General features: G+C 42.3%; 2 protein-coding genes across 4 annotated transcripts in view; one reads left to right on the forward strand and one right to left on the reverse strand.

Moving 5' to 3' along the window:
- Window positions 1–13,577: 13,577 nt before the first annotated feature.
- LRRC34 (leucine rich repeat containing 34) lies at window positions 13,578–55,306 on the reverse strand. Of its 2 annotated transcripts, XM_053600185.1 has the most exons (11): window positions 52,905–55,302; window positions 46,681–46,801; window positions 43,369–43,490; window positions 43,205–43,269; window positions 42,631–42,714; window positions 30,683–30,811; window positions 27,633–27,728; window positions 18,262–18,416; window positions 17,474–17,629; window positions 16,748–16,874; window positions 13,579–14,254 (listed from the first exon to the last, which is right to left on the reverse strand). In XM_053600185.1, exons 1-11 carry the CDS (start codon window positions 53,002–53,004, stop codon window positions 14,051–14,053), a joined length of 1,359 nt encoding a protein of 452 aa, XP_053456160.1. In that variant the 5' UTR covers window positions 53,005–55,302; the 3' UTR covers window positions 13,579–14,050. The 2 variants fall into 2 exon arrangements, with proteins under 2 accessions (XP_053456161.1, XP_053456160.1); XM_053600186.1 differs by lacking the exon at window positions 27,633–27,728 and having other exon boundaries at window positions 13,578–14,254; window positions 52,905–55,306.
- A 4,705-nt stretch (window positions 55,307–60,011) lies between these two features.
- LRRIQ4 (leucine rich repeats and IQ motif containing 4) overlaps window positions 60,012–72,089 on the forward strand; it is a 25,656-nt gene continuing 13,578 nt past the window's right edge. For both annotated transcript variants that reach the window (XM_053600178.1, XM_053600179.1), the window contains exon 1: window positions 60,012–61,415. In XM_053600178.1, the coding sequence (XP_053456153.1) occupies window positions 60,399–61,415 (1,017 nt within the window). In that variant the 5' untranslated portion in view covers window positions 60,012–60,398. The remainder of the gene's footprint in view (window positions 61,416–72,089) is intronic.

The raw sequence follows: 72,089 nt of genomic DNA on the forward strand, positions 1-72,089 counted from the left end.
GTAGCTGGGACTACTGTCATGTGCCACCTCACCTAATTTTTGTACTTTTTGTAGGGATGGGGTCTCGCTCAGGCTGGTCTTAAACTCCTGGCCTCAAGTGATTCTCCTGTCTGGACCTCCCAAAAGTGCTGGGCCTACAGATGTGACCCACTGCAATTGCCCTGCCTTGCCTCTTAGAGTTGCCCTTCGTTGACTGAAGTACAATCACTTTATTTGATGTAGTTTTGTTTTCCTCCCCTCAAAATTTAAGCAAAATCTATTGACAGTATCAGCCCAAGAATGCTGCTGTTTGTAAGCCCCATAGACCGATAAATAAAAGCAGGGGGAAAAAAATAAAATTGCTCATTTTTGCCTGTGAAAATTTAGAGACTGAATAAGAATTGTGCTATTTCTCTATTGCTGTATTCATTAGAGGTTACTTTCTAATGAAACAAAAAGAAATGTTTCTCTTAAAGCTAAAAAACTGCATGTAAATTTTTATTTATTTAGAATTTAGTATTCTGGAGAACACCAATGATCAGTACTTTGGGTTTGAGTTGTTTAGACTATATTTTCAAAATGAATTTTAGATATTTGGTGTTTTTATCTTGTCAAAGTTTCAAAATTTGATTCAGTTTATGTTTTATTAGTTTTCTAGATTATTGGAGATGAGAAAGATGCTGAGTTTTGAAAAATTTGGATAAGCCTCTCATACCTGTTATGCACTTTTCAAGATAAATATTCTGAAAAGATTTTTCTAGATATAAACATAATGCACACTAGAAATCACCTGCTTCTAAATTTGATATATTGCATAGAGAGTTTAGAAATGAACTCCATTATAAGTAAACATGCGGGGTTATAGCAAAAGCCAGTTTATTAACTATTTTATATTTGAGTTTTCTATAAGCTTTGGGTTTTTATATTTTATAAATTAAACCACAACTTTTGGTTGTTGTTGTTGGGTCACGAGAGTCCTTTTCCTTCCAAATGAATGTACAAAATTCAGTATTATCCTGACATTTGCTACCACTCTTCCCCATCCCACTTTCCTCATATATTAATTTATTTTACTGCTTGAAACTTCAGACATGAAATTATCAGTTCCACAAAGTTAGTGCCTATAGTCCTGATCAAATACCATGGTAACATTTCTAATTTTTGCCATCCATTAGTTGTAGCGTATTTGTTTTCTGGTTTTAAACTACACCTGTAATAAAATTAATGTTTTTTTATTGGTTGATTTCTTTGTGATTTTCTCTATTTGAGGTGCAAGTCAGAGGAGCCAGTTAGAGAACATAATAAATACTCATAATGCACTGCAGCGATGTCCCCATTTCCAGAGCAGCATGTGTTCACAACACAGGACATCACATCAGTGGACTGACCTCAGAGAGGGCCACCTGAGACAGCATCCTCTATAACACAGATGGAATGTTTGACTTTTTAAAGAAATTTAATTATGCATGTGTATTAAGTTAATGATACTGGCTTTAAATAGAATTTATAAAGTTATAGAATGTTCAGGTCATCTACTCTGGCTTGAATTTGATAGGAATTTATTAGAATATGAAGAAATTAAATTGAAAGACTTAGCCTCTTTAAGAAGTCTGCTGAAATGGAAAGGTTATGTTCAATTTCTTCTTTTCTTTTCTTTTCTGAGATAGTGGCTTGGCGCCTGTGGCTCAAGCAGCTAAGGCGCCAGCCACATACATCTGAGCTGGCAGGTTTGAATCCAGCCTGGGCCTGTCAAACAACAATGATAGCTGGGTATTGTAGCGGGCACCTGTAGTCCCAACTACTTGGGAGGTGGAGGCAGGAGAATTGCTTGAGCCCAGGATTTGGAGGTTGCTGTGAGCTGTAATGTCATAACACTCTACCCAGGGTGACAGTTTAAGGCTCTGTCTCAAAAAAAAAAAAAAAAAGAACGAACAACATCTTTTCTGAAATAGTCTCACCTATTGCCCAGGCCATGTGGTGGCATCATCATAGCTCATAGCAGCCTCAAACTCCTAAGGCTCTTCTGCCTCAGCCTCCTGAGTAGCTGGGACTATAGCACTACACGTAGCTAATTTTTCTATTTTTTGTAAAGATTGGGTCTCACTTTTGCTCAGGATGTTCTCCAACTCCTGACCTTAAGGGATCTTCCTGCTCAACCTCCCAGAGTGCTAGGATTATAGGTATGAGCCACCATGCCTGGCCTAATTTTCATCTTCATTAACCTAAGCATCTAATCATTTAATGAACAAAATATTTTTTGAGACACTCTTACCCTGTCATCCAGGCTAGCATACTGTGGCATCATCATACCTCACAACAAGTAACTGGGTCTACAGGTGCCCGCCATGATGCCCAGCTAGTTTTTCTATTTTTAGTAGACACAGCCTCCTTGCTCAGGCTGGTCTCAAACTCCTGAGTTCAAGGGATCTTACCACTTTGGCCTCCCAGAGAGCTGGGATTACAGGTGTGAGCCCAGCCCCAAAATTTCTTTTTATAAACAGCTACAGTGATGTCCTAATACCACGAGGGCAATAGTCTCCAAAATTCCTCTAGTATAATTAGCATGTTGTCTGTAGTAGCGTTTGCTGATAGGATTGGAGTGGCTAATGTTGAGTGACGATGCTTTTCTTCATCGCGTTATCTGCTGCTCAGCTGAACTAAATTCATTTTGATTTCAACATGGCTCAAGCTGTCTCTTCCAGAATGACACGTAAAGAAAGCTTGAAGACTGTGCGTCCCTTGTCATTCTGATGACCCTCTGCTGTTACTCATCACAGTGTGCACGTTTGAGTTGTATCTGGCCTCGTTTTAACAGTCATTATTATTTTAATTAGGTCCATCTTTAAATATAAGACAGTGTTTGGGGAAAGGTATGCTATTATTTAAGTATTATAGTTTTTGGAAAGTCTTTAGAATGAACAAGATCTTAATGAGAAGCTAATTTTCTTAATGAATTTAATTTTGTTTTATATTAGTCTATCTGTGTGTTAGATTTTAGACTATAAATGCTTTTCTACTGTTTTTAAATGGTATTTGTTTTATGTTTAATTTTAAAAGATTATTTTGATAGACAAACTTTTTTGAAAGTTAAAGATTTTTGTCAGTTCTGGCGGCACCCATAGCTCAGTGAGTAGGGCATTGGCCACGTACATGGAGACTGGTGGTTTCCATCCCAGCCTGGGCCTGCTGAACAACAATGACAACTGCAACCAAAAAATAGCTGGGCGTGTGGCGGGTGCCTGTAGTCCCAGCTACCTGGGAGGCTGAGGCAAGAGAATCCCTTAAGCCAGGGATCCTCAAACTTATTAAACAGGGAGCCAGTTCACTGTCCCTCAGACCATTGGAGGGCCGGACTATAGTTAAAAAAAAAAATTAACAAATTCCTATGCACACTGCACTTACCTTATTTTGAAGTAAAAAAAAAAAAAAAAAAGGAACAAATACAATATTTAAAATGAAGAACATGTAAAGTTAAATCAACAAACTTACCAGTATTTCAATGGGACCTATGGGCTTGCTTTTGGCTAATGAGATGGTCAGTGTCCAGTTCCATATTTGTCACTGCTAGTTGTAACAAGTAATGCAAGTGTACATCAGTTTAGATCTGGTTAGAGATTTCAGATGTTTCATTCTGGAAAACGTCTGTTCACAGACATAAGTGCTGCCAAAGATGGTTGCCATCTTGAGTGCATGGGTCCTGAGATTAAGATATGTCTCAGAGGGGAGAGATGCATAGAAATTAGGAAGGCTGTTTGAATGCATCTTTCAGAGAGTCACAATTCTGCAGTTCAGCCAGTTCTATTTGGTAAATTGTATTCACATTTTCAATGTCAATAGAAAATGGGTTACGGAAAAGCTGTGTGTCCTGTTCATGGACTTCTTGGAACTCCTTTTGCAACTTTTCCAGTGAATCCACACATGTTTTGTTTGGGAATGCAAGCAATGGTTTTTCCGCTAACAGATTTTGAGTTGTGGGGAGATGGCAGAAATTTTCCTCCTTCACTTGTTTGATGAGGAGGCCTAATTTTACTTCAAATGCTTTCATATGTGATTGCATGTCACAGATGAGCTTCCCCTTTCCTTGAAGTTGCACATTGAAACTGTTGAGTAGCTCTGTTAAATCTGTCAGAAAGGCAAGGTGCCATTTCCATTCTGCATCATTGAGCTCTGGTACTTATTTGTTTTTTGAAAGCAGAAAAGCTGTAATCTGTGGAAGTCATAGAAATGTTTCAAAATTCTCCCTCGACTCAGCCAGCAGACTTCTGTGTGGTACAGAACATCTTCATAGGCAACATTTAGCTCAGACAGAAATTCCTGAAATTGTCTGTGGTTTAGTGCATTACCTCTAATGAAGTTAACACAAGATACCACAGTTTTCATAACAGAGTCCCACTTCAGTGATTTACTACAGAGTGCTTGTTGGTGGATGAGGCAGTGTATGGCTATTAGATGAGAATGGTTGTTTGTCTGTCTCTTGGTTAATGCGAGCAATTACTCCTTTCTTAGACCCCACCATGCTAGGAGCACCATTAGTTGTCACACTGGCTAGCGTAGCCCAGTCCAGCTCCAAACTATTCACAGTTTGGCAAACCTTTTCATAGATATCCTCTCCTATAGTTGTTCCTTTGATGCTTTGCAGTGCAGCAAGCTCTTCTGTGACTTTGAAATAGTCATTCATCCCACAAATAAAAATTAGAAGTTGTGCAGAATCACGAACCTCATTACTTTAAGTCGAGTGCCAAGGAAAAATAGGAATTTTTTTTGTGGAGTTTTGCAAATGCTGATGCAAATTGTCTCCCATTTCTTCAATCCTTCGTGTACTTGTAGGTCCTAAAAGACTCACTGTACTAAACAAATCAGCCTTTTCTGGACACATTTCTTTGGCAACAGAAAGAAGGCATTCTGAGAGGAGGAGTTGGCGGCGGGGGGGGGAGTTGGAGAGTGTGGCACACATTCCACACATGCACACTGCAGGCCAGGACAAGTCAGCTGCTACGCAGGACAGGCAGTGGCTGCAAAAACATCCAGCGAGCCAGATAAATGTCCTCTGTGGGCCACAGTTTGAGGACCCCCTAATCTAGAACTTGACTAGAAATACCACTGAGTATGAGCAGTGCCTGTGGCTCAGAGGGTAGGGTGCTGGCCCCATATACCAAGGGTGGTGGGTTAGAACCAGGCCCTGGCCAAACTGCAACAAAAAAATAGCTGGGCATGGTGGCAGGCACCTGTAGTCCCAGCTACTCGGGAGGCTGAGGCAAGAGAATCACCTAAGCCCAAGAGTTGGAGGTTGCTGTGAGCCGTGACACCACAGCACTCTACTGAGGGCAACAAAGTGAGACTCTCCAAAGAAAAAAAAGGAAGAAATACCGAGTAAAAAGATTTGTGCTTTAATGCAATCTTAATGGCATTAAAATATAATACCATATTACAATTTCTTTAGGTTATGCATTTTTGCTCATGAAAATGTTGAGGCGTAGTTCCTGGAACATTAACTTCCTAAGACAAAATAGTGTGCTCTTCCATGCTCTGCAGTTCCTCCACGCGAGGTGATGTGCAGAGGCCCCTGGGCGTGTGTGCAGTATTCTAAGTACACAGCCCAGCGTGCGCAACACGTGTTGCTTTTTCAGCATTGTAAAGTTGAGAAACTGGAAGTCGGACATCTTAAACATGCTAAGTTAACCATCTCTCTTCCTTTAAGAATTAGTTAATTAGCATGTAAATGTAGTAACCTTCATGAAATAAGGTACTTAATTTCAAGAGGAATACTAAAATAAGCATCGTGGATGTGAGCATCGGTATACTTGAATAAGAATGTCTGACCAGTATTTCAAATGCTGGAAAAATACTGAAATCAGAATACATAAAGCTACAAAAATAAATAAGGTAAACTCTACCCTTAATATTATAGTCAGATGGGAAAGTCACACCTGCCTGCGTGTAACTAGCAGTCGAGCTAGGTGTTGAGTGTTGTAGTGGAGTAAAAGAGTGGTGAGCAGTCACCTGAGAGCTGAATGGACGGAGCCAGGGCAGCACATCTGGGCAGGCCGAGGAGGAGGTGGCTGATGGATGGCAGGAACTTGCCCATGGTTGAGTGCAGAGCAGGCCAGGCAGAGTGGAGTGAAGCCTCAGGTGGGAAGGAGATAGGTGTCTAGCCCTACACCTGCCATGTTACTGGAAATAGTCCCTTGCTTATACTCTGTGCTGAAGGTGTGGGCTTACCTGGCCAGGTTATAACCATGATCTCACATGCCCACAACTGACTGGACTCCTTACTAGGGAAGAACAATTGACAGGCCAGGCTGAGCTGGTCAGCTTCTCGGCAATCTGCTGTAAAATTCAGAGGTAGGTAATGATACTTCCATAAATGAAAACATCATTTAGAACTGGCCCAAAGTCAATGAAGCAAGCTAAAGTCTAAATGAAACAATGTGCAGAGAAAACCCACCTATAGAGGAAAGCTCCCGGTTTGCCGAGCCAGGAGACTGCCCTGGGGAGGCCTTGCAACTCTACCCTCAAGGTGACACAGCTGTGCTTTGTTCTTCCACCTGGAAGCCAATGATGTTAGCTGTTTTGTCCTTAAATTAAATCCCTTTTATTGAACAAGCTTGAGTAGGTTTTCTGTTTCTTCCCATCAGGTATCCCAGAATTTGACACCTATGATTGAAAAGCTGTGATGCTGCTGGCTGAGAGGGAATACAGTGCAAGATGTGCTGAATTTGCTGGTCATGAAATAACCGTGTCAATGTCCTGCAGTTGTTAGGAATGGGCCTGAGACCCAGGAGCGGTTCAAGCTAGATACTCATCTCCCAACTGATAGTTTATAGATGTGATGAGGCAGAAGAAAGACAGCTGAGGACAAAATTGGGGGGAAATGCGCTTAACAAATAAGCAAAGACAAAAATGATAGAACTGAAACCAGAACACCCAGGGGGCACAGATCTCTTAGAGACAAAAGTGGCTTTGTGGTGGTAATGTGGTACAGAGAAAAAGCTTGTAAACCAAAGACCATGTTCGCTGAGTACTTGGAAGACAAGATGCTTCTCAGAGCAGAAGCTGTGTGGATGCAGTTTGAGCTGTAGATGTTAGGAAGCTGTAAAGAATAGTGCTATAGCAAAGTTTGAAAGAGACAGTACATAGGGTGGCATCTGTGGCTCAAAGGAGTAGGGTGCTGGCCCCATATACTGGAGGTGGCAGGTTCAAACCTGGCCAAAAACTGCCAAAACAAAACAAGTTTGTTATTTTATCAAATATCTAAAAAGTATATACCATTTTATTTTGCTTTCAAATTTGAGAGCTGTAAAATGATGACCATACCATGTTAGTCTATAGCAGCGTAGTGTGAGGCTGGCTTTGAGCTATTAGAGAGTGATTGCTATGAGATTTGGAAGGAAGCTCACAGCACATTCAGATATGCAGAGGAACTGGATTTTCCAGCAGACTTGTATGTCCTTCCTCTTGAACCCCTACCTAGCAGTAAGTCTGGAAAAAAATCAGCTTTTAGCCAGTTTCAGAAATAGCCTGCTATAAAGGGGATGTAGTTTCTATCTTTAGCTGTTTGAAGGTGCCACCCACTCCAGGAACACCTGGTCTCACTTCTGTCCTTTGTCGTCTCTCTAAAGTGGTGTCCAGAGACACGGAGGAGAGAGCTTATGAAACACTGGCTCAGTCTCAGGGTCATTAGCTCTGCCACTCTGGGCCTCCTGCTGGCTTGTGTTGGACACTACCATATAAAATACACACTCAGGTCTCTAGCCTGGTGACAACCAGTAGTCCTTGGCTGAACTGGCCTCGCCTCACTCCACCTCACGCGGCCCAGTGCAGGACAGATCAGAGGTGAACCACATCCACCCCACTGCAGGCTCCTGGGAAGCCGCCTCACTTCCTCCTCAGCTGCCTTCCCTAGGAAGGAGGAGGGGACTTGTGTGTTCCTTCCACAGCACACAGGAAGAGGCAGCAGCCTGGGAAAAACTGCACCGCTGAGGGTCACCGTGCTGTTATGCTCTGAGCAGAATCCAGTTGACGACTCTGCTGCTCCGCATGTGATGTGATGTGATGAGACACAGGGGCTGCTGCCCCGCGGAGCATTACACATGAACCACACTGATGCTGCTCGGAAGCAGCCTGATGTAGTGGCCAAGGTTCAAATGTGGGAAGAATACTCTGTGTGAGGAGTCGGTCTGTGCCTGTTCTGTGCATCTGTCTATGTCTGTGACCATGCTTAGCTAGGTGTGGTGTGCAGAATACTTTTCAACTTATGAACTCTGAAAGCCCTCAAACTTCACTGGGAGTTTGCTACCAGGAACCTCTTCACCACTTCATAACATTGAAGATATCCATAATGGCTTTAACTTGTATGCTTGTTTTATTTTCATACAAAAGAAATCAGTCCCCTGGTTTTGTACTCCAGGGTTAAAATTTTCATCTATGTTGTAAATTTATTTCTTAAAAATTGCCCTACTCAGGTTTCAGTACAGGGTCATATACAGTCTAATACAGTTACCTTTTACACACTTGAAAAGAGTAACTTGGGTGGAGAGCAAGATGGCGGCCGAGTAACAGCTTCCTTGCATCTGGGCACCGTGAGTCTGGGGAGATAAGACTCCAGGCATCTCTGGCTGGTGGGATCTGCCTATAATCATCCCTTTGAGGATACAGGGAGTCAGCAAGAGACTTCTGGACCCCAAGAGGAGGACAAAACCAGTGGAAAACTGGCACGGAAACTTAAAGAGCAAGAAGAAGTGAAAGGAAAATTAGGGCAAGGAAACAGATAAAAGAAATCACTCATGAGGAAGAATCAGCAGAAAACTCCAGGCAACATGAAGAACCAGTCCAGAACAACCCCGCCAAGGGACCATGAGGTAGCTACAGCAGAGGATTCCACAATAAAGAAATGTTAGGAATGACAGAAAGGGAATTTAGAATACACATGATAAAAACAATGAAGGAAATGATGGAAACAATAAAGGAAACTGCTAATAAAGTGGAAAATAAACAAAAGGAAATCCAAAAACAATCAAATAAGAGATGAACGATATGAAGAATATAGAAAGGAGATAGCAGAGCTGAAGGAACTGAAGCAGTCAATTAGGGAACTTAAAGATGCAATGGAAAATATCAGCAACAGGTTAAACCATGCAGAAGAAAGAATTTCAGAGGTAGAAGACACAGTTTTTGAGATAACTCAGATAGTTAAAGAGGCAGAAAAGAAGAGAGAGAAAGCAGAACATTCACTGTCAGAATTATGGGACCTTAGGAAGCATTCCAACATACGAGTTATAGGAATCCCAGAAGGAGAAGAAGAATGCCCCTGAGGAATGGAAGCCATACTAGAGAATATTATAAAAGAAAATTTCCCAAATATCACCAAAGATTCTGACACACTGCTTTCAGAGGGATATCGGACCCCAGGTCGCCTCAACTCTAACCGAGGTTCTCCAAGACACATTGTGATGAACCTGTCCAAAGTCGAGACCAAAGAAAAGATTCTGCAAGCTGCCAGGAATAAGCGCCACTTGACCTATAGGGGCAAATCCATCAGAGTGACCACAGACTTCTCTAATGAAACTTTCCAAGCAAGAAGACAATGGTCATTTACCTTTAATCTACTTAAACAGAACAATTTCCAGCCCAGAATTTTGTACCCTGCTAAGCTAAGCTTTAAAACTGACAGAGAAATCAAATCATTTATGAATATACAAACATTGAGGAAATTCGCCGTAACAAGACCAGCTGTACAGGAAATACTTCAACCTGTTCTACACACTGACCATCACAATGTATCAGCAGCAAAGTAAAAACTCGGAAATTAAGGGACAGAACCTAACTTCTACACTGATGCAAAAGATAAAACTAAGCAATGGACTGTCACAAAATAAGATGAGTAGAACACTACCACACTTATCAATTATCTCAATAAATGTTAATGGCTTGAATTCCCCACTGCAGAGACACAGATTGGCTGACTGGATTAAAAAAACACAAGCCATCCATTTGCTATCTGCAAGAAACACATCTGGCTTCAAAAGACAAATGAAAACTCCGAGTCAAGGGTTAGAAGACAATTTTTCAGGCAAATGGAATTCAGAAGAAAAGAGGAGTTGCGATCTTATTTTCAGATACATGTGGATTTAAAGCAACTAAAGTCAAAAAAGACAAAGATAGTCACTTTATATTGGTCAAGGGAAAAATACAACAAGAAGACGTTTCAATTCTAAATATTTGTGCACCCAATTTAAATGCTCCCAGATTCTTGAAACAGACCTTACTCAGTCTGAGCAATATGATATCTGATAATACCATAATAACAGGGGACTTTAACACTCATCTTACAGAGCTGCATAGATTCTCTAAACAGAAATTAAACAAAGATATAAGAGATTTAAATGAGACCCTAGAACAACTGTGCTTGATAGACACATATAGAACACTCCATCCCAAAGGTAAAGAATACACATGATTCTCATCACCCCATGAACATTCTCCAAAATTGATCATATCCTGGGGCACAAAACAAGTATCAGCAGAATTAAAAGAATTGAAATTTTACCTTGTATCTTCTCAGACCATAAGGCACTAAGGATGGAACTCAACTCTAACAAAAACGTTTGACCCCACACAAAGACACGGAAATTAAACAACCTTCTGTTGAGTAACAGATGGTTGCAGGAAGAAATAAAACAGGAAATTATTAACTTCCTTGAGCATAACAACAATGAAGGCACAAGCTACCAAAACCTGTGGGATCCTGCAAAAGCAGTTTTGAGAGGAAAATTTATCGCTTTAGATGTCTACCTTCGAAAAACAGAAAGAGAGCGCATCAACAAACTCATAAGCCATCTTATGGAGTTGGAAAAAGAAGAACAATCTAAGCCTAGACTCAGTAGAAGAAAAGAAATCTCCAAAATCAAATCAGAGATCAATGAAATTGAAAACAAAAGAATCATTCAGAAAATTAATGAAACAAGGAGTTGGCTTTTTGAAAAAATAAATAAAATAGATAAACCATTGACCAGACTAACGAGAAATAGAAAAGTAAAATCTCTAGTAACCTGAATCAGAAAAGATAAAGGGGAAATAACAACTGATCCCACAGAGATACAAGAGATCATCTCTGAATACTACCAGAAACTCTATGCCCAGAAATTTGACAATGGGAAGGAAATGGATCAATATTTGGAATCACACCCTCTCCCTAGACCTAGCCAGGAAGAAATAGACCTCCTGAACAGACCAATTTCAAGCACTGAGATCAAAGAAACAATAAAAAATCTTCCAACCAAAAAATGCCCTGGTCCAGATGGCTTCACACCAGAATTCTATCAAACCTTCAAGGAAGAGCTTATTCCTGTACTGCAGAAATTATTCCAAAAAATTGAGGAAGAAGGAGTCTTCCCCAACACATTCTATGAAGCAAACATCACCCTGATACCAAAACCAGGAAAAGACCCAACCAAAAAGGAGAATTTCAGACGAATTTCACTCATGAATATAGATGCAAAAATTCTCAACAAAATCCTAGCCAATAGATTATAGCTTATCATCAAAAAAGTCATTCATCATGATCAACTAGGTTCATCCCAGGGATGCAAGGCTGGTTTAGCATATGCAAGTCCATAAACTTTATCCACCATGTTAACAGAGGAAAAAATAAAGATCATATGATTCTCTCAATAGATGCAGAAAAAGCATTTGATTAAAATCCAGCATCCTTTTCTAATTAGAACACTGAAGAGTATAGGCATAGGTGGCACATTTCTGAAACTGATTGAAGCTATCTATGACAAACCCACAGCTAATATTTTACTGAATGGAGTAAAACTGAAAGCTTTTCCTCTTAGAACTGGAACCAGACAAGGTTGTCCTCTGTCACCTTTACTATTCAACGTAGTGCTGGAAGTTCTAGCCAATACAATTAGGCAAGACAAGGAAATAAAGGGAATCCAAATGGGAGCAGAGGAGGTCAAACTCTCCCTCTTTGCTGATGACATGATCTTATACTTAGAGAATCCCAAAGATTCAACCACAAGACTCCTAGAAATCATCAAAAAATACAGTAATGTGTCAGGATATAAAATCAATGTCCACAAGTCAGTAGCCTTTGTATACGCCAATAACAGTCAAGATGAGAAGCTAATTAAGGACACAACTCCCTTCGCCATAGTTTCAAAGAAAATGAAATATCTAGGAATATACCTAACGAAGGAGGTGAAGGACCTCTATAAAGAAAACTATGAAATCCTCAGAAAGGAAATAGCAGAGGATTTTAACAAATGGAAGAACACACCATGCTCATGGATGGGCAGAATCAACATTGTTAAAATGTCTATACTTCCCAAAGCAATCCACCTATTCAATGCCATTCCTATTAAAATACCAACATCGTACTTTCAAGATTTGGAAAAAATGATTCTGCGTTTTGTATGGAACCAAAAAATACCTGTATAGCTAAGGCAGTTCTTAGTAATAAAAATAAAGCTGGGGGCATCAGCATACCAGATTTTAGTCTGTAATACAAAGCCATAGTAGTCAAGACAGCATGGTACTGGCACAAAAATAGAGACATAGACACTTGGAATCGAATAGAAAACCAAGAAATGAAACTAACATCTTACAACCACCTAATCTTGGATAAACCAAACAAGAACATACCTTGGGGGAAAGACTCCCTATTCAATAAATGGTGTTGGGAGAACTGGATATCCACATGTAAAAGACTGAAACTGGACCCACACCTTTTCCCACTCACAAAAATTGATTCAAGATGGATGGACTTAAATTTAAGGCATGAAACAATAAAAATCCTCAAAGAAAGCTTAGGAAAAACACTGGAAGATATTGGCCTGGGGGAAGACTTCATGAAGAAGACTGCCATGGCAATTGCAAGAACAACAAAAATAAACAAATGGGACTTCATTAAACTGAAAAGCTTCTGTACAGCTAAGGAGACAATAACCAAAGCAAAGAGACAACCTACACAATGGGAAAGGATATTTGCATATTTTCAAAGCAAAGAGACAACCTACACAATGGGAAAGGATATTTGCATATTTTCAATCAGACAAAAGCTTGATAACTAGCATCTATAGAGAACTCAAATTAATCCACATGAAAAAAGCCAACAATCCCATATATCGATGGGCAAGAGACATGAATAGAACCTTCTCTAAAAAAGACAGACGAATGGCTAACAAACATGAAAAAATGTTCATCATCCCTATATATTAGAGAAATGCAAATCAAAACAACCCTGAGATATCATCTAACCCCAGTGAGAATGGCCCACATCACAAAATCTCAAAACTGCAGATGCTGGCGTGGATGTGGAGAGAAGGGAACACTTTTACACTGCTGGTGGGACTGCAAACTAGTACAACCTTTCTGGAAGGAGGTATGGAGAAGCCTCAAAGCACTCAAGCTAGACCTCCCATTTGATCCTACAATCCCATTACTGGGCATCTACCCATAAGGAAAAAAATCCTTTTATCGTAAGGACACTTGTACTAGACTGTTTATTGCAGCTCAATTTACAATCACCAAAATGTGGAAACAGCCTAAATGCCCACCTACCCAGGAATGGATTAACAAGCTGTGGTATATGTATACCATGGAATACTATTCAGCCATTAAAAAGAATGGAGACTTTACATCCTTCGTATTAACCTGGATGGAAGTGGAAGACATTATTCTTAGTAAAGCATCACAAGAATGGAGAAGCATGAATCCTATGTACTCAATTTTGATATGCGGACAATTAATGACAATTAAGGTCATGTGGAGGGGAAGGAAAAGCAGAGAGAGGGAAGGAGGGAGAGGGGTGGGGCCTTGGTGTGTGCCACACCTTCTGGGGGCAAGACATGATTGCAAGAGGGACTTTACCTGACAAATGCCATCAGTGTAACCTGGCTTATTGTACCCTCAATGAATCCCCAACAATAAAAGAAATAAATAACAAATAATAAAAAAAAAGAAAAGAGTAACTCATTTTAATGTATTAAAGAAAACATATTTAATAGGCTATAAAATATTGATCTCTGTGAAAATAAAACAAATGTATGAAACTGAAAGCTGCTTGTCATATGTGTGGCCCCACTGGGATGAGCGCGAAGCCTGCGTTAGCCGAGTGGCCGTGGGCCTCCCCGTGCGACGGCGTCCAGTAGTAATGCTTCTTCAGTCCATGGGAGACCTCTGCCAGGTGCACGTGCCCATCCACAGTGAAGGGCTCCACGTCCGTGTCCTCCGGCTTTAGACGACCCATCTGAATTAACTCTGAATATGCCTAGCATTTTTAAACAAGAAAAACTATCATTGAGGAAATAATTCATTCAATTGACAGTGCTTAAAAATTTAACTAATTTGCAGTTTAAAATTAATATTGTGAATAACAGTCCTAGATTTTAGTATTTTCCAGGTAGCGTAGGTAGGTTTTTAGTCATTTAATTATATACAATGAAATAATACCACAACAATTTCTAAGTTTTAATATAGTATAGGCATGTTTTGTCATATGTGACTCCCAGAGGTAGTTCTCTGTACTGCCAATGTGAGCCATGGACCCTATGGTCAAAATTTTCAAGTCCCAACGGATGTTCTTAAACTGGTACAGTGTGGGCGGTGGCAGGAGGACAGCTATTGTACACACTCTGGAAAATCTGATGATTGCTAGGGACATAGAGTTATCTTGAGTTCATTATTCCCCTGAAGCTACAGATTTAGGCAAAGACAAGATAATTCTGTAGTATCAGATGCTGCCTGTGAATTATTTCTTCATTGTAGAATTTTCTCTGTACAGGTACGGATCCTTGGCACCTACGGAAGGGTGTCACACAAATATCCTGAAGTGGTTGTCATTATAAAGATACAGAAATTTAGATATTAAAAAATGCAAAGACTAGTTTGCTTTCTCCTTTAGCTTGTTACTCATCTTAAGTTGCAAACTCAACTTAGTTCCTAGTGTGTAGAACTATTAAATGATTTGGATATTTTTCTCAAATTAAGGAATTTTTAAATTTTAAATGTTTATTTTTTTATTTGTTATTTATTTATATTTTTGAGTCTCAAGCTATCTCCCTGGGCAAAGCACCGTGGCATCACAGTTCATAGCAACCTCAAACTCTTGGGCTTACGAGATTCTCTTCTCTCAGCCTCCCAAGTGGCTGGGACTACAGGCGCCCGCCACAATGCTCAGCTATTTTTTTTGTTGCAGTTGTCATTGTTTTAGATGGCCCAGGCCGGGTTTGAACCTGCCAGCCTTGGTGTATGTGGCTGGCACCCTACCCCACTGAGCTACGGGCGCTGCCAAAGGGGTTTTCTTAGACAGTAGTGTACAGTTTATTAATTTTTTTAGTGGTAGAATTTTGGTTAACTACTTTTGCAAATTTTTAGAATTTTAATGTCTACTTTTTTCTTTTCTTTTTTTTTTAATTTATTTATTTTTATTGTTAAATCATAGCTGTGTACATTAGTGCAATCAAGGGGTACAATGTGCGGGTTTCATATACAATCTGAAATATTCTCATCAAACTGTTCAACGTAGCCTTCATGGCATTTTCTTAGTTACTGTATGTAGGCATTTGTATTCTGCATTTAGTAAGTTTCGCCTGTACCCATTCTAAGATGCACCTAGATGTGGCCCCACCCATTACCCTCCCTCCACCCTAACTTCCTCCCCCTTCCTCTTCCTTGGCCCTTTCCTAATAGTCTTGTGCTATAGTTGGGTTATAACCTTCATGTGAAAGCTAGAATTTAGCTTCATAGTAGAGCCAAGTACATTTGTTGTGCTTTTTATTCATTTTGAGAGTAGAACCCAGAGCTCTCTATATTGTACTACCTCCAATTCCATATTTTTGTATTAACTATTAGAGAAGAGATCAGAATTTTTTTTTTTTTGTAGAGACAGAGTCTCACTTTATGGCCCTTGGTAGAGTGCCGTGGCCTCACGCAGCTCACAGCAACCTCCAACTCCTGGGCTTAAGTGATTCTCTTGCCTCAGCCTCCCGAGTAGCTGGGACTACAGGCGCCCGCCACAACGCCCGGCTATTTTTTGTTGCAGTTTGGCCGGGGCTGGGTTTGAACCCTCCACCCTCGGTATATGGGGCCGGTGCCCTACCGACTGAGCCACAGGCGCCGCCCTTTTTTTTTTTTTTTTTTTAAGACAGTCTCACTATGTTGTACTGTGGTGTTACAGCTCACAGCAACCTCAAACTCTTGGGCTTAAGCAATTCTCTTGCCTCGGCCTCTCAAGTAGCTGGGACTACAGGCACAGGCCACAACACCCAGCTATTTTTTTGTTGCAGTTGTCATTGCTGTTTAGCAGGCCCTGGCCAGGTTTAACCCACCAGCCTCGGTGTACATGGCTGGCGCCCAGAGATCGGAAATTTTGCTATATCAAATCAACAACTGTGGGGTTTTTTTTGGGGGGGGGGGTTTAATTGCAGTTTGGCCGGGCCCGGGTTCGAACCCGCCACCCTTGGCATATGGGACCGGCACCCTACCCACTGAGCCACAGGCGCCGCCCTGTGGGGGTTTTTTTAGCTTTGGAAAAATTCGAACTGTGTGATTCAGTGACTTTTAATACTAATACGTGGTACTTTGTATCTTTTGTTATTTCAACCACAAAATTTTCTGGTAACTATTTTTAGGAATTACGTTAAAAACTGTCAAAACTGCAATGTCTCACTAAACTTTGTAACCATTACTAAGACACCTGTAAATAATATCTGATGTTAAAGAGAAGATACAAGAAAAGCCTTCAGTGAAGATAGAAACTCACTACACATGTGGCCTCATCAAATTTGTTTCCCCAGATGTAGATGTTGGAGATCACGGGGTTTGTCCTCATGGCCTGTGACAGCGCGACGAGCCCTTCCCCCTGGATGTTGTTGCTCACCACGGACAGCCTGCGGGCAGGGGAGGGGAGAGCCCTGAGCGCCAGCAGCTCCACGGGGCAGGAGTGCGGCAGTTACAGACGGCTCGCATTATTCTTTGGTTTGTTTAACGAAGTGTAAAACCCAAGAAACTGAGCATTCTAACTGGATGCTTCACATGCCATAATAGAGCTACCTGTATTTGGAAGAGTAGCTCCCTACTCTTTTATATTATTCAGCAAATATTTGGCTAGACGTATGATAAAAATATATAGATATATTTTTCTGGATGAAAGTCATCTAAGTAATATTTTCTTCTTTAATTCTTATTTTGACGTCTTGATTATATTGAATGCTTATGATTCTTCTTTTAGAATCCAGGATAAATAATGTAATAAGAATTTCTCATTAATTTTAAGGAGAAATCATAACTAGAATCAAACAATCCAATTAGTAAAAGACATTACTTTTGAAAAATAGAAACTGAAACGTTTACTGCCACTCAGTACTATTCTAGTTTACAAACAGGATTTTCGTATGTCATCATAATCTTAAGAGTTAAGGGATTTAAAGTTAGTATTTAAAATTTTAGGTTTTTCTGTGACTTTGATTAAATATAAAACCATACTAACGCTTTAAGACTTCTGTTGTGTGAAGTAAGGGTTTCGCTGAGATAGGTTGCACCCACGTTTTCTATTCTATTAAAAGAAAGATCGATTACTTCCAAGGTAGTATTGCTTTTCAGTACATTGGCCAAATACATCATTCCATCACGAGTTATTTGATTGCTGGAAAAGGAAAAATACATTTGAAAATATGAAATACTGTAGTTGTCACAGAAACAAGACGCTTGAAAACTGTTAAACTGTGCTTTCTATTTCATTAAAATTTACTTTAATCATTCAATTTCCAGGAAAGTTAATGACCCTTCACCATGAAATGTTGTTTTCATTCTGGTTTACACAACCAAATTCCTCACTCCAAGTTATTGAGAGATAGTAGTATAAATTAAATTAATAATATTAAGGCTTAGGATAAGAGGCTGGCAACAATGGTTGCAATTTCTTTTCTTTTTTTTTTGGTAGAGACAGAGTCTCACTGTACCACCCTCGGGTAGAGTGCCATGACGTCACACGGCTCACAGCAACCTCCAACTTCTTGGCTTAAGCGATCCTCCTGCCTCAGCCTCCTGAGCAGCTGGGACTACAGGCGCCTGCCACAATGCCCGGCTATTTTTTTGTTGCAGTTTGGCCGGGGCTGGGTTTGAACCCGCCACCCTCGGCATATGGGGCTGGTGCCCTACTCACTGAGCCACAGGCGCCACCCAATGGTTGCAATTTCTAATCACTGGAAATAGTGTCTTCTCAGAGGAGCCCACGTCCTGACTTGACCCCTGGCGCTGAGGAGCAGCTGCACTCACCAGCTGACGTCCAGGTAGCGCAGGGCGCTGTTGAGGCGCAGTGCGTCACACAGCTGCTGCATGCCGAAGCTCTTGATGCCGTGCTTGCACAAGTGCAGCTCAACGAGAAAGTGATTCTCTTTCAACATGTGGCCAAGATGGACCGTGGACTCTTCCTAAAAATGGATTAAAATATTATTTCTAAAATATATTTTTGAATGAGTACATGTTACTCCAAATAAATGCTATTTTTTAAGGTTATGTTGGTTAAGACTATTAGTATAGAATTTGCATTTGTTTGGCCCTATTTAAAAAAAAATCATCTTTGTGACAAATGATATCTATAGCTTCAGGAACAGGCAGCAGGCACTTGGAAAACACTATGACTCATGTCCTTATGATAAAATGATTTTTTTTCTTCTGGGTAGATGCCCAGTAATGGGTTTGCAGAATCAAATGGGGTGTCTAGTTTGAGTTGAGTGTTCTCCATACTTCCTTCCAAAAATGTTGTATTACTTTGCAGTCCCACCAGCAGAGTAAAAGTGTTCCCTTCTAAACACAACCACGCCAGCATCTGCTGCTTTGAGACTTTGTGATGTGGGCCCTTCTCACTGGGGTTAGGTGATATCTCAGGGTGGTTTTGATTTGCATTTCTCTGATGATTAGGGACAATGAGCATTTTTTTCATATATTTGTTAGCTATTCATCTGTCTTCTTTAGAGAAGGTTCTATTCATCTCTCTCACCCAGTGATATAAGGGATGGTTGGCTCTTTTTTTGTTGATTAATTTAAGTTATTTGGGCGGCGCCTGTGGCTCAGTCCGTAAGGTGCCGGCCCCATATACCGAGGGTGGCGGGTTCAAACCCAGCCCCGGCCAAACTGCAACCAAAAAATAGCCGGGCGTTGTGGCGGGCGCCTGTAGTCCCAGCTACTCGGGAGGCTGAGGCAAGAGAATCGCTTAGGCCCAGGAGTTGGAGGTTGCTGTGAGCTGGGTGAGGCCACGGCACTCTACCGAGGGCCATAAAGTGAGACTCTGTCTCTACAAAAAAAAAAACAAAAAAATTTGAGTTATTTGTGCCAGGTGCAGTGGATCACACCTGCAATCCTAGCACTTTGGAAGGCAAAGGCCAGTGGATTGCCAGAACTCACCGGTTCCAGACCAGCCTGAGCCAGAGTGAGATCCCGTGTCTAAAAATAGCCTATAATTCTACCACTCTGGGAAACCGAGACAGGTTGATTGCTTGAGCTCATGAGTTCTAGACCAGCCTGAGCAAAAGCAAGACCCTGTCTCTACTAAAAACAGAAAAACTGAGGCAAGAGGATCTCTTGAGCCCAAGAGCTGGAGGTTGTTGTGAGCTATGACGCCACAGCACTCTACCCAGGGCAACAGCTTGAGACTCTGTCTCAAAATAATAATAATAATAATTTGAGTTCACTGTAGATTCTAGTTATCAAGCTTTTGTCTGATTCATAACATGCAAACATCTTTTCCCATTCTGAAGGTAATACAGCTTATAGCAGCCTCAAACTCCTGGGCTTGGCGCCACCCAGACCTCCATAAGAGCTGCACCACAATCCCTGACACACAACGTGTGCCCGCTGGGCCTCCGCATGCCCTGACCAGTAACTGCAGGAGCCGCGCAACCCTGCATCCTCCCTCCTGTACCCTCCCTGCCTCCACACCGGCCCACTCGTCTGGCCAGGGACTCTAGTAGCCGCGTGCCCTCTGGAGCCCTCCCTGCCTCTGCGCAGAGCCCTTCTCCTGGCCAGAGACTACTGGAGCCTTGGAATCTCTGTGCCAAAGTCACTGGGCACCAGGCACTCCCAGAACCGTGCGCACCACCACCATGTTGCTGGATCCAGGTGTGTCACACCCCGGAGCTGCTTCCACAACCAGAACTCCCTGGCTGGGGAAGCCCCAAAGGAACTACACAGGGTCACTCCCTACAAAGATCCAGCAATAAAAGAGTGATCCCACTGGGGTCTAATCTTGGAGAGACACCTCCCCAACTCTGAGGACAGCTAGGGTCAGCGGTGAAAAACAATCATGAGATGAAATCAACAGAAAAACTCTGGCAATATGAATAATCAGAGTAGATCAAGTACCCCAAGGATCAATGGGGCAGACACAGCACAAGATCCCATGCACAAACAAATAGCTGAGATGTCAAAAATCGAATTCAGAATCTGGATAGCAAATAAGATCAAATTAGAATTCCAAGCAGTAACCAAAAAGAAATCTCAAGAATTCAACGAATTCAAAGACCAAATGACCAAAGATTTTGACACATTGAGACAAGAAGTTGCAGCCCTCAAAGATCTGAGAAACACAGTAGAATCCCTCAGTAACAGAATGGAGCAAGCAGAAGAAAGGATTTCTGACATTGAAGACAAAGCTTTCAAATGCTCCCAAACTCTCAAAGAGGAAGAGAAATGGAGGGCAAAAACAGATCACTCTCTAAGAGAGCTCTGGGATAATTCGAAGAAATATTCATCTTATAGGGATCCCCAAAAGCGATAAAGTGGCTTCACAAGGCACAGAGTCTTTTCTTCATGAGAATATGAAGGAGAACTTTCCAGACATGCAAAGAGATTCTGAAATTCAGATAGCAGACAGTTTCAGAACTCCAGCATGACTCAACCCAAATAAGACATCCCCTAGACACATCATAATCAATTTCACTAAAGTTAATATGAAGGACAAAATTCTCAAAGCAGCCAGACAAAAGAAAACCATCACCTACAAGGGCAAGAATATTAGAATATTAGAATAACTGCAGATCTCTCTGCTGAAACCTTTCCAGCTAGAAGAGGATGGTCATGGACTTTTCATCTCCTAAAACAAAATAACTTTTTTTTTTTTTAATTTGGCCGGGGCTGGGTTTGAACCCGCCACCTCTGGCATATGGGACCGGCGCCCTACCCGCTGAGCCACAGGCGCCGCCCAAAACAAAATAACTTTCAACCCAGGATCCTGTACCCACCTAAACTGAGTTTCATTTATGATGGAGAAATTAAATACTTTAATGACATTCACATGTTGAAGAAATTTGCCATAACTAAACCAGCTCTCCAGGATATTCTCAGACCTATCCTCCATAAAGACCAGCATAATCCTCCACCACAAAGGTAAACCCACCCAGAAAATTTTGATCAAATTCCAACTTCCACAGTTGCAAAAGGATTAAAAATGTCTACTGGACTCTCGAAAGGCTTATCAATATTCTCAATTAATGTGAATGGTTTAAATTGTCCTCTAAAGAGGCACAGGTTGGCTGACTGGATACAAAAACTCAAGCCAGATATCTGCTGAATACAAGAATCGCATCTTACATTAAAAGACAAATATAGACTCAAGGTGAAGGGATGGTCATCTATACTCCAGGCAAATGGAAAGCAGAAAAAAGAAGGCATTGCAATCCTATTTGCAGATGCAATAGGCTTTAAACCAACCAAAATAAGGAAGGATAAGAATGGACACATCATATTTGTTAAAGGTAATAATATGATGAGATATCAATTATTGATATTTATGCACCCAACCAGAACAGACCTCAAATTATAAGAGAAACTCTAATAGGCATGAGCAATTTGATTTCCTCCAGTTCCATAGTAGTTGGAGATTTTAATACTCCTTTAGCAGTGCTGGATAGATCCTCCAAAAAGAAGCTAAGCAAAGGAATTTTAGATTTGAATTTAACCATTCAACATCTGAACTTAACAGACATCTACAGAACATTTCATCCCAACAAAACTGAATACACATTCTTCTCATCAGCCCACGGAACATACTCCAAAATCGACCACATCCTAGGCCACAAATCTAACCTCAGTAAATTTTAAAAAATAGAAATTATTCCTTGCATCTCTCAGACCATCATGGAATAAAAGTTGAACTCAATAACAATAGGAATCTGCATACCCATACAAAAACATGGAAGCTAAACAACCTTATGCTGAAGGATAGATGGGTTATAGACGAGATTAAGAAGGAAATCACCAAATTTTTGGAACAAAACAACAATCAAGACACGAATTACCAGAACCTCTGGGATACTGCAAAGGCAGTCCTAAGAGGGAAATTTATAGCACTGCAAGCCTTCCTCAAGAAAACAGAAAGAGAAGAAGTTAATGGGACCTCTCAAGCAACTGGAAAAGGAAGAACACTCCAACCCCAAACTCAGCAGAAGAAAAGAAATAACCAAAATCAGAGCAGAATTAAATGAAATTGAAAACAAAAGAATTATACAACAGATCAATAAATCCAAAAGTTGGGTTTTTGAAAAGATCAATAAAATAGATAAATCTTTGGCCAACCTAACCAGGAAAAAAAGAGTAGTAAAATCTCTAATTTCATCAATCAGAAATGGTAATGATGAAATAACAACAGACCCCTCAGAAATTCAAAAAATCCTTAACAAATACTACAAGAAACTCTACTCTCAGAAATATGAAAATCTGAAAGAAATTGACCAATACCTGGATGTGTGCCACCTACCAAGACTTAGCCAGAATGAAGTGGAAATGTTGAAAAGGCCTATATCAAGTTCTGAAATAGCATCAACTATACAAAATCTCCCTAAAAAGAAAAGCCCAGGACAAGATGGCTTTACGTCAGAATTCTACCAAACCTTTAAAGAAGAACTAGTACCTATATTACTAAACCTCTTCCAAAATATAGAAAAAGAAGGAATATTACACAACACATTCTACGAAGCAAATATCACCTTGATCCCTAAACCAGGGAAAGACCCAACAAGAAAAGAATATTATACACCAATATCACTAATGAATATTGATGCTAAAATACTCAATAAGATCCTAACAAACAGAATCCAACAACACATCAAAAAAATTATACACCACGAACAAGTGGGATTTATCTCAAGGCTGGTTCAATATACATAAATCTATAAATGTAATTCAGCATATAAACAAACTAAAAAATAAGGACCACATGATTCTTTCAATTGATGCAGAAAAAGCTTTTGATAATATCCAGCATCCCTTCATGATTAGAACACTTAAGAAAATTGGTATAGAAGGGATATTTCTTAAACTAATAGAGGCCATCTACAGCAAACCCACAGCCAATATCATATTGAATGGAGTTAAATTGAAATAATTTCCACTTAGATCAGGAACAAGGCAAGGTTGCCCATTGTCTCCATTGCTCTTTAACATTGTATGGAAGTTTTAGCCATTGCAGTTAGGGAAGAAAAGGTGATCAAGGGTATCCACATAGGGTCAGAAGAGACAAACTTTCACTCTTTGCAGATGATATGATTGTATATCTGGAAAACACTAGGGATTCTACTACAAAACTTTTAGAAGTGATCAAGGAATACAGCAATGTCTCATGCTACAAAATAAACACCCATATATCTGTAGCCTTTATATATACAAACAATAACCAAGCGGAACAAACAGTCAAGGACTCTATTCCTTTCACAGTAGTGCCATGTTACAAGATGAAATATTTGGGATTATACCTAACAAAGGACGTGAAAGATCTCTACAAAGAGAACTATGAAACTTTAAGAAAAGAAATAGCTGAAGATGTTAACAAATGGAAAAACATACCATGCTCATGGCTGGGAAGAATCAACATTGTTAAAATGTCTAGACTACCCAAAGCAATATATAAGTTTAATGCAATTCCTATTAAAGCTCCATTGTCATATTTTAAAGATCTTGAAAAAATAATACGTTGTTTTATATGGAATCAGAAAAAACCTCAAAAGCCGAAACATTACTCAGAAATAAAAACAAAGCAGAAGGAATCACGCTACCAGACCTGAGACTAAACTATAAATCGATAGTGATCAAAATGGCATGGTATTGGCACAAAAACAGAGAAGGAGATGTCTGGAACAGAATAGAGAACCAAGAGATGAATCCAGCAACTTACCATTATTTGATCTTTGACAAGCCAATTAAAAACATTCAGTGGAGAAAAGATTCCCTATTTAACAAATGGTGCTGGGTGAACTGGCTGGCAACCTGTAGAAGATTGAAACTGGACCCACACCTTTCACCACTAAGATTGACTCTCACTGGATAAAAGATTTAAACTTAAGACATGAAACTATAAAAATACTTGAAGAAAGTGTTCAAGGGAAAACTCTTGAAGGAATCGGCCTGGGTGAATATTTTATGAGGAGGACTCCCCAGGCAATTGAAGCAGTATCAAAAATACACTACTGGGGGTGGTGCCTGTGGCTCAGTGGGTAGGGTACCAGCCCCATATACCGAGGGTGGTGGGTTCAAACCCAGCCCTGGCCAAAGTGCAACAAAAAAATAGCTGGGCGTTGTGGTGGGCACCTGTAGTCCCAGCTACTCGGGAGGCTGAGGCAAGAGAATCGCCTAAGCCCAGGAGTTGAAGGTTGCTGTGAGCTATGTGACGCCACAGCACTCTACAGAGGGCGACAAAGTGAGACTCTGTCTCTACAAAAAAAAAAACACTACTGGGACCTGATCAAACTAAAAAGCTTCTGCACAGCCAAGAACATAGTAAGTAAAGCAAGCAGACAGCCATCAGAATGGGAGAAAATATTTGCAGGTTATACCTCCGATAAAGGTCTAATAACCAGAATCCACAGAGAACGCAAACGTATTAGCAAGAAAAGAATACGTGACCCCATCTCAGGGTGGGCAAGGGACTTGAAGAGAAACTTCTCTAAAGAAGACAGATGCACGATCTACAAACACATGAAAAAAAGGTCATCATCTTTAATCATCAGAGAAATGCAAATCAAAACTACTTTGAGATATCACCTAACCCCAGTAAGAGTAGCTCACATAACAAAATCCCAAACTGGAACTGGAACATGTTCTTCTTAGCAAAGTATCTCAGGAATGGAAGAAAAAGTATCCAATCTACTCAGCCCTACTATGAAGCTAAATTATATCTTTCACATGAAGGCTATAACCCAACTATAGCACAAGACTATGGAGAAAGGGCCAAGGAAGGGGAAGGGAGGGGGCAGGTTAGGGTGGAGGGAGGGTAATGGGTGGGGCCACACCTGGTGCCTCTTAGAATGGGTACAGGCGAAACTTACTAAAGGCAAAATACAAATGTCTACATTCAATAACTAAGAAAATGCCATGAAGGCTACATTGAATAGTTTGATGAGAATATTTCAGATTGTATATGAAACCAGCACATTGTACCCCTTGATTGCACTAATGTACACAGCTATGATTTAACAATAAAAAAAAGAAAAAAAAACATGCATTTCAGAAGGAAAATAATCAAAGCAGTCGGCCGCACCCTGCAATGTGGATGTAAACCACCCTCTGCCTTCCTTGCATCCTGACTTTTGATCCCAGTCTCCATCCTTTTTTTTGTTTGTTTGTTTTTTTGAGATAGTCTTACTATGTCATCCTTGGTAGAGTGCCATGGCGTCACAGCTCACAGCAACCTCAAACTCTTGGGCTCAAGTAATCCTCCTACCTCAGCCTCCCAAGGAGCTGGGACTACAAGCACCACCACGACACCTGGCTATTTTGTGGTTGTTGTAGCTGTTATTTTGTTTGGCAGTCCCGGGCTGGGTTCAAACCCACCAGCCCTGGTGCACGTGGCTGGCGCCCTAACCACTGAGCTACAGGTGCCGAGACCTGGTCTCTGTTCTTGATGTTTGTTAGACAAAATGCAAAGAAATGCAATTTCCCAATCTTGATTTTATTTAAAAAATATACATATTAACCCTGTGATGTATCTGATTCCTCCCTTTTATAATCATCCCAAATTCCTAATATGTATGTTTTTTAACAAAACCAAAGCACTATTTTGAAATGAATGGGCCAAAATTTTTCTTTTTTGAGACAGAGTCTCACTTTGTCACCCATAGGAGAGTGCCTGGTGTCACAGCTCACAGCAACCTCAAATTCTTAGGCTCAAGCGATTCTCTTGCCTCAACCTCCCCAGTAGCTGGGACTACAGGTGCCCAGCACAACGCCTGGCTATTTTGTCCTTTTTTAGTGACAGGGTCTTCCTCTTGCTCAAGCTGGTCTTAAATCTGTGAGCTCAGGCAATCTACCCGCCTCGGCCTCCCAGAGTACTAGGATTACAGAAGCGAGCCACCATGCCCAGCTGGGGCAAAATATTTTGTGGCAAGAAGTCCTCTTCCATGATCGCTGAGTAGTAAGTAATGAGTTTCATAGTGGCTGGAAATGATGATGAACATGGAAAACTTCATGTATTTTTTATTATGCAAAAATACTTTGAGAAAAACTTTTCAAAAGTTAAATGAAACTGCATAGCAATAGCAGAAAATACATGAGCTTTATAATAAAATTGTCCAGATGCTAGTTTACTAGCTGTATGACTTTGGGCAAATTATTTCACCTAGCTGAGTCTTGGCTTCCTTTTCCATAAAGTAGGTAAATTGTGTTTCTCTCACGGAATTAAAGAAATTAACAAACACAGAGTAAGTACAAAATAAGTGTTCTATAGCTGATTGCAAAGCACTCAGTAACTGTTCACTATTCCACAATTCTGTATTTGATTTGTTGGAATTATTGCTTTTACACTAAAAAGATTTATCCAAAGGAATGCTGTGTAGTCTAGGGTTGTAAAGAATGCAAACTGACCACTTGGAGGGAGGGGGGGTCCACTCAGTGTCCAGCACAGGACAGACTCAGCTCAGCTCTGTTTGTGCCTAGAGTACAGTTGCAGTTTGAAAGCTTAGATGAGAAAGCTTCCTTAGGAAAATAGCTTTTACTGTCAGAAGTAATCAAAGGGATTATCCCCATTCACTGAGTCTTTGTTCTGATCTGCCCAGAGTGGCCCCTGGCACTGGCACTTTGCCAAGCTCCCAAAATCATGCCAGTGAGCAAAGTTGGGACCCAACATGTCACCACACTTTACTTTGTTACCCATGTTTCTTCATGGTGAGAAGAGCGAACCCTCAGATGGAATAGGTCTGCAGGCTCACAGCTGGAAGTGGAGCACGGAGCAAGCACCACAGAGGACCCTGCCCCCCAACCTCGTAAGAGCAGAGATAGGACCCCCCAGGGACAGACAGGCTGGCACCAGGGGAGGACAGAGAAGCTGGAGCCTCACGGGGCCTAAGAAAGGCGCCCTGGGGGTCACACAGTATTTTCAGATGGATTTGAGAATCATGGTACCACTCTACATATCTAAAAGACGAATTGTGCTTACATTATTTCCACGGGGACATCGTCCATAAAGAATGTTTTTGAGGCAGGGTCTTGCTATGTTGCTCAGCCACCACACCTAGTCCTTACTTTTATTTGTAAATAGGAGTTTACAAGATATAGTAGGTACAATTCTAAAAATACAATATATTCATGTACCTTGACATAAACTTTAGGTACCTTAGTTTTACTCACGCGTTACATTAACTACCATCACTTTGAATACATACCTGCTCTCCATACAGTATGGGTCGGTTAAGGTTCATCCCTTTAATTGCTTGGTTTTGGGTTAGCACTGTAGCAAACGCTATCACACTTTGCATCCCCTAAAAACAGGTAAATTCATTAAGGAAACTGACAAAGTATATAAATTAATCTCCCTAAATAAAACTTCAAGATCAGCTCGGCACCTGTAGCTCAAGTGGCTAGGGCGCCAGCCACATATACCAGAGCTGGGCGGGTTCAAACCCAGCCTGGCCCACCAAACAACAAAGACAACTACAACTAAAAAAAAAATAGCCAGGTGTTGTGGTGGGCGCCCTAGCCACTATGGCGCCCTAGTAGTCCCAGCTACCTGGGAGGCTGAGGCAAGAGAATCGATTACGCCCAAGAGTTTGAGGTTGCTGTGAGCTGTGATGTCACAGCACTCCACCCAGGGCAACAGTCTGAGACTCTGCAAAAAAAAAAACACTTCAAGATCATTCATCTGAAATCTGAAATCAAAATTGTATGTTTAAAATTTAAACATTTCCTGCGCTTTGAACTGTAGGATAGTCAAATTAAAAAATGGGACTCAGTCTGTAGCTCAGCGGCCAGGGCACCGGCCACATACACCAGGGCTGGCAGGTCCGAATCCAGCCCAGGCCTGCCAAACAACGACAACTATAACAAAAAAATACCCAGGCGTTGTGGCAGACACCTGTAGTCCCAGCTACCTGGGAGGCTAAGGCAAGAGAATCGCTTAAGCCCAAGAGTTTGAAGTTGCTGTGAGCTGTGACACCACGGTACTCTACCAAGGGCGATATAGTGGGACTCTGTCTCAAAAAATAAAAATAAAAAATGAATTGTTGCTGGGTGCAATGGCTCAGACCTGTAATCCCATCATTTTGAGAAACTGAGGCAGGAGGATTGCTTCAGCCTAGTAGTTCATGATTGCACTGCTGCATTCCAGCCTGGGAAACAGATGAAGACCCCCGGCCCCCAAAAATGTTTGTGTTCTTTTCTCCCTAAAATCTATATGAAACACCCATGGAGAGTTTCTTTTCTTTTCTTTCTTTTTTTTTTTTTTTTGAGACAGAGCCTCAAGCTATTGCCTTGGGTAGAGTTCTATGATGTTACAGCAACCTCCAACTCCTGGGCTTAAGCGACTCTCTTGCCTCAGCCTCCTGAGTAGCTGGGACTACAGGTACCTGACACAAAGCCCGGCTATTTTTTGGTTGTAGTTGTCATTGTTTGGCAGGCCTGGGCTGGATTGGAACCTGCCAGCTCTGGTGTATGTGGCTGGCGCCTTAGCTGCTTGAGCAACAGGCGCCACCCCTGGAGAGTTTCTTAATGTGTCAGCACAAGACCCTGTCTCATGGGTCTACCCTGGGTTTCCCCAGAAGCCCTCAGGTTGTGTGTGGGTCCCAGCTGGAGCTCATACTACCTCACGCCCAGGCGTAGGCACTCGTCCCTAGTCACATGAGGACTCTAAGAGTGCGCGGTGGTGGCAAAAGGTTACTAGTCACACTTCTCCCACATCCATATGGACCCACCATGCACTCCTAGGCATTATGCCAAAAAGTATGGGCTTCTTTTATACTCCCATCCTGTCCATCCACTCTTACCTCCCATCCTGTCCATCCCTAAGTCTTAAAGACCCTTCCTCCAAAAGACATCTCCAGTCATTCTGTCCCTGTCCATTTCTTCTCCTCATTCATCGTTAGTTCCTAAGTAGCACCTCTTCGGGTCTTAGGTCACCAAACAGAATTACCTCCTCTCCATTATCCAAGTACTCAATCATCTTGGCAGTACATTCCTCCCTCCCTCCCCACCCTCTCCCTTCATTTTTTGACACAGAGTCTTGCTCCATCATCCCAGCTAGAGTGCTGTGGAATCACACAGCTCACAGCAACCTCAAACTCCTGGGCTCAAGCAATTCTCCTGCCTCAGCCTCCCAAGTAGCTGGGACTACAGGTGCCTGACAGGACACCCCTCTAATTTCTTCTCACTCTTGCTCAAGCTGCTCTTGAACTCCTGACTAACCTCAAGTGATCTTCCCCCTTGGCCTCTTAGAATGCTAGGCTCACAAGTGTGAGCTGCCATGCCCAACCACTTTTCTTTATTTCTTTATCGATGTTTCCCCAATTGACATGTAAGCAGAGGCCATGTGACCCCTCTGTGTCCTGCATACCTAACACAGTGGCTGGTGCGTGAGAACACAAATACTGGATTGATGCTTTCCCAGAACTGTGCTAGCTGTGTCTACCGTCTTAAAAGATAGTCATTCAGAACTTATCACTCCAAAGAGCCTCCTGGCCCATCTTACTGATTCCCGTCACATTGATTTTTCCATTAATCTGAGGCTAAATAACAGGTTCCCAAGTGTAGGCCTGAAGATTTGAAAGCATGTTTGAGAAAGTGAAACCTGGAATTTGAAGGACCATGCAAAAACATACATTTCTCATTACCAGACCAGATCGAGACTCAGAATAGCATTGATCATATTCTCTTCCGCTTACATGGTCTCACCGCATTGCCCAGGTTGGCATGAGGGGGCCATTCATAGTCTCCTCACAGCACACTACAGCCTGAACCCCTTGGCTGACAGGGTCCTCCTACCTCAGCCTTCTGAACAGCTGGAACTACAGGCACGCACCACCTTCCCAACTTCAAAGCAGCTTTTAGTATCTTCACTTTACATTTTTAAGCTATAATATAACTACTCACTGAAAAATATTTTCAAAAGTAAAAAAAAAGTTATATGAATTAAAGTATTTAATTAAAATGAACATGATTTTTTTTCTTAAAAATTCTATACAGTTAAGATGAATTATGGATGGAAATTTAAGAATATTTTTATTAGGTATTTTTCTATTACATTATTTATTATGATCTAATTAATAGTCTGTAGTCTTTTATCTAGGAAAAAAACACCTTTTCTCTGATATTAGCTATCAGATGCAAAATTAATCATTCATAAGGCTGTCATTTAGCTGAAGTCTTGAACAACTCTCTCTTTTGGTGTCATGGGAGAAAGACCCACTATCCGAGTGATTTTTCTCATAACCAACTTACTTACCAGATCACAGTCACCCAGATCCAACTTCTGTAAGGATGAGTTAATTTGCAGCATTGCAGCAAAACACATCCCACCCTTATTTTCAATCTTGTTTCCAGTCATTCTTAGGTATTTCAGAGTTTTATTTTTCTGAAAAGGAAAATAATCAAAACCTACTTAAGTTTTTTAATTCACAGAGTTCTATAAACTACATGAGATGGGAGACTGTGTTACTTATTTGGGTTGATTCCACATCTTTGTAATTGTGAATTGTGACACATCAGTTTTTCCTGGAGATGGAAGGTAACATTTAATTCCCATAAGAGATAAAAATTTGGTTTAACAAAACATATTTGAGAAGCTTCAAAATACAGTAGAGTCCCTCAGAAATAGAGTTGAGCAGTGTGAAGAAAGAATCTCAGATAAAGACAAGATTTTTAAACTAACCCAAGCATTCAAAGAGGCAGAAAAAAATGGAGAAAAATAAGGAAATATTCCCTGAGAGAGTTATGGGATCATTCCAAGAAATCAAACATCAGAATTACAGGGATTCCTGAAGAAGAGGGTGGTCCCAAAGGCACAAATTCTCTGCTCCATGACATTATAGAGGAGAACTTCCCAAGTATTGCAAGAGACACAGAAATTCAGATAGTAGATAGTTTCAGAACCCCAGCACGCCCAGTTCAAAGTATCTCCTAGACACATTGTAATTAATTTTGCCAATGTTAATTCCTTATTTTTCAATGAAGCAGAAACTTCTGGAAGCATCCAGGTGTAAGAAAAGTATTACTTACAAAGGGAAAAGTATAAGAATGACTGCAGATCTTTCAGTTGAAACTTTCCAAGCCAGAAATGGATAGTCATCAACCTCCAATCCTCTTAAACAAAACTATTTCCAGCCCTGGATCCTATACCCTGCTAAACTGAGCTTCATTTGTGATGGAGAAATCAAATACTTCACTGACATCCACATGGTAAGGAAATTTTCCATGACTAAACCAGCTCTACAGGAAATACTCAGACCCATTCTTCATAACAAGCAACAAGAGGGTATACCACCAATGTAAACCTACCCAGAAACTAAAGAACAAAGCCTAGCTTCCACAATGGTGAGTGGCATAAAAGTAAGTTCTGGACTTTTGAAAAACAAGATGACCAAAACTCTGCCACATCTATCAATTCTTTCAATGAACGTGAATGTTTGAACTCTCCTTTAAAGAGGCATAGGCTGGCCGACTGGATACAAAAACTCAGGCCAGATATATATTGCCTACAAGAAACTCACCTTACCTCAAAGGATAAAACAAGACTCAGGGTGAAGAGATGGTTAACAGTATTCTAGGCAAATAGAAAGCAGAAAAAAGCTGGGGTTATGATCTTGTATGCAGATACAATGGCATTCAAACCAACAAAAATAATGAAAGACAAAGATGGACTCTTCATATTGGTCAAGGGAAACACACACTATGGAGAGATTTCAATAGTTAATATCAATTCACTCTATCTGAGTGCTCCTTGATATACAAAACAAACCCTAACTGATCTGAATGATATGATATCTTCCAACACTATAATAGTTGGAGATTTTAACATCCCATCGGCAGTACTGGACAGATCCTCCAAGCAGAAACTAAAGAAAGAAATAATGAACTTAAACAAGACCCTATAACAAATGGACTAAACAGACATTTATAGAACACTTTATCCTAACAAAACCAAATACACATTCTTCTCATCAGACCATGGATCATCTTCCAAAATTTATCATATCTTAGGTCACAAGGCCAAACTCAACAAATTCAAAACAATAGAAATTATCCCCTGTAATTATCTTCTCAGATCATTATGGAATAAAAGTTGAACTCAACAGCAACAGAAATCTTCATTCTCAAATAAAATCATGGAAGCTAAATAACCATATGCTGAACAATAGCTGGGTCATAGACAAAATGAAAAGGAGATTATTAGCTTTCTGGAATAAAACAATAATGAATACAAAAACTATAAACACCTGTGGCTAGGGTGGCACCTGTGGCTCAGTGAGTAGAGTGCCAGCCCCTTATACTGAGGGTGGTGGGTTCAAACCCAGCCCTGGCCAAACTGCAACAAAAAAATAGCCAGGCATCGTGGCAGGCACCTGTAGTTCCAGCTACGCAGGAGGCTGAGGAAAGAGACTCACCTAAGCCAAAGAGCTGAGGTTGCTGTGAGCTGTGATGCTACAGCACACTACCATGGGTGACAAAGGGAGACTCAGTCTCTTAAAAAAAAAAAAAAAAAAAGGGCGGCGCCTGTGGCTCAAGGAGCAGGGCGCCGGTCCCATATGCCAGAGGTGGTGGGTTCAAACCCAGCCCCGGCCAAAAAAAAAAAAAAATGGGGATACTGCAAATGCATTCTTTAGAGGGAAATTTATATCATTAGATGCCTCCATCAAGGAAACAGTAAGAGAGCAAGTCAGCAACCTAATGAGCCATCTTAAGCAACTGGAAAAGGAAGAACAATCTAATCCCAAACCCAGCAGAAGAAAAGAAATAACCAAAATTAGAGCAGAACTAAATGAAATTGAAAACAAAAGTATTATTCAGAAAATCAGTGAAACAAAAAGTTGGTTCTTGAAAACCCTTTGCTAGACTAACCAGAAATAGAAAAACAAGATCTTTAATAACTACCATCAGAAATGATAAAGGGGGAAATCACAACAGATATCACAGAAATACAACAGATTCTCAACAATTACTACAAAAACCTCTATTCCCAGAAATACAAAAATGTAGAGGAGATGGACCGATATCTGGAAGCATAATACATTCCAAAACTCAGCCAGAAGGATTTAAAAATCTTGAATAGACCAGTATCAAGTATTGAAATAGCATCAATTATATAAAATCTTCCAAAAAAGAAAAGCCCTGGACCAGATGGTTTCACACCAGAATTCTATCAAACCTTTAAAGAGGAACTAGTTCTTATAATGCATAAACTTTTCCAAAATATAGAGAAAGAATGAATTCCCCTCAATGCATTCTATGAAGCAAATATCACCCTTATCCTCAAACCCGGAAAGGACCCAACATAAAAAAGAAAACTATAGACCAATATCACTAATGAATATCGATGCAAAAATATTCAAAAAGGTTATCAGCAAACAGAATACAACAGCACATTGAAAAGGTTATACACCAAAAACTTGGAATAAAGAATTTTGCTACAAAAAAAAGAAAAGAAAAGGTTATACACCATGATCAAGTGGGTTTTATCCCAGAGACACAGGGTTGGTTCAACATATGCAAATTTATAAATATAATACACCACATAAATAGAATCAAAAACAAAGATCATATGATTCTTTCAATTGATGTAGAAAAGGCTTTTGACAATATCCAGCATCCTTTCGTGATAAAAAACACTCAAGAAAATAGGCTTAGAAGGAACATTCCTTAAGCTGATAAAAGGCTATCTATAGCAAAGCCACAGCCAATGTCATTGAATGGAGTAAAACTGAAAGCATTTCCACTCAAACCTGGAACCAAACAAGGACGCCCACTGTCTCCACTGCTGTTTAACATAGTGTTGGAAGTCCTAGCCATCGCAGTCAGGCAAGAGAAGGAGATCAAAGGAATCCAAACAGGGGCAGGAGAGGTCAAACTCTCCCTCTTCGCAGATGATATGATCTTATACCTGGAAAACCCCAAGGACTCAAATACAAAGCTCTTAGAAGTGATTGAGGAATACAGCACCATCTTAGGATACAAAATCAATACTCACAAATCAGTAGCCTTTGTATACACCAACAATTATCAAGCTGAGAACAAAATCAAAGACTCTATTCCAGGCATCCTCAAACTTTTTAAACAGAGGGCCAATTCACTGTCCCTCAGACCGTTGGAGGGCCGGACTATAGTTTAAAAATAAAAACTATGAACAAATTCCTATGCACACTGCACATATCTTATTTTGAAGTAAAAAAACAAAATGGGAACAAATACAATTCACACTGCAGCATGTGGCCCACGGGCCGTAGTTTGAGGACCCCTGCTCTATTCCTTTTACAATAGTACCAAAGAAGATGAAATACCTGGGAATATATCCAACAAAAGACGTAAAAGATCTCTATAAAGAGAATTATGAAACGTAGAGAAATGAAATAGCAGAAGATGTCAACAAATGGAAGAACATACCATACTCATGGCTGGGAATAATGAACATCATTAAAATGCCCACACTACACAAAGCAATCTGTAGATTTAAAGCAATCCCCATCAAAGCACCAACATCATAAAGATCTTGGAAAAAATAGTACTTTGATTAATATGGAACCAGAAAAAACCCCAAATAGCAAATACAGTTCTTAGAAATAAAAACAATTTTGGAGGCATCACGTTGCCAGACTTCAGGTTATATTACAAGGCTATAGTGATCAAAACAGCATGGTACTGGCAAAAAAATAGAGACACAGATCTATGGAATAGGATAGAGAATCTAGAGATGAACCCAGGCACATATTGTCATTTAATCTTTAATAAGCCCAACAAAAATATGCAATGGGGAAAAGAATCCTTATTTAACAAATGGTGCTGGAAGAACTGGTTATCCACATGCAGAAGACTGAAACTGAACCCAGACCTCTCACCGTTGACAAGAATTGATTCTTGTTGGATAAAAGATTTAAATTTAAGACATGAAATGATAAAAGTTCTAGAAGAGAGTGTAGGGAAAACACTTGAAGATATTGGTCTGGGAAAAAACTATGAGGAAGACCCCCTAGCTATTGGAACAAAACCGAAAATAAATATCTGGGACTTGATCAAGCTAAAAAGATTTTACACAGCTAAGAGTACCACAAACAAAGCAAACAGCCCTCAGAATGGGAGAAGATTTTTGCATGTTATGAATCTAACAAAGGCCTGATAACTAGACTCTACAGAGAACTCAAATTAAACAATAAGAAAAGTACAAACAACCCTTCCTATAAGTGGCCAAGTGACTTGAACAGAAACTTCTCTGAGGATGACAGACAAATGGCCAAGAAACACATGAAAAAATTCTCATCATCTTTAATCATCAGAGAAATGCAAATCACAACCACTCTGAGATATCATCTAACCCCAGCAAGATTAGCCCACATCACAAAGTCCCAAAGCACCAGATCTGGCATGGATGTGCAGAGAAAGGAATGCTTCTACCCTGCTGGTAGGACTGTAAACTAATACAGCCCTTTTGGAGAGAAGTTTGGAGAAACCTCAAAGATATAAAAGTAGACCTTCCATTTGGCCCTGCAATCCCATTACTAGGTATCTACCCAGAATGTTTATTCTAGTGCAAATGTCTTTGTGGTAAAATGATTTTTGGCAACTCAATTCATAATTGCCAAGTCGTGGAAGCAACCAAAGTGCCCATCAACACATGAATAGATCAAGAAACTTTGGTATATGTATACCATGGAACATTATGCAGCCATTAAAAAGATGGAGACTTTACATCTTTGACATTTATCTGGATGGAGCTGAAATACATTCTTCTTAGTAAAGTATCACAAGAATGGAAAGATGAATATCCACTGTACTCCATACTAATATGAAATCAATATATAAACAATTACATGTTCCAAAGAATAATAAAACACTATTATAATCCAGTTCAGGGGTAGAAGGAAGCAGGAGTGGGAAGGAGGGAGGCCATGAGGCAGGATCTCACCTAATGTGCATGTCGTGAAGCCTATAGAACGCCCCCTGGGTGAGGGGCTCTACAAATGGAACTTTGCCCTGGAAATGAGAACAATGTAACCTAAATATTGTACCTGCCTATTAATTTGAATAAAGTTTTAAAAAAATTGGTTTTTCCAGCCATTATGGTGGGCACCTGTAGTTCCAGCTACTCGGGAGGCTAAGGCAAGAGAATCACTTGAGTCCAAGAGCTGTAGTTTGCTGTGAGCTGTGTTGACACAGCACTCTACAGAGGGTGACAAAGTGAGACTGTCTCAAAAAAAAAAAAAAAGAAAATACAAAAAAAATTTGGTTTAACAGTTTAGTAGAAAGAATGCCCGAGAAGCAAATGCCCAAAGCAATAATCAGTAAATAAAGAAGATTTTAATGAACTTTCATTTCACTGGAAATTCTGTAAATTTGTTTTTAAGAAATTTATACCACTTCACTTTTTATCAAAGTGAAATTCACATAAAAGTAACCACTTTAAAGCAAACAATTCCACGGCATTTAGTATATTTGCAATGTCATGTCGCCTCACCTGTAGCTGGTTCTGTAATAAAGCATTAACCCAGTCATGCCAGAGGTTGACATTTTCGAATTTTTTGCATGACTTTTTGTTAAGCTCCCAGCACACCAGTATCTGCAGCAGAGACCACGTGATAACATGTACCCACGTGATAACATGTAAGTCAAAAAGCATCACCCTGCCAGTGATGACCTCGGCAGGGTATGAATAGCTCCCGGGGCACCACTGTTCCAATGGCGGAACGTGAGGTAAAGGTGGGCTATGCAGCTGCTCCCCATCCCCCGGGTATCACTTTTAACGTAAAATAATTCCTCAGACATTTGCCAAGTTTAATTCCATTTCTTACACTCTCTTGATAAATATTTTACAAAGAAAATTATAGGCATTTCATTATTCTAATGAACAAATATTAGGATATATAAGAGTGCAAACAACTACCTCTCAAATGAATTCAAACACCCCTGTGATCGGGAAGGAAGAAGGCCCATTCTCACCACTTGTCCTTCACATTGTACTGGAGGCTTGGGGGCCCAGGTCCCCACTACCTTGGCCGGGATCTGCACTGAGGGCAGTTGACCGGGAACAAGGCTCAGACTCAGTTACCTCGGGTGAGGTCACAGATGGGGCCACGAGAGGCGTCCACTGTCTCCAGCAAGCCTCTAGCCAGGGCAGCAGCACCCATTCTCCCAGAAGTCGCTTCACTCAGTCAAAAACCACAAATCATGTTGACAACGTAAAGCATAAAATCAATTTAGTTATATTCAAAGCAAGGTGCCCCAAGTAATCATTAATAATCAGAAGAATGGAAACAAAAGAAGGGAAACGGTGCAGGCACCACGTGATTATATCACACACTTCACAAACCAGGGCTGAACTTTCCTTCCTCACTTCCATGATCCCACCTATCCCTGGGCAGGACTCAGGGCTATAGTCATCTCTAAGCATTCCCGTTTTTGGCCACAAGGTATCAGTCTGGCGTCTGATGCATTGGAAGGGCAGCATCTTGGACTCTGGTCAAACAGGGCCTCTGGAATGTGAGCCCTGAGCCACCAGGGGCCAGACACTACTGTAAACCACCAGCCCATTGCCAGCCTCAAGCGCCACGTGTCAGCATTACGGGGTTTGAGGAACCTGGACTCTGGCTGTAAGTCCTCCAGAAACGTCCTCCTAGACGTCACTACAAACCTGACTCCCACAGAGGTTCTAAGTGCTCTAGCCAGAGCAACGGGGCAAGAAAAAGAAGAAAACATCCAAATTGGAAAAGGCATACAGCTCTGCATATGAGATGATCTTGTATGTGGAAAATCCAAAGGGACACCCTGAAAAAGCCTGTTACGACGGATGGCCTAGTTCAGCAACATGGAGTATAAGATCAGCACACAAAATCAAGTGAATTTCTACATACTAACAGTTTACAACCCAAAAATGCAATCACGAAAACAAGTCCACCAAGGTGCAGTGGCTCACCCCTGTGATCCAAGCACCGTGGGAGGCCAAGGCAGGAGGAGCACCTGAGCCCAAGCATTTGAGACCAGCTTGGGCAATGTGGTGAGACCCCCGTCTCTACAGAAAAACAAAATAGCCACCCATCGTGGCACATACATGGAGTCCCAGCTTCTCGAGAGGCTGAGGCAGGACCATCACTTGACTCCATAAGTTTGAGACTGTTGTGAGCTAAGCCACCACACTCCAGTAACAAAGACCGTGTCTCTTCAAAAAAAAAAAATCCATGTAGGACAGCATCAAAAAGAATAAAATATACAGTAGTACCTTCATAGCTGGCCACCTCCCCACACTGACTCCCTCCTTAAATTTATCTAATTTTTATTTTTATTTTTTTTAGACAGAATCTCACTTTGTCACCTGTGGTAGAGTGCCATGGCATCATAGTTCACAGCAACCTCAAACTCTTGGGCTCATGTGATCCTTTTGCCTCAGCCTCCCAAGTGCTGGTACTATAGACTCCCATCACAATGCCCAGATATTTTTTTTTTTTTTTGAGACAGAGTCTCACTATGTTGCCCTGCGTAGAGTACTGTGCCATCACAGCTCACAGTAACCTGAAACTCTTGGGCTTAAGTGTTTCTCTTGCCTCATCCTCCTAAGTAGCTGGGACTACAGACGCCCGCCGCAAGGCCCAGCTATTTTTTTGTTGTAGTTCTCATTGTTGTTTAGCAGGCTCAGGCCAGGTTCAAACCCACCAGCTCCAGTGTATGTGGCTGGCACCCTAGCAGCTGAGCTACAGGTGCCAAGCCAGTGCCTGGATATATATATATATATTTTTTTTGGTTATTGGCGGGGCTGGGTTTGAACCCGCCACCTCTGGCATATGGGACCGGCGCCCTACTCCTTGAGCCACAGGTGCCGCCCAAGTGCCCGGATATTTTTAGAAATGAGGTCTCACTCTGGCTCAGCCTGGTCTCAACTCTGTGAGGTCAGGCAGTCCACCTGCCTGGGCCTCCCAAGTGCTGGGATTATAGGAATGAGCAACCTCGCCTGGCCCTAAGTTGACCTAATTTTCACAGAGCAGACACTCACCACATGTGTGTATCAGTACAGTAGGCCTTGTTCCTTATGCTGACCACCTCCATGTGCTGGTCAGTTTATTACAGTCCCTTGGGGGTTCAGCTTATGGAGGTTCTACTGTATTAGGAATAAATTTAAGTAAAGAAAAGCAAGACTTACAAATTGAAAACTATAAAACATTGTTGGAAGAAATTAAAGAAGACCAGGGCGGCACCTGTGGCTCAGTGGGTAGGGTTCCGGCCCCATATACAGAGGGTGGCAGGTTCAAGCCTAGCCCTCGCCAAACTGCAACAAAAAAATAGCCGGGCATTGTGGCGGGTGCCTGTAGTCCCAGCTACTTGGGACACTGAGGCAGGAGAATTGCCTAAGGCCAGGAGTTGGAGGTTGCTGTGAGCTGTGACGCCACAGCACTCTGCCGAGGATGACATAGTGAGACTCTGTCTCTAAAAAAAAAAGAAAGAAATTAAAGAAGACCAAGTAAGAGAAACGTATCTCACGTTCAAGTCTTCGGAGACTTGATATTGTTAAAATGTTAATACTCCCCAAATATATCTACAGATTTATTGCAATTCCTATCAAAATCCCAGGTCCTGTTCTTCTAGAAATCCATAAACTGATTCTAAAGTCCACATGGAAGTTATGTAAAGGGCACAGAAGAGTCAACACAATCTGAAAAAGGAGCAAAGTTAGAAGCCTTGCTTCTTGATTGCAAAACTTACTACATAGCTACAGTAATGATTAGTATGGCACTGAATAAAGTAACAGAACAGAATTCAGACTATAGAAATAAACCCTCACATTTCTGGTCAACTGATTTTTTTTTTTTTTTTTTAAACAGAGTCTCAAGCTGTTGCCATGGGTAAAATGCAGTGGTGTTATTAAAGCTCACAGCAACTCCAACTCCTGGGCTCAAGTGATCCACTTGCCTTAGTTTTTCTATTATTATTAGAGACAGGGTTTTGAGCTTGCTCAGACTGGTCTCAAAGCCCTCAGCTCAAGCAATCCACCCACCTTGGCCTCCCAGAGTGCTGGGATTACAGGCGTGAATCACCACAGCTGGCCTTTCAACTGATTTTTTTTTGAGACAGAATTTCACTTCGTCCCCCTAGGTAGAGTGCTGTCACGTCACAGCTCACAGCAACATCAAACTCGTGGGCTCAAGAGATCCTCCTGCTTCAGCCTCCCAAGCAGCTGGGACTACAGGTGCCCCCCATGATGCCCAGCTGGTTTTTCTGCTTTTAGTAGAGACAGTCTTGCTCTGGCTCACTCCTTGCTGGTACCCCTGAGCTCCAGCCATCCTCCCAGAGTGTATGGTCAACTGAGTTTCGTGACAAAGTTGTCAAGGCATTTCAACAATGAGAGGAAAACAATCTAACAAACAACGCTAGAACAACTGGATATCCTCATGCAAAAGAACAGAATTAGGGCGGCGCCTGTGGCTCAAAGGAATAGGGCGCCGGCCCCATATGCCAGAGGTGGGGGGTTCAAACCCAGCCCCAGCCAAAAAAACTGCAAAAAAAATAAAAATAAAAAGGAATAGAATTAGACTCCGACTTTACACTGTTTTCTAAAATTAATTCAAAAAGGATCAAAGAACCAAACAAAAGAGATAAAACTGTAAAACTCCTAAGGGAAAACGTAAGTGTAAATGTTTGTGACTCTGAGTTAGGCAAAGCGTTCTAAGACATAACACTAAAAGCATAAGCAACAAAAGGAGAAATACATAAGTTAGGCTTTATCAAAATTAAAAGTTCATATATATACAGTTATGATTTAATAAAAAAATTAAAAAAAAAAAAAGTTCATATGCTTCAAAGAATACTGCCGAGGCAGTGAAAAAGCAACCTACAGAATGAGAGGAAATATTTGCAAAGGAACTTATATTAGAATATGTAAACTTGATAAGGAACTTGTATTAGAATATGTAAAGAACTCTCACATCTCAAAAACACACCCACCTTAAAAATGGGTAAAGGATTTGAAAAGACTTTTTCCAAAGAAGATGTACAAATGGACAGTAAACACACGAAAAGATGCCCATTATCATTATTCATTAGGGAAATGACAATCAAAAACCACAAAACCTTTTCATACCCCCTGGACGGCTAAAATCAGAAAGGCAATAACGGGTGCTGGTGAGGACGCAGAGCAAGGGCAACGCTCTCTGTGGATGGCAGAACTGTAAAGTGCAGCCACTCTGGAAAACACCTCGGCAGCTCCTCAAAATGTTAAGGAGCCACCATATGACCCAGCGGTTCCATTCCTAGATATATAATTAAAAACACATGTCCACTCAGCACGTGCACACCCACAGCAGCACCACTTCGAAGGGCCAAAAAGTGAAAATCCAAACGTCCATCGGGTGATGGATGAACAACATGTGACCTGTCCACAGAACAGAGTATTTATATTTGGCAATAAAAAGGAACGAGGTATGTCTCAACATAGACAGACCTTGAAAACAATAAGCCAGTCGCAAGAGGCCAACACCGTATGACTCTGTTTATTTAGAGTGTCCAGAGTAGGCAAATCCACATTAACACCTGGAAAGCAGATCAGAGGGTGCCAGCATCTGGCAGAGGGGAGAACAGAGAGGGCTGCTGATGTGCACAGGGCTGCTTCATGGGTGACAGAAATGTTCCAAAAATAGGGATAGTGTTGAAAGTTCCTCAGCTCTGTGAAGGTATTTTAAAAACCACTAAATTGGAGACTTTAAAAGGGTAAATTTTATATATGGGAATTATATCTCAATAAAACTTTATTTTTACAAAATGAGTTTAAAAGCATTCATGTAATACCTACACTTTAATTAACTGAAGTGCAACAAAAATTCCAGACTCGGCAGCCGTAGCTCAGCAGCTAGGGCACCAGCCACATGGACCAGAGCTGGCGGGTTTAAACCCAGACTGGGCCTGCCAAACAACAATGACAACTGCAACCAAAAAATAGCAGGGCATTGTGGCGGGTGCCTATAATCCCAGCTACTTGGGAGGCTGAGACAAGAGAATCACTTAAGCCCAAGAGTTTGAGGTTGCTGTGAGCTGTGATGCCACCGCACTCTACCCAGAGCGACATAGTGAGACTCTGTCTCCAAAAACAAAAATTCATTCCTAAAATATTAATATAAGTTCACATTAACATTTGACTGTGTTGATTCTAAGATATCAGTAGTTAAAATTCCCAAATAAAATGTTAGTTTGAGGGATGTAAATGCTTACATGCAGCGCTTTAGCGATCATTTCTCCACCTTCAGGCCCAATGTCATTGAACATAAGGTTTAAGTAAACCAGATTAAGTTGCTTCTATAAAAAGGAGAGAAAAGCCACTATTACATATTATTATTGAAAACTGATCGATTATAAATGTATGTGTGTGTGTGTATATATATATATAAAAATATAAGGTATATCCTTTATTTAAATATATATGCTTACCTCCAAAAAATATATAACAAAGAAAACCTGAATTCCAGCAAAAGCAACTATCATTAAGGAAAAAGTCACCATTTTCACTTAAACAAAATATGATTACAATAAAAATGAAAGGAAAAAGACAACATTCAGCTTTGACTAAGTACTAAAAGATGGGTGTGCTTTATGTATTTAACCACAGTATATAGCAAGTTGGCAAAGCACTTGGGAGCTCAAGGTCCCAGCTCCACTGAGACCAAAGGCACAATGGGTTTTCAATGTTATAAACATGGCCCAGTCACGCCCTGTGACATTGTGCAAAACTGGTGCTTTCTGTGTGTGATTAGACTAAGTGGCCCCGCTTCAAGAGAACCCAGAGCACCTGAAGCATCTTCGCAGCGTAGTATGCCCCAACGTCACTCAGGAGGTTGTATCTGATGTCCAAGCCTGTGGGGCACAGAGGAGTAGAAACTGACACTCCTTACAAAGAGCTCTTAAAATCAGGCAGGTGAACAGTAGGAGGTGTTGATCCTTAAGGAGACATACCATTAATATACTGACAGTTCATTAAAACTCGGGAAAGAATCCAAAAATCTTCACCTGTCACTCTCTCTACTGGCACCAAGTGGTTGTTGCCAGCAATGTTCAACGTTATTCCTTCTGCCTGTCTGTTAAAACACAAAACCAGATTTGGAAATACAAGAAACCCAGTGAAAAAGTAAAAGTATTTTTGCTTCATGTGTAAATAGCAACATCACGGATGACGTCTGCTGGAACTAAGTATACTCACATTACGTGGCAGGTTCACTACAGGTAACTTAAAACCTCTGAACATTCTGCAGACTGTACACTCACAGTACACGGCAGGTCCACTGCAGGTAACTTAAAACCTCTGAGCGTTCTGCAGACTGTACACTCACAGTACACGGCAGGTCCACTGCAGGTAACCTAAAACCTCTGAGCGTTCTGCAGACTGTACACTCGCAGTACACGGCAGGTCCACTGCAGGTAACTTAAAACCTCTGAGTATTCTGCAGACTATACACTCGCAGTACACAGCAGGTCCACTGCAGGTAACTTAAAACCTCTGAACATTCTGCAGACTGTACACTCGCAGTACACGGCAGGTCCACTGCAGGTAACCTAAAACCTCTGAGCATTCTGCAGACTGTACACTCGCAGTACACGGCAGGTCCACTGCAGGTAACCTAAAACCTCTGAGCATTCTGCAGACTGTACACTCACAGTACACGGCAGGTCCACTGCAGGTAACTTAAAACCTCTGAGCATTCTGCAGACTGTACACTCACAGTACACGGCAGGTCCACTGCAGGTAACCTAAAACCTCTGAGCATTCTGCAGACTGTACACTCACAGTACACGGCAGGTCCACTGCAGGTAACTTAAAACCTCTGAGCATTCTGCAGACTGTACACTCACAGTACATGGCAGGTCCACTGCAGGTAACTTAAAACCTCTGAGCATTCTGCAGACTGTACACTCGCAGTACACAGCAGGTCCACTGCAGGTAACCTAAAACCTCTGAGCGTTCTGCAGACTGTACACTTGCAGTACACGGCAGGTCCACTGCAGGTAACTTCAAACCTCTGAACATTCTGCAGACTGTACACTCACAGTACACGGCAGGTCCACTGCAGGTAACCTAAAACCTCTGAGCGTTCTGCAGTCTGTACACTCGCAGTACACGGCAGGTCCACTGCAGGTAACCTAAAACCTCTGCGCATTCTGCAGACTGTACACTCGCAGTACACGGCAGGTCCACTGCAGGTAACCTAAAACCTCTGAGCATTCTGCAGACTGTACACTCACAGTACACGGCAGGTCCACTGCAGGTAACTTAAAACCTCTGAGCATTCTGCAGACTGTACACTCGCAGTACACGGCAGGTCCACTGCAGGTAACTTAAAACCTCTGAGCGTTCTGCAGACTGTACACTCACAGTACACGGCAGGTCCACTGCAGGTAACCTAAAACCTCTGAGCATTCTGCAGACTGTACACTCCCAGTACACGGCAGGTCCACTGCAGATAACCTAAAACCTCTGAGCATTCTGCAGACTGTACACTCGCAGTACACGGCAGGTCCACTGCAGGTAACTTAAAACCTCTGAGCGTTCTGCAGACTGTACACTTGCAGTACACGGCAGGTCCACTGCAGGTAACTTAAAACCTCTGAGCGTTCTGCAGACTGTACACTTGCAGTACACGGCAGGTCCACTGCAGGTAACTTAAAACCTCTGAGCGTTCTGCAGACTGTACACTTGCAGTACACGGCAGGTCCACTGCAGGTAACTTAAAACCTCTGAGCATTCTGCAGACTGTACACTCGCAGTACACAGCAGGTCCACTGCAGGTAACTTAAAACCTCTGAGCGTTCTGCAGACTGTACACTCGCAGTACACGGCAGGTCCACTGCAGGTAACTTAAAACCTCTGAGCATTCTGCAGACTGTACACTCGCAGTACACGGCAGGTCCACTGCAGGTAACTTAAAACCTCTGAGCGTTCTGCAGACTGTAGACTCGCAGTACACGGCAGGTCCACTGCAGGTAACTTCAAACCTCTGAGCATTCTGCAGACTGTACACTCGCAGTACACGGCAGGTCCACTGCAGGTAACTTCAAACCTCTGAGCATTCTGCAGACTGTACACTCGCAGTACACAGCAGGTCCACTGCAGGTAACCTAAAACCTCTGAGCATTCTGCAGACTGTACACTCGCAGTACACGGCAGGTCCACTGCAGGTAACTTAAAACCTCTGAGCATTCTGCAGACTGTACACTCGCAGTACACGGCAGGTCCACTGCAGGTAACCTAAAACCTCTGAGCGTTCTGCAGACTGTACACTCGCAGTACACGGCAGGTCCACTGCAGGTAACCTAAAACCTCTGAGCATTCTGCAGACTGTACACTCGCAGTACACGGCAGGTCCACTGCAGGTAACTTAAAACCTCTGAGCATTCTGCAGACTGTACACTCGTAGTACACGGCAGGTCCACTGCAGGTAACTTAAAACCTCTGAGCATTCTGCAGACTGTACACTCGCAGTACACGGCAGGTCCACTGCAGGTAACTTAAAACCTCTGAGCGTTCTGCAGACTGTACACTCACAGTACACGGCAGGTCCACTGCAGGTAACTTAAAACCTCTGAGCATTCTGCAGACTGTACACTCGCAGTACACGGCAGGTCCACTGCAGGTAACCTAAAACCTCTGAACATTCTGCAGACTGTACACTCGCAGTACACGGCAGGTCCACTGCAGGTAACCTAAAACCTCTGAGCATTCTGCAGACTGTACACTCACCGTACATTGCAGGTCCACTGCAGGTAACTTAAAACCTCTGAACATTCTGCAGACTGTACACTCACAGTACACGGCAGGTCCACTGCAGGTAACCTAAAACCTCTGAGCATTCTGCAGACTGTACACTCGCATTACACGGCAGGTCCACTGCAGGTAACTTCAAACCTCTGAGCATTCTGCAGACTTCGATATATACTGTGTAATTCTTCACACACATGAAAAGTATCCCAACTTTTAAATAATGACATTGAAAATTTCAAGGATTTACCTAAATTCACCCAGTTCACAAGAGTTAAAGATGAGTCTGAAGCTCAGCTTGGGGACTCCTGTCTTCTCAGTACATAACAAGGTCTCTAAGACCTACCAATGTCTCACCCATCTGCTTATTTATCTCACCCATACCTTATTTACCAAAAGGTATGTCCTTTTTACCAAGCATTTTCAAATGGCCATAAAATCACTTATTCCAGAATTTTCACACGGATGAGTATCAGTGAACTTGACTGATGTAATCAAGTATTTGTCTTCCTTACCCCTTCGTAACCTCTTCATCCGCTTCCTGGAGTTTGAGCAATATGAAAGGGTTAACTCTCTGGGATCTGTCCAGACACAGGTTCTGATAATCTCCCTGGAGGCCGGCAAAGGATTCTGCAGCTTTTGAAAAAGAAATGTATTGAATGGAGTTAAACTGACATCATTTCCACTCAGATCAGGAACCAGACAAGGCTGCCCATTGTGTCCACTGCTCTTTAACATTGTAATGGAAGTTTTAGCCATTGCAATTAGGGAAGAAAAGGCAATCAGGGTCAGAAGAGATCAAACTTTCACTCTTCGCAGACGATATGATTGTATATCTGGAAAACACCAGGGATTCTACTACAAAACTTATAAGTGATCAAGGAATACAGCAGCGTCTCAGGTTACAAAATCAACATTCATAAATCAGTAGCCTTTATATATACCAAACACAGTCAAGCTGAAAAAAGAGTTAAGGACTCTATTTAATTCATAGTAGGGCCAAAGAAGATGAAATATTTGGGATTATACCTAACAAAGGACGTGAAAGATCTCTATAAAGAGAACTATGAAACTCTAAGAAAAGAAATAGCTGAAAATGTTACCAAATGGAAAAACATACCATGCTCATGGCTGGGAAGAATCAACATTGTTAAAATGTCCATATTATCCAAAGCAATATACAATTTTAATGCAATCCCTATTAAAGTTCCACTGTCATACTTTAAAGATCTTGAAAAAACAATACTTCATTTTATATGGAATCAGAAAAAACCTCGAATAGCCAAGACATTACTCAGAAATAAAAACAAAGCAGGAGGAATCACGCTATCGGACCTCAGACTATACTATAAATCGGATAGTGATCAAAATAGCATGGTACTGGCACAAAAACAGAGAAGTAGATGTCTGGAACAGAATAGAGAACCAAGAGATGAACCCAGCTACTTACCGTTATTTGATCTTTGACAAACCAATTAAAAACATTCAGTGGGGAAAAGATTCCCTATGTAACAAATGGTGCTGGGCGAACTGGCTGGCAACCTGTAGAAGACTGAAACTGGACCCACATCTTTCACCATTAACTAAGATAGACTCTCAGTGGATTAAAGATTTAAACTTAAGACATAAAACTATAAAAATACTAGAAGAGAGTGCAGGGAAAACTCTTGAAGAAATCGGTCTGGGCGAGTATTTTATGAGGAGGACCCCCGAGGCAATTGAAGCAGCTTCAAAAATACACTACTGGGACCTGATCAAACTAAAAAGCTTCTGCACAGCCAAGAACACAGTAAGTAAAGCAAGCAGACAGCCCTCAGAATGGGAGAAGATATTTGCAGGTTACGTCTTCAACAAAGATTTAACAACCAGAATCCACAGAGAACTCAAACGTATAAGCAAGAAAAGAACAAGTGATCCCATCTCAGGCTGGGCAGGGGACTTGAAGAGAAACTTCTCTGAAGAAGACAGGTGCACGGCCTACAGACATATGAAAAAATGCTCATCATCCTTAATCATCAGAGAAATGCAAATCAAAACTACTTTGAGATATCATCTAACTCCAGTAAGATTAGCCCATATCACAAAATCCCAAGACCAGAGATGTTGGCGTGGATGTGGAGAAAAGGGAACACTTCTACACTGCTGGTGGGAATGCAAATTAATACATTCCTTTTGGAAAGATGTTTGGAGAACACTTAGAGATCTAAAAATAGATCTGCCATTCAATCCTATAATTCCTCTACTAGGTATATACCCAGAAGACCAAAAATTACATTATAACAAAGATATTTGTACCAGAATGTTTATTGCAGCCCAATTCATAATTGCTAAGTCATGGAAAAAGCCCAAGGGCCCATTGATCCATGAATAGATTAATAAATTGTGGTACATGTACACCATGGAATATTATGCAGCCTTAAAGAAAGATGGAGACTTTACCTCTTTCATGTTTACATGGATGGAGCTGGAACATACTCTTCTTAGTAAAGTATCTCAAGAATGGAAGAAAAGTATCCAATGTACTCAGCCCTACTATGAAACTAATTTATGGCTTTCATATGAAAGCTATAACCCAGTTATAAACTAAGAATATGGGGAAGGGGGAGAGGGAGGGGAGGGAGGTGGGAGGAAGGGTGGAGAGAGGGTGATGGTGGGATTACACCTACGGTGCCTCTTACAAGGATACATGTGAAACTTAGGAAATGTAGAATATAAATATCTTAACACAATAACTAAGAAAATGCCAGGAAAGCTATGTTAACCAGTGTGATTAAAATATGTCAAATAGTATATAAAACCAGTGTATGGTGCCCCATGATTGCATTAATGTACACAGCTATGATTTAATAATTAGAAAAAAGAAAAAGAAATGCATCCTTTATCATGTTATTCCAGAAGCTTTTTCTTATTTTTTTTTTTTTTGTAAAAACTACACTTCTTTCAAACATGTGAAGTATGGGTGTGTACAGTTGGGGGGGGGAGAAGAAAAGGCAATGGAATTAAGGATAGAAGAAAGAAATAAAAGGAGTGAATGAGAATAAAAATGTTGTCTGGAGAACCACTGCCACAGAAGCGGCCTCCGAGGGTGAGCAGATGAGGGCTTGAGCTGGCTTCCTAACTAGGAAGTAAACTCTAGTGAGTGCCAGGCCTGGCAGCCAGAGAGAATGACTCCCAGAGCGTTAAATACTCTGTCCCAAACCACGCCGCAGACACGGGGAGAGCACAGAATCAAACTGTCTCAAAGCCTCTTTCCACCACTTAAGGTTCCTGAAGGTTTCTTCAGAGAGCTTCAAGTAAAGACAATCTTATCTGAGAATGTGTCTCAAAAGGGACCTGAAAAATCATTCATGCTGTGGCTTCTTGGATTCCCTTTATCCCAAGTCGATAGCAACTTCAAATGTAACTGTGGGTTCTTCCCATACCAAGCTGAGGCCTGGCTCCCAGAAGCTCTTCACCTAGCTGGCCTTCCCTTTCTTTTGCTAAAGCTGATTATTCCCTGTTCAGTTCTTTAGAAAATAGAAACACAGCAGGAGCTGAGATCTCCTTTCTTTAATTATGTGCGGCTTTCCTTAACAGTGTCACTGTTTTCAGTGTTACTTTATAAAGAATCTTCTGCAAGGCCCTGACCCTTCTGGAATGTAAGTCATGCCATTACTTATCTTAGCACAGGCCTCTGTTTCCTGCCCTTCTACCCCTTTGAGAATGTCTCTTTATTATTTATTTATTTTTGAGGCAGAATCTCACTCTACCCTGGGTAGAGTACCGTGGCAGCACAGCTCACAGCAACCTCAAACCCTTGGGCTTTGTGTGATTCTCTTGCCTCAGCCTGGTGAGTAGCTGGGACTACAGGCACCTGCCACAACACCCAGCTATTTTTAGAGATGAGGTCTCGCTCTTGCTCAGGCTGGTCTTGAACCCATGAGCTCAGGCAATCCACCAACCTTGGCCTCCCAGAGTGCTGAGAGTACAGGTGTGAGCCACAGTGCCTGGTCATGGATGTCTCTTTAAAAACCTGTTCTCAGAGATCTCACTACTCAACCAGCCTGGTTTTTTAGGCCATAGCATCTCGAAGTCTCTATATCTCAGAAATGCCCTTTGTACCACATGAATTAAAGAGTTTGCTGAACAGATCTGCAAAACAAGATTTAAGATGAGGAACATTATATTGAATATGAAAGCAAATCAAATTTAAAATTATCTTATAGTTGTACCTTTTCGGTTTGGGAAGGCTTTGGGGATTTTTTGTTTGTTTGCTTGTTTTTTGGAGACAGAGACTCACTCTGCCTGAGTACCATGGCCTTGACCTAGTTCATGGCAACCTCACACTCCGGGCCCAAGCAATCCTCCTGCCTCAGTCTCCTGAGTAGCTGGGACTACAGGCACCCACCATGACGACTACTAATTTTTTCTGTTTTTTCTAGTGATAGGGTCTCTTTTGCTCAGCTGGTCTTAAACTCTTGATCTACCCACCTCAACTTCCTACAGTGCTAAGATTACAGGTTTGAGTCACAGAACTCGGCCTTTTGTTTTGTTTTGCTTGTTTTTGAAACAAGGTCTCACTCTGTTGTCCAGGCTGGAGAGCAGTGGCACAATCACTGCAGCCTCAGATTCAAAGGTTTCTCCCATCTCAGCCTCCCTCCTAGCTGGGACTACAGAAATCTGCCAATATGCCTGGCTAACTTTTTGTAGAGGAGACAGGTTGCACTGTGTTGCCCATCCTGGTCTTGAACTCCAGGCCATACCTGATCCTCCTGCCTTGAACTCCCAAAGCACTGGCATTATAAGCATGAGCCACAATGCCTGGCCTCTTATATATTTTTTAAAATAACCTTTAAAAAAATAAATTTATTAGGCTCGGCATCCGTAGCTCAGTGGTTACAGCACCAGCCACATACACTGAGGCTGGCGGGTTTGAACTCGGCCTGGACCAGCTAAACAATGACAACTGCAACAAAAAATAACCAGGCATTGTGGCAGGCACCTGTAGTCCCAACTACTTGGGAGGCTGAGACAAGAGAATTGCTTAAGCCCAAGAGTTGGAGGTTGCTGTGAGCTGTGACACCACAGCACTCTACCAAAGGCAACACAGTGAGACTCTGTCTCTAATTAATTATATACTTATAGGAGACAATTTGGAAATCTTAATACAAAAAAAAAAAAAAAACACATTCATCAACAATCCCACCACCAAAGAACCACTACAATTGAGGGGCACTTTATTCCTACTGGTTTTATTTTATATGGATATATATATTTTTAAACAAAATTGGAATCTTTGGATATAATTTTACAGCTTTCTTTTTAGTTAACATCATATTGTAAGCAGTTTCCCCGTGATATTCTCTGAAAAATTTTAATGTCAGCACAGTTTCTGTCACATGGATGGATGTACATGATGAAACCTTTCACCTATTTTCGGAAGTGTCCCTATATTTAGAAATAAAACTGTGGCCCAATATTCCCCAAACTGTGTTTGTGAAAAGTGTTCTAAATAAAATAGTTTTGTCATCAAATAAATTTGAGAAGTGCTGAACTACACCAAGGTGAAAAGAGCCTTATCTACAATTTAAAACACAAAGACTCTCCCAATTGTTGAGCTGGAGTGCGGGGGTAGGGGGAGTAAGGACTTTCTAGACTTACGCGACTATGGCTCACTTGGCACGCGATCTAGAAAGCAAGTCGGCCCTCAACAGAAGCTGGAGCTGGGCCTGCACTGGGCTTCTTGCCTCCCTTCTGGTTACTATGCTCCGTAGTATGAAAAAGAGAATTGCCCTGAGATCTGAGATTCAGGGCTGCCAGAGCCACACACACCCAGGACGCACTGAGTTCCGTCACATTTACAACTCGGTTTTGGGAAGGCATGAAGGAACCTTAGATTACAAGCTAAAAATACCTATAGAAAGTTACAAGAAGATTCTTATTCAATTAGCTAGCCATCCATTTAAAGTGTTCAAAAGATTCTGCTCTATTTTTCTGCTACTGACCCTTTAATTCAAAATTCATCTTTGTATTGTATGTCAGGATTTTATGGTACCAATAATTTATTTCCCATGCCGGATTCACATCAGGAAAAAGACAGCCTTCCAACTGTAATGTAGGAACTAGGGAATAACTCAGCTGTTCAGGACACAGTCGGGCATCTAGCCCAAATTTCACTTTCCATCCTCGCCTCTGGCAGCATGTTTTAAAATTTCCATATTTTGGAGGCGCTTCTCTCCAATTTATGCTCTTCTATCACGGAACAGTCCTGGGAAAGAAAAGGCTGAGGGTGGACGACGCGGGCGCCCCACGCAGGGTCTGCGGCGGGTTCAGTTCTCCGGCTGCGTTTCCCTCTTAGGCATAGGCGGGAGGCAACTGCGGCCCCGGCCGCGCATGGGCAGTTAGGGCTTCGCAGTCCCCGCCCCCAGTTACGCCCAGGGCTCCGCAGTCCCCGCCCCTATTACGCCCAGGCGAGCGCGGGGCGGGGCTGCTCGGTTTCCGCACGGAGTCGGACTCCAGGGGCTGCGACCCGTGGGCCGAGGAGCGCCCTCGCCACGCCCTCCCGGAGCCCGGCGGAGCACCGCCACGGACGCAACCATCACGCACAAGGCGGACCCCAGGGAGCCCGCGAAGGGGAGCCCCGAAGTTGCGACCGCAGCGGGAAAGCCCAGGGGCGCCTCCCGCTTGGGGACAGCGCTGGCGCGACCCCGCAGCCCTGGGGGCTCTGTCCGGGCCGACCGGAGGGCGCGCTTCAGCTCACCCGTGCGGCCTGGGTCGGGAGAGATGGTCCCCATGGAGCCCGGGGCCGAAGAGGCGGACCCCGCCAAGGCCGCGGCCGCGTCCTCCCCGCCGCGGCGCATGCTCCGTGCGCCGCGCGGGCCCCATGCGCTGCCAGGCGACCACGCTACGCGAGTCCCGCCGCTGTACGCGGCCGTTTCCGCCCCGCCCTCAGGCCTGGCCGGGCGGGCGGGCAGTGACTGTAGGTTCCATCAAGGCTTCCCGCCCCCGCCCCAGATCAAAGGCGCGCTGGGGGCGGGAGCCGCGGCTCCTCGGCAGGGTGGGGTCCCCGAGGTTTGGGGGCGCAGCAGCTGAGTGAGGGCCCGGGGCAGCAAAGACGATTGTGACACGTCCCAGCCGGAGAAATGTGCGCAGCCCCTCGGGGCCGAGGAGCAAATCGCAGCAGCACCAGCGCGCTGTTGGGCCGAGGACTTGGGGCTCATAAAGGGTTTTGTGCAGGGGCGAGGCCATCCCAGAGGGCTTCTTGGAGGAGGTGACAACGGGACGGGTCTTGGTGAGGCTGCCGGACGGCGGAACTGCTTGGTGCGTGCTGCAGACGCGCAGGTGCCTGGGGGTCCCCAGAGTGCGCCGAATGGGGAGTCCCGCGCATCTTAGGAGAGCGGCGCAGGTGCCAGGGGGCGGGGTCTGGGAGCCTGCGAAGGACAGCGGCCGAGGAAGGACGGAGTTGCCTCGACCTGGAGAAGAACCAGTTTGAAGCAGCTAGAAGGCCGGGAGAGACAATAGGCCTCGGCTAAGGCTAAGCCAGGAGGATGAGGGGGTGAGAGGGGAAGGGACAGAACAGAGCTAGTGCAGGGTAACAGTGGTTAAGAACTGGCACTGGGCCTGGAAGCGAGAAGAGGGAGGAAGGGAAGACCTGTTCGGGGGTTGCCATAGAAGGAGGGAAACCTGCAAGGTGAAACCAGGGTGCTCATGAGCAGACTTGCGAAGTGAAAAATGAAATGTCCTCGTCTTGCTCGCTGGGCAGTAGCTATCCCACGGCACTGTCTCGCTAGCCCGCTCCCACACTGGCTTGGCACTGCCCACAGCTGTGCTGGACGAGACTGAGGCCTCTCGAAACCACGTATGCCGTCCGGATTTAAAGCATCACCTGTTCTCCAGGCTAAACGCCATGGTGACAGAAAACCAGTGTGTTCCTGAGCTCCCAACAGCCGAGAGGTGATTTGGAACACTGGCGCGTGGGGGCGCAGCTGCCCATTAAAGTATTTTGAAGAAGGTAAAGGAAAGAGGTCGAAGACCTGCTTCAGGGGCAGCAAGGGATTCTCTTCCAAGGGCATAGGAAGTGCAAAGTGGGGCTCTAGAGACTGACAAACAGGGTCAGAAGAGAAGAATAATTAGGAAAGAACTGCTTTTACCAAACAGCACCCACAACACTGGTTTTTTCGTCTGATTTAACTATTTACACAGAACCGCAGCCTGCGTGTCAAAAGGCTTATCAAATAGGATGGCCAAAAAAACCCTGACGGGACATATCATTTCTGTCAGTCTGTTCCCCCGGTGACCGCCAGGTGGTGAAGGGAGGAGGCTGGAAAAGCCCCCTGCCCTTAAGAGTCGCTGCTGGGGTGGGATCCTGTGCCGCCTCCGAGGAGGCTCGAGTGGGTCCCAAAATGGAGGGAGCGACCTTCGACCCGGGAGGGGGCGTCGTTTGCATTTCTCTGGCTTCTTGTATGAGGAAGGCTCAGTATGTGTAGCTGTGTGTAAGTAACTTAATAGACAACATCTTTCACTATAGTTTTATAGAAGATCCATAAATGTTTTCCAATGATGTTGCTTTTGTTGGGCCCCTATTTAAAGAGCACAATTTAAGGAAGTAATTTCTCCAGGTAACACATGTGCTCTCGGTGTTTTCTGATAATTTAAAGATAGAACTCAAAGGATCATTTGAGTTCAAATCATTCAAATGATCATTAGAACATTTAACAAATCCATGGGCTATTTTTCCCAACTATCAGATGGCTTAACTGGGCTGCCAGCAAGGACCAGAACAAGTGGAGATTCTTGGTTGAATTTTCTGATGAGTCTCTCAAGTTCTGGCTTCTGTTGTTTCAGGCATGCGGGTTGCTTAGGTATTGAATATGCAGGTGATGAAATCATTTTTATTACTATTATAGTTTTCTATTATCTCTATTATTTAAAAATGTTTCAGACTGTGGATAAAAGAAGGCTGGGTCATAAAAAATTTACAGTGTTATTTTCTGATGAGAAAGTATAGTAGTGAATTGTCAGCAAACACTTTGATGAAAGACTAAATTCCTTTAAGTAAGTACACAAGGCTTGGTCTGAATTACTAGATCTGTAGTTTGGTGGGATAGGTGGGAGAAGGAAGGGTGGAAATATTTTTGAAAGTAGATAAAATGCCACTTTTGAGTCCATTTAAAGGTTTCTGATCAGTAATTTGGTGATATTGGTGACAGAGGCACACTGCTCATCCATAACAATTCTGTCAAGGGAGTATTTTTACCTTTGGGCAACTAATCAGAGGTTCTTAAAAGGAGGGGGTTACTGAATCCCAGCTTAGAGATACCCTAAAAGTCTTTCAGAGCTCATTATAAGATTATAGATTTTCTCTTCTCCAACCATTTATCTTGTTAAGCAAACATATCAAAGCTCTCAGTATCCCAGAATCAGCCTTTGTTTTTTGTTTTGTTTTTTGAAACAAGAGTTTTACTGTGTCACCTTCGGTAGAGTGCTGTAGTGTCACAGCAACCTCAACCTCTTGGGCTTAAGCGATTCTCTTGCCTCAGCCTCCCAAGGAGCTGGGACTACAGGTGCCCGCCACAATGCTGGGGCCTGTTTCGAACCTGCCAGCCTCTGGGTATGTGGCTGGCGCTGTAACCACTGTGCTACAGGTATGAGCCCAGAATCAGCCTTTGTTACTGGCTTGGCCTTTGAGATTCTTTCCACTTCCTTGATCCTGCTTGTTTATAAAAAGAAAGTTTGAAGTTTGGGTGGCGCCTGTGGCTGAAAGAGTAGGGCACCGGCCCCAAATACTGAGGGTGGTGGGTTCGAACTCAGCCGGGCCAAACTACAACAAAAAAGTAGCCGCATTGTGGCAGACGCCTATAGTCCCAGGTACTTGGGAGGCTGAGGCAAGAGAATCGCCTAAGCCCAAGAGGTGGAGGTTGCTGTGTTGCGTGAATGTTTCCCAACTGACATTGGCACAGAGAAATGAGTCCTGCAATGAAATAGTCTGAGTAATAGGAGGTCCACTTACACTCTCATCGCAAGTGGCAATCTTTATTTCTTCCACCAAAGCTTATATAGGCACATAACTTAATCAATAAACACATGACTTAAACCTTGGCCCCAGGCCTTTTACTGCCTGGTACTTAGGGACCTAGGAACAAATCAGATTAGCTGATAACCATTTTACCAACATTATCTAAAGCTATCCTTATGGGCTAAGATTTAACCAGTTTAACTGATAACTACTTCACTAAAGTTATTATGTTAATCAAAAACAAAACCACAAAACAAGATTCTGGGGAATTAAGCTGTTTGAATGCTTGACCATCTTGAGGCTGTTAATCATCTTTAGGGAGTAGTCTGATTTTTTTCCTTTCTTACTCACAAAAGACTTTAAATTTGCCTTCACCAAATGGAACCATTTAAAGGTTTACTTACAGACTTTTCGCCTATATTGCTGTGAGCTGTGATGCCATTGCATTCTTCTGAGGGCAACAAAGTAAGACTCTGTCTCTAAAAAAAACAAAGAAAAAAAGAAAGTTTGAAGTTTATATGAAACTTGGAAGTATTTTATATGGAAGTATTGAAAGAACACGTAATTTTTCAAGTAATTTTATAGTTTCCCAGAAGTTTTTATCAAACCAAAGGGAAGTGTTACTGTAAGAAAGGCAAAACTTTACCAGTTTAGGGTCCCCAGCTGGGCCTGAGAATTACATTCGTGTAAACTAGATCAGCAGGAGACTAGGACACAAGTTCATCGTAATTTCTGTATGATATGGGAGGCTCCTAAGGCAGTGAAGACTCAAAGTGGCAAAACCTAAATACTTCTAAGTGAGGCTGAACACAGAGATGTAATTGTGGGTAACTAAACGTGAGGAAGCTAACAGAAGATAAGAACTATTTTTCACAAGATCTGTTTGTACAGAATTCTCTATGACTCCCTGTTGAAGAATGTTTCCTTTCTGCAGATACAGAGAAGACATCATTAACATGGGAGTTTTTAATGTCCTGTTTTCAGAGGGAAGAAGAGAAAGTTAGAATATCCTTCTTGTATCTGTTGTTTTTCAAGTGCCTTTGGCTTAAAGTGATCTTCATGCCAAAGTGGCAGGTTGGGGAGCGGCACATTCCGCCACTCTTCATTACTACGCCATTATGTTCTGGCCTCAGGTCAGTGAAAGCTGCTTTTAGCTGATCTGTGATCTTTTGGTTGTTAGAGGGAAAAGATCTCCTGTGTGAAGTTTTAAGCAAAACCTTAAAGTTATTTTAAGTATAAATGGTTACTTACTCCATCAGAGACAGTCATACGCCACATTAACCTCAGGAACCTAGTTTAACTATGCAATGTGTGTGTAATCAGACTTGGAAACAAAAGTGCCAACACTCACTGTAAATTTGAGAGGGTTGATGCATTCCCTAAATGGTTTCTCAGGCACTAGAGTTATACTAGGAATGGCTAACTTTTTGTTTGTTGGGGGGGGGGGATTTGAACCCTGGTATATAGGGCATGCACCCTACTCCTTTGAGCCACAGGTGCCACCTGGAAGGGCTAATTATTAAGCTATACAAATGTTGGGTTCTTCAAATGGAGATATGACAGTTACTCCTTTTAGAAACCACCCCACAGTAATACTGGATTGTAATAAGTTAATTCGATCCTATTCAAGTAGCAATCCATAGGCGAAAAAAATGGCCAATAAAGACTCAGTCTTCCCCATTCTTATTTGCTTTAGCTGAATTACTGACAGCTATTGCCAAACCTTACAATTTTCTTTTATTAAATCCACAAATGGATGTTTCACACACACACACACACACAGTCTTTCCGAGAGCCATCATATTGGTTCCAGATGTATTAAAAATGTATGATCAAGGACACACGCCATCGGCCATTCTAGGCAGACCTTATTAAGGGGCAAGATGAATGTTAGGAGAAATAAGTTCTTACATGTATCTGGAAGCTCAGACACGTTCATGTTAACTCTAATCAGGGCGGCTAATGCCCATGAATTTCTCCCAGGCAACTGTGTTACAAGGGTGCAAAAGAAAACTCCAGTCTTAAGCTTCATACCCAAGGAGAATGATTTTAACAAAAGCCAAGCTTCTATGAACAAGTGAAATTAAATACCCAAGTGAGGAAGGATCAAATTCTCAGCTCCTATTCCTGCTTACCATGTTCTGAGAAGAGCCTTTTTAAATATTTAGTTTCTTTATCTGTAAAATAAGGATAATAATGGTGCCTCCTTCGTAAGATTGCATCAAGGATTAACTAGGTTACTTTACATGAAGCCTAGCATGCACAGTAAGCGTCACAGGCATCCTCTCCGTCTCTCTATGCAGTCTGGATACTGTGGGTAGTTTGAGTAGTTTCAAAAATTTACATTTTGGGAACAGAGATTTTTATCCTACTGAGCTGAACAGCATTAGATAAATTTAATCTGCCTGATGAATAAAGATAAAAATGTTGAAGATGGCTAGTTCTAGATATAATTTAATCACTGTTAAGTCTTTTCCTCTCTTTAAATAACACTGTACCGGAGCTCTTTTTGAGACTAAGCATAAAGTAACTAGGATCTGAACCTCATACTGTCATGCCGTAAGGAGTAGGGATACTTACTGTAGGGATGAAATGCACCCCCTTCACCTCAGGACTGGGCCTCTGTGATGGATAAGAAATCCGGGCACTCCAGCAGGAACGCCCCCACCAAAACGCAAATCAGAGCCCCTGCAGTCTACCCAGCCGGCCTCAGGCCATGGACGACTTTGTCAGGAGGGGGGTATGTGTATCTGTATATTAAAGATTGGTCTTCTATAATATATTACATCTTGATTTATAAGTCTAATATTGAAGTCTGCTGATACTTTTTATTATTCAAGATTATGTTTAGATCCTTTGCATTTTCATATAAATTTTAGAACCAGCTTGTCAGCTTCTAAAAAAAAAAATACTGCTGAGTCTTTGATTGGAATTGCATTGAAACCATAGATCAAGTTAGGATAATATTGACATCTTAACATTGTTAAGTATTCTAATCCATACACTTGTCTTCTTTGTAAGGACTTTAATCTCTTTCTAGATTGAAACTCTGGTTCATTTCAATTCACTGCAGTTTCAGATGTCTTGAGGATTGGGCCCCTCCCTCCAGCCAGGCTTACCCTGTTTCCCGAAAATAAGACGGTGTCTTATTTTAAGGTGTGCTCCCAAAGATGCGCTAGGTCTTATTTTCAGGGGACGTCTTATCTTTCCTGTAAGTAGGTCTTATTTTCGGGCAAACGGTAGGAACGGAGACCTGAAATGCGGGATCTTTCTGTTCTTCAGTCCAGCCTGCAACTTCTCTCTGAGGGAAAGGCCAGGTAGTTGCCCGAAGACTAACGGGGAGAACTGGCTAGTGGCAAGAACTGAGTCTGCCTGTGTGCTGCTCCAAGTTCTTACCCACGGTTCCAGCCCACACATGGCTGCTATGCTTGACTGGGTCTCCTTGTCCCAGAAGTTCCTGTGCCTGCAGGCGGCTCCCTCCTGTGCCCGCCAGTCTCCAAGCCTAAACATGCCCAGGGCAGGACAGGGCTGAATGGCTGGTCTCTAGTTGTTTAGGAAGGATGGTCTGTCCCCAGGAGTTACTTGAACCTTCTCTCCATCTACAACTGATTAACAATATGAACTTTTCCTAGTATTTTCTTGGTGTTTTGGTAAGAACAACAATCTTTTGTGACCTTCTGCATCCACCAGGCAACAGAATCAAAATAGGCAGTTTTGAGAGGGAGGGGAGGGGAGGAGGAAGGATGGGTGGTGGGGAGGGGTAAATGGTGGGACCACACCTATGGTGCATCTCACAAGGGTACATGTGAAATTTACTAAATGTAGAATACAAATGTCTTAAAACAATAACTAAGAAAATGCTGTGAAGGCTATGTTAATCAATTTGATGAAAATATTTCAAATTGTATATAAAACTAGTACATTGTACCCCATGATTGCATTAATGTACATAGCTATGATTTAATAAAAAAAATAGGCATTTTAAAAAACTGGAATTAGTGCTTTTGTTTCCAATTTGAGTCAATGTATTAATGAGGAAGAGGAGCCTACACTTTAATTCTTGTCCTAAGGTGAAGCACGAAACCCGTGGTTTTCCATCCTGTCACAACTTCAGCTGCTAAGTTTAACCACCCAGATTTTAACTTTATTTTTCTTAAGGACCGCAGGTCTCGTGGCAAACGGTGTTTTTCTTTCTTTTCACAGTTCAGGTTTTGACCATTTGAACTTTTCTTCAAAATAATGTCAAAGGATGCAACAAAAGCAGAACATTTATCCACACTTCATCTGAGAGACCATCCCCAAGTGGCCGACAGGACGTTTTTCATGGACGCGTCCAGTCGGGGCCTGACCGCGATCCCGCCTGAGATCCTGGCGCGGCAGGAGCTGGAGGAGCTGCATCTGGAGGACAACCAGATTGAGGAGCTGCCCCCCGACATCCGGCACCTGCAGCACATCACGACCCTCTACCTGCATAACAACAAGCTGCGGAGCCTGTGCCCGCAGCTGGGGCTGCTGAGCCACCTGCAGAGGCTGGACCTGAGCGCCAACAGTGTCCCCGCCGCCGCGCTGCCCGTGCTCAGCCGCCTGCGCGCCCTGCGCGAGCTGCGACTCTACCACGCCGGCCTGGCCGAGCTGCCCGCGGTCATCTGCAAGAGTCTGCACCACCTGGAGCTGCTGGGCCTCACCGGGAACCACCTGCGGCTGCTGCCCAAGGAGGTGGTGAACCTCACCAAGCTGCGGGAGATCTACCTGGGCCAGAACCAGTTCGACGCGTTCCCTGCCGAGCTGTGCGCGCTGGAGCAGCTGCACACCATCGACCTGGACGAGAACAGGGTCGCGACCATCCCGGAGGAGGTCGGGCACCTGGTAGCGCTGCACAAGCTCTACGTGGCACACAACAGCCTGCCCTGCCTGCCCGAGGCGCTGGGCCGCTGCGGCGGCATGTCGGTGCTCGACGTGTCGCACAACCTGCTGCGCGGAGTCCCGCACGGCCTGGCCGAGCTGGCCGAGATGACGGAGGTCGGGCTGAGCGGGAACCGCCTGGAGAAGGTGCCGCGCCTGCTGTGCCGCTGGCCGTCGCTGCACCTGCTGTACCTGAGCGACGCGGGGCTGCGGCGGCTGCGCGGCTCCTTCCGGCGGCTGGTCAACCTGCGCTTCCTGGACCTCAGCCGCAACCTGCTGGACCACTGCCCGCGCCAGCTCTGCGCGCTGCGGAAGCTGGAGGTCCTGGCGCTGGACGACAACAGGATCGGGCAGGTACAGCCCCCGTCCGCAGGTCGGGGCTCCGGGTGCGAACCGCGAACGCGAACTGGCTGCACGGGCGGAAGTCCGGGGGTGCCGGGTCTGCGTAACACGGAGGTGCTGCCCCCTGCGTTCCTTCCTCGCGGACTCTGAACGCGCAGGTGCGGGTCGCAGGACCTTCACCTCTGACCTCAGTGGTGTGTGAAGGAAACGAGTGGCGGGGAGCTCAGCTAAGCTGTCCCCGGCCTGCTGCTTGTAAGGGACAGAGCCGAGGTCCCAGTCTGGAGCTGCGGGGCTCCAGGCTCCGCATCCCCAACAAAGACCCCCCTTCCTGACCCGGTTTCCCCGAACGGCGGATTGTTCTGGTCATGCACAGCCTTGAAAGCTTAATGTTCCATCTTTAGGAAACTGTGAAAACAGATTTGTCGCTAGAGAAACTGTCCCTTGTGTGTGCCAGCTGGCGTGTTCAAATGGTGGTTTTCGCCTTGTTGATAAAGAAGTTTGCGAGACAACCAGCGCGTCGGCGAGTAGCATGTTCATAAACTGGGATACTGCACGGTAATCCACGGGGACTGGCACTGTCTCTGCCAGTGTGGACAGGTCTCGAAATGAGTTTATTAAAAAGAAAAACATAAGGTTCCACACCAAATTCTAGGACCTTATGATACATTTTTAAATCAGACAAAACTTCTTATATAAATGAATAAATGTACACACACACACAACACATACTTTATGGATGTGTTTTAAAAGTATAAAGATGATTTGGAACAAAACTCAGTAAATTCTTGATGGTGGCTGCCTCTGGGAAGAAGGAAGAAGGGTATTGACAAATGGAGAAGGGACCGTAAGGGAGGCGCATTTTAATTGCAACATTTCACTTTGTTTATTAAAAGGTTTGGATTTTTTTAATTTATTGTTGGGGATTCATCGAGATTACAAGAAGCCAGGTTACGCTGATTGCATTTGTTAGGTAAAGTTCCTCTTACAATCGTGTCTTGCCCCCAAAAGGTGTGGCACACACCAAGGCCCCACCCCCTCGCTCCTTCCCTCTCTCTGCTCTTCCCTTCCCCCACCCCCACTGCATCATTAATTGTCCTCATATCAAAATTGAGTACATAGGATTCATGCTTCTCCATTCTTAAGATGCTTTACTAAGAATAATGTCTTCCACTTCCATCCAGCTTAATACAAAGGCTGTAAAGTCTCCATTTTTTTTATTGGCTGAATAGTATTCCATAGTGTATATATACCACAGCTTGTGAATCCATTGCTGAGTTGGTGGGCATTTAGGCTGTTTAAGATTTGAAATTTTTTAATTAGAAAGAACAGAATTTCTTTTCAAAGCAAAGGACAACTGCAGAGGGGGGAAGGAGGCTAAAGAAACCAGCAGCCGTGACCTGTGGCAGGCGCTTTGCTGGCCTGGACACCAGTCTCCTGTGTTCACCGCACGTCATAAAAGTCCTGGCCTTACTTTTTTTTACTGTTTTATGTGATTTTAAATTTCTAGAACTCCCCCCACCCACCCACCCAGTTGCTATTTGGTTTTAAAATTGCCTTGCAGGAAGTAAATATTTTGATGTTTACTTGAAGCTTTAGGAAGAGAATGTGGGATTTAATCTCTACTGAGGTAGCAACCGTGTTGGGGGATTTTCAGGGGTGCATGAGAGTACATCCCTGAACTATTCTTCTGCTGACCTAAGAAATTTCATTTAGTGGACAAAGTCTTTCGTTCCACCGTTGAAGTGAAAGACTCAAAACATAAAGCACTCTTGGGAAGCCAGACGCTGACTTGATTCCTGGTGAGTCAAAGTGACACCTAATCCTGTCCTGGAAAAATGTTAAGAGAAGCCACACGAGGACCATTTGTTAACTAGTCTAAGCCTCATCCAGCCCCAAGTTTTACCAGAAGTCCAACTGCAGTGAGATGCAGACAAGGTAAACATCATCATTTTGAAAGTGAACACCTCCAACACCTCCACATACCATTGCTTTTCAGTCTCAGTTGTTGTGATGGCATTTTTGTGCATTTGTCCTCCCTTCTCAGTTTTCTCTTACGCTGACACCTTCTCAACCTCGAGGCCCTGTGCTCTGGCCTCCATGACACAGGGTCTTTAAGGCAATTCCTTCTCTCTCCCACCCCAAATACTCAACTGATGGATTTTTGGTTCTTCAAGCCTGGCCGGTATCTTCTGTACTCACCAGGGTGATGCAGAAATGTCTGACTTTCAAAGCATACCTATGTAGATTTCATTTATATGTGTATATGTCTATTAAGGGAGAAAGCCAAGGCAATATCCCCAACCTCGGAACGGCACACGTCCATTACCGTCCTCATGTGATACTTTACAGATTTTCTGTAAATCCACATTTATTCCCATTCTATATACTTTAATATAACAATGATGACACTACCTATTGGATCTTGTGTATCCTGAAAAAGAATTCTTTGAACATACAGTGTGTTTTGTAAAAGAAAAGCTAAACTGTGAGTTAAGAAACAGCAATATAGTGGAATCACTGCATTGTAATTAAATGGTTAGATGGAGAAATCTCTTCCCAAGCCCAAGTGCCCATTGACCCATGAATGGATTAATAAATTGTGGTATATGTATACCATGGAATATTATGCAGCCTTAAAGAAAGATGGAGACTTTACCTCTTTCATGTTTACATGGATGGAGCTGGAACATATTCTTCTTAGTAAAGTATCTCAAGAATGGAAGAAACAGTATCCAGTGTACTCAGTACTATTATGAAACCAATTTATAATCACCCACACTTTCATATGAAAAATAAAACACAACTATAGCCCAGAATGAAGGGAGAAAGAGGAGGGGGAGAGGGAAGGGAGGAGGTTGGGTGGAGGGAGGGTAAACAGTGGGACCACACCTGTGGTGCAGATGGCAAGGGTACATGTCAAATCTATTAAGTGTAGAGTATAAATGTCTTAACGATAATTAAGTGAAGTGAAGCTATGTTAACCAGTTTGATGTAAACATTCCAAATTGTATATAAAATCAGCACATTGTACCCCATAAGTACATTAATGTATACATGGAAAAAAAGTTTTTATTTTCCAAAAAAAAAAAAAGAGAGAGAACTCTCTTCCCGCTGCTGTGGGCTCACTGAATGCAGGTGCTTCGTATGGAAGGGTCTAAGTCTCTGAAATAAGCCAGGAGGAAAGCGTGAACATCAGTTCCCTGGAGATTGACTTGATCTAATTAAAAGTATAAGTGAATAAATAAAACTGGAAACATTTCACAGCAGTTTTAGAAAAACGAGCCCTCGAGGGGCGGAGCAAGATGGCAGCCGAGTAACAGCTTCCTTGCATCTGGGCACCGTGAGTCTGGGGAGATAGGACTCCAGGCATCTCTGGCTGGTGGGATCTGCCTATCATCACCCCTGAGAGGATACTGGGAGTCAGCGAGAGACTACTGGACCCCAAGAGGAGGACTAAAACAGTTGAAAACCGGCAAGTGGTCGCGTGTGTTCAGTCCGTCTAAACCTGCCCGCAACTGTAAATTCAGTAGCAGCGAGACTGCAAACCAGAAAGGCCTTACCTGTGAACTGTTTTGGTGTCTTTGGACTTGGCACTCAGCTGAACTGCCTTGGGGAGAGCCTGAGCAGGAGTGTGGAGAACTTTGGCCTTTGTCTAGGGCCCCAGTCTGAGCCGCTGAGCCAGACGGAGCTAATAGTGTTTGGCTCTGGGTCACAGGCAGCCATTGTGAGCGATCTGCCCCGGCAAGCTCCGCCCTCAGGGTCGCACAGCTAGAGCGGGTAACCCAGCGACCAAGTAGCCTAAGGGCGGGGTCTGAGCCGCCTTGCAGCCCTAACCCTCGGGGGCAGAGGGAGACCAGTTTTGGCACACAGGGTAAGTGGATAGCCACTTCAGCAGTGATTCCAGCAACAAGCACTTCCCTTGGAAAGCTTCTGCTCAGCAAGTGAACAAGTTCAAAGTGCCTTTTAAGTGGGCTGAAGAGAGATTTAGGGTGTCTACCTGCTGGGGTTTGAGAAACTAGCAGCCTCCAGTCATATCAGAACTGTGATTAACATCTCATACCCGAGAAGACCACGTGTTGCCCAAACAATATTCAATAACATATACATACTCCTTTGTTTTTGGTTGTGTTTTGTTTTTTGTTTTTTTTTTTTGGTTTGGTTGTTTTTTTTGTTTATTTTGATGTTGTTGATTGTTGTTTTGTTTCTTCAGTTCAACCTTTTCCATACAGATCCTTTTTCTTTCTCAATTTTTCTAGTTTAATTATAATTTCCCATTGCTCCCTATTTCAATAACTAGAACTTCATTTTTGTTAGTGTTTCTACTGCTATTATTTGGTTTTCCACCCAATTTTATCCCGTAAAGTTTTCTGTTTGCTTGTTTTGGTTTGATTTATAGCATTTTTGTCTTTCGTCTCTACTTGGTGGACGTGGGGTACTGTGGCTGATCAGGTTAGCAAAGAGCTGCTGACCTCAAGGGAACCACCCAACTGGGCACCCCCAGAAGGTGTTTTGTTTTTTTTTTAAGGTTGTATCAAAGTACCCTACTGTACACCTATATTGCTCTGTCTCCCTCTTTCTGTGCCTCTCTTCTTTTTGTCAATATTCCTTTTACCCACCCCCTCTCCTTTCTCTATTTTTCTTTTTTTTTCTTATCACACGGTCCTCCTTTCTTTCATCCCTTTTTTGCTCTTCAACCTTCTCACCCTTCTGGTCCTGTAACCCTTAGTCCACAGGCACGAGAGCAAGAGGAAGTGAAAGGAAAATCAGGGCAAGGAAACAGATAAAAGAAATCACTCATGAGGAAGAATCAGCAGAAAACTCCAGGCAACATGAAGAACCAGTCCAGAACAACCCCGCCGGGGACCATGAGGTAGCTACTGCAGAGGATTCCACCTATAAAGAAATGTTAGGAATGACAGAAAGGGAATTTAGAATACACATGTTGAAAACAATGAAAGAAATGATGGAAACAATGAAGGAAACTGCTAGTAAAGTGGAAAATAACGAAAAGGAAATCCAAAAACAGAATCAAATAAGAGATGAATGATACGAAGAATATAAAAAGGATATAGCAGAGCTGAAGGAAATAAAACAGTCAATCAGGGAACTGAAAGATGCAATGGAAAGTATCAGCAACAGGTTAGACCATGCAGAAGAAAGAATTTCAGAGGTAGAAGACAAAGTTTTGAGATAACTCAGATAAAAAAGAAGCAGAAAAGAAGAGAGAGAAAGCAGAACGTTCACTGTCAGAATTATGGGACTTTATGAAGCATTCCAACAAACGAGTTATAGGAATTCCAGAAGGGGAAGAAGAATGCCCCAGAGGAATGGAAGCCATACTAGAGAATATTATAAAAGAAAATTTCCCAAATATCACCAAAGATTCTGACACACTGCTTTCAGAGGGCTATCGGACCCCAGGTCGCCTCAACTCTAACCGAGCTTCTCCAAGACACATTGTGATGAACCTGTCCAAAGTCAAGACAAAAGAAAAGATTCTGCAAGCTGCCAGGAGTAAGCGCCAGTTGACCTACAGGGGCAAATCCATCAGAGTGACTGCAGACTTCTCTAATGAAACTTTCCAAGCAAGAAGACAATGGTCATCTACCTTTAATCTACTTAAACAGAACAATTTCCAGCCCAGAATTCTGTACTCTGCTAAGCTAAGCTTCAAAATTGATGGACAAATCAAATCATTTACGGATATACAAACATTGAGGAAATTCGCCACAACAAGACCAGCTCTACAGGAAATACTTCAACCTGTTCTGCACACTGACCACCACAATGGATCAACAGCAAAATAAGAAATCAGAAATTAAAGGACAGAACCTAACCTCCACACTGATGCAAAAGATAAAACTAAGCAATGGACTCTCACCAAATAAGACGAATAGAATACTACCACACTTATCAATTATCTCAATAAATGTTCAGTGGGCTTGAATTCCCCACTGAAGAGACATAGATTGGTTGACTGGATTAAAAAACACAAGCCATCCATTTGCTGTCTGCAAGAAACACACCTGGCTTCAAAAGACAAATTAAAGCTCCGAGTCAAGGGTTGGAAGACAATTTTTCAGGCAAATGGAATTCAGAAGAAAAGAGGAGTTGCAATCTTATTTTCAGATACATGTGGATTTAAAGCAACTAAAGTCAAAAAAGACAAAGATGGTCACTTTATATTGGTCAAGGGAAAAATACAACAAGAAGACATTTCAATTCTAAATATTTATGCACCCAATTTAAATGCTCCCAGATTCTTGAAACAGACCTTACTCAGTCTGAGCAATATGATATCTGATAATACCATAATAACAGGGGACCTTAACACTCCTCTTACAGAGCTGGACAGATCCTCTAAACAGAAATTAAACAAGGATATAAGAGATTTAAATGAGACCCTAGAACAACTGTGCTTGATAAGATGCATATAGAACACTCCATCCCAAAGATAAAGAATATACATTCTTCTCATCACCCCATGGAACATTCTCCAAAATTGATCATATCCTGGGACACAAAACAAATATCAACAGAATCAAAAGAATTGAAATTTTACCTTGTATCTTCTCAGACCATAAGGCACTAAAGGTGGAACTCAACTCTAACAAAAATGCTCGACCCCATGCAAAGGCATGGAAATTAAATAATCTTCTGTTGAATAACAGATGGGTGCAGGAAGAAATAAAACAGGAAATCATTAACTTCCTTGAGCATAACAACAATGAAGACACAAGCTACCAAAACCTATGGGATACTGCAAAAGCAGTTTTGAGAGGAAAATTCATCACTTTAGATGCCTACATTCGAAAAACAGCAAGAGAGCACATCAACAATCTCACAAGAGATCTTATGGAATTGGAAAAAGAAGAACAATCTAAGCTTAAACTCAGTAGAAGAAAAGAAATATCCAAAATCAAATCAGAGATCAATGAAATTGAAAACAAAAGAATCATTCAGAAAATTAATGAAACAAGGAGTTGGTTTTTTGAAAAAATAAATAAAATAGATAAACCATTGGCCAGACTAACAAGGAATAGAAAAGTAAAATCTCTAATAACCTCAATCAGAAATGATAAAGGGGAAATAACAACTGATCCCACAGAGATACAAGAGATCATCTCTGAATACTACCAGAAACTCTATGCCCAGAAATTTGACAATGTGAAAGAAATGGATCAATATTTGGAATCACACCCTCTCCCTAGACTCAGCCAGGAAGAAATAGAGCTCCTGAACAGACCAATTTCAAGCACTGAGATCAAAGAAACAATAAAAAATCTTCCAACCAAAAAATGCCCTGGTCCAGATGTCTTCACACCAGAATTCTATCAAACCTTCAAGGAAGAGCTTATTCCTATACTGCAGAAATTATTCCAAAAAATTGAGGAAGAAGGAATCTTCCCCAACACATTCTATGAAGCAAACATCACCCTGATACCAAAACCAGGAAAAGACCCAAACAAAAAGGAGAATTTCAGACCAATCTCACTCATGAATATAGATGCGAAAATTCTCAACAAAATCCTAGCCAATAGATTACAGCTTATCATCAAAAAAGTCATTCATCATGATCAAGTAGGCTTCATCCCAGGGATGCAAGGCTGGTTTAACATACGCAAGTCTATAAACGTTATCCACCATATTAACAGAGGCGAAAATAAAGATCACATGATCCTCTCAATAGATGCAGAAAAAGCATTTGATAAAATCCAGCATCCTTTTCTAATTAGAACACTGAAGAGTATAGGCATAAGTGGCACATTTCTAAAACTGATTGAAGCTATCTATGACAAACCCACAGCCAATATTTTACTGAATGGAGAAAAACTGAAAGCTTTTCCTCTTAGAACTGGAACCAGACAAGGTTGTCCTCTGTCACCTTTACTATTCAACGTAGTGCTGGAAGTTCTAGCCAATACAATTAGGCAAGACAAGGAAATAAAGGGAATCCAAATGGAAGCAGAGGAGGTCAAACTCTCCCTCTCTGCTGACGACATGATCTTATACTTAGAGAACCCCAAAGACTCAACCACAAGACTCCTAGAAGTCATCAAAAAATACAGTAATGTTTCAGGATATAAAATCAATGTCCACAAGTCAGTAGCCTTTGTGTACACCAATAACAGTCAAGATGAGAAGCTAATTAAGGACACAACTCCCTTCACCATAGTTTCAAAGAAAATGAAATACCTAGGAATATACCTAACGAAGGAGGTGAAGGACCTCTATAAAGAAAACTATGAAATCCTCAGAAAGGAAATAGCAGAGGATATTAACAAATGGAAGAACATACCATGCTCATGGATGGGAAGAATCAACATTGTTAAAATGTCTATACTTCCCAAAGCAATCCACCTATTCAATGCCATTCCTATCAAAATACCAACATCGTACTTTCAAGATTTGGAAAAAATGATTCTGCGTTTTGTATGGAACTGGAAAAAACCCCGTATAGCTAAGGCAGTTCTCTGTAACAAAAATAAAGCTGGGGGCATCAGCATACCAGATTTTAATCTGTACTACAAAGCCAGAGTGCTCAAGACATCATGGTACTGGCACAAAAACAGAGACATAGACACTTGGAATCGAATTGAAAACCAAGAAATGAAACTAACATTTTACAACCACCTAATCTTTGTTAAACCAAACAAGAACATACCTTGGGGGAAAGACTCCCTATTCCACAAATGGTGTTGGGAGAACTGGATGTCTACATGTAAAAGACTGAAACTGGACCCAAACCTTTCCCCACTCACAAAACTTGATTCAAGATGGATAAAGGACTTAAATTTAAGGCATGAAACAATAAAAATCCTCAAAGAAAGCATAGGAAAAACACTGGAAGATATTGGCCTGGGGAAAGACTTCATGAAGAAGACTGCCATGGCAATTGCAACAACAACAAAAATAAACAAATGGGACTTCATTAAACTGAAAAGCTTCTATACAGCTAAGGAGACAATAACCAAAGCAAAGAGACAACCTACACAATGGGAAAGGATATTTGCATATTTTCAATCAGACAAAAGCTTGATAACTAGGATCTATAGAGAACTCAAATTAATCCACATGAAAAAAGCCAACAATCCCATATATCAATGGGCAAGAGACATGAATAGAACTTTCTCTAAAGACGACAGACGAATGGCTAACAAACACATGAAAAAATGTTCATCATCTCTATATATTAGAGAAATGCAAATCAAAACAACCCTGAGATATCATCTAACCCCAGTGAGAATGGCCCACATCACAAAATCTCAAAACTGCAGATGCTGGCGTGGATGTGGAGAGAAGGGAACACTTTTACACTGCTGGTGGGACTGCAAACTAGTACAACCTTTCTGGAAGGAAGTATGGAGAAACCTCAAAGCACTCAACCTAGACCTCCCATTTGATCCTGCAATCCCATTACTGGGCATCTACCCAGAAGGAAAAAAATCCTTTTATCATAAGGACACTTGTACTAGACTGTTTATTGCAGCTCAATTTACAATCGCCAAAATGTGGAAACAGCCTAAATGCCCACCAACCCAGGAATGGATTAACAAGCTGTGGTATATGTATACCATGGAATACTATTCAGCCACTAAAAAAAATGGAGACTTTACATCCTTCGTATTAACCTGGATGGAAGTGGAAGACATTATTCTTAGTAAAGCATCACAAGAATGGAGAAGCATGAATCCTATGTACTCAATCTTGATATGAGGACAATTAATGAGAATTAAGGTTATGGGGGGGTGCAGAAAGAGGGATGGAGGGAGGGGGGTGGGGCCTTAGTGTGTGTCACACTTTATGGGGGCAAGACATGATTGCAAGAGGGACTTTACCTAACAATTGCAATCAGTGTAACTGGCTTATTGTACCCTCAATGAATCCCCAACAATAAAAAAAAAAAAAAAAATTAAAAAAAAAAAAAAAAGAGGCTTCACAAACCTTTTCTCATGAAGGGGGAAATGGACTGATCCAGGATAGATTTGGGAATTGTAGAACGATTTATCATGGGATTTTCTTTCATTTTCTCAAATGATGTCTCCTGGACAATTTTATCTATCACTGTTTCATCCAGGCTCTTTCCCATGAACTGCATCACCTTCTGAATTTCACGCTTTTGGTCCTGTGGTCAGAGCAACATTGGATTAGAACGGAGGAAAGTATCAGAAAGACACAGTTCAATTCTTTGGGACATCCCTCCCACAAGTACAGCCTTGAAACAACTTTGGATTTTTCTGCACCTGGGTCTGACATAGTTCTTCCAAAGGGCCTTTACTCACTCTCTTTATGTCCTCGAAGAAGAGGAAGAGAACTCGGTATCTGTCTTTTATCTCCCACCATCCTTTCACATGGTCAAACCAGGAACCCCAGGCCACTGAAACAGAGGACATGGAACAGTCCACTTAGAGGTGGTATAGCACCTTTTGGATGTCAGGGATTTTAGTTACCTAAAGTGCAGTGGAGAGAGAGAAAAACCAATTCTGTATCGGATACGTCCTAAGGGTCCTGAATTTAAGGGTGATGTAGGTTGGGACAACTTTGGGGTTATTTGCCACCTAAGGTGGCTTCATGTTTGTTATTCCCTCATATTGGGACAGGGATACTCTTTGGAATGGGGGCAGCTCTGTGGGCCATGTGACCCAGAATAAAGGCTTTTGAATCAGGTGGAAGATGTTTGCTGAC

This window comes from Nycticebus coucang, chromosome 8, assembly GCF_027406575.1.
Source record: "Nycticebus coucang isolate mNycCou1 chromosome 8, mNycCou1.pri, whole genome shotgun sequence".
Classification (NCBI taxonomy): Eukaryota; Metazoa; Chordata; class Mammalia; order Primates; family Lorisidae; genus Nycticebus; species Nycticebus coucang.

Excerpts from the sequence above, each read along its gene's own strand:
- LRRC34 (XM_053600185.1), bottom strand. The coding sequence starts at position 53,004 with ATGCGCCGCGGCGGGGAGGACGCGGCCGCGGCCTTGGCGGGGTCCGCC. Across the intron at positions 18,417-27,632 it reads CCATACTGTATGGAGAGCAG|GAAGAGTCCACGGTCCATCT; the intron begins GTATGTATTCAA and ends ATCCATTTTTAG. Across the intron at positions 14,255-16,747 it reads TTGATGAGGCCACATGTGTA|GCATATTCAGAGTTAATTCA; the intron begins GTGAGTTTCTAT and ends TAAAAATGCTAG.